Source organism: Dermacentor silvarum, chromosome 7, assembly GCF_013339745.2.
Source record: "Dermacentor silvarum isolate Dsil-2018 chromosome 7, BIME_Dsil_1.4, whole genome shotgun sequence".
NCBI lineage: Eukaryota > Metazoa > Arthropoda > Arachnida > Ixodida > Ixodidae > Dermacentor > Dermacentor silvarum.
In genome coordinates, this window is record NC_051160.1 from 125,532,596 (window position 1) to 125,604,684 (window position 72,089).

Here is a 72,089-nt window from a genome sequence, read left to right on the forward strand (position 1 = left end):
TGATGTCTGGTTCTCTGAGGGTTCATGCTGGGGTGACAAGTCCTCCGCATCACTGTAGTACAAGGATGCATTATCCAGCAGGTCACTTTGCAGAGCACCAGCAGGCTCTTCATCTGTAGCTGAATGTGCTTCTTAATCCCAGTGAAATAGACATGTGCTGTATTATTACTCAAGAAGATTGTACCAATAATGCAGGCTTACTGTGTCACTACACATAACTGCAGAGAGTGTAACGCAAATGCCACAGATGAGCTATAAAGAGTAACTCGATTATGCATAAGGCTAGGCAAAGTTCAAAGTGAACACATGCAAGAAGGTTGTAAGACAACAAGGTATATAGCTGCAAGAGTGTAACGCAAATGCCACAGATGAGCTATAAAGAGTAACTCTATCATGCATAAGGCTTGGCAAAGTTCAAAGTGAACAGATGCAAGAAGGTTGTAAGAATTCAAAGAAAAAGTTGTGCAATATTTCTAATCACCCTCCACTTCACAGCGACTGATAAATACTTTCGTACAGTCGATTGATTTGTCTACTAATAGTCGTGTTACTAAGAATTTTTTTCAATAAAATATCATTTCAACTGAATGAACATTTATTTCCTGACCAGCTTGCAACGCAAATCGAATTACAACTATCGTCATCGCACATTTAATTCCATTAAATCTGGCCGTGTGGCACCGACACCAACATTTATTGACGTTAATGCACTGAAGGCCTCAACTCAAATGCCATGTAATGTGTCAATGTGGCACGGGTATAAGTTCGCTGAGAGTTTTAAATTACACACATGCCAGTAGGGTGGCATTCGGCTCGATGACCGACGTCCACGCATGCTGATATCGCCGCCACCGTTTTTTTCATCCCCTCCCCGTTTCTTTTGCAAACAAAAGTTTGTCCAATGAACTGTTTCAGTTTATTTGTGAATTTCGCCTTGTTCGCTACCTGCCTGTGCACCGGCCGCACTACGTGCCAACACGCGAAATACAAATTATTATACGCGAACATTCGCAAAGTCACAATAGCAGGTTTGTGTGTTAAAATGTTCCTTCACAGGTCTTGCAAGAGAAGTAAACAGTAATTTAGTCACACTTACACTTTGTGCGATATACAGCTGCTCATTGCTTGCTTAAGGAATCCCATGACTTATGGAGCCGAGGGATGCATCTGCTGCTGTGTGCATTTTAGCACTGCTGGCTCGATCGTCGAGGAAGTCTTCAATCGTATATCCTTCGCCATTTAAAGCGTCAGCCGGCATGCCCACTGCAGACGCTGCATCCTCCACTCTGTGTTCTCCTGGCTCTCGAACTTTGAACTTCGTATCCCCAAGCGGCGAAGGGCCACCACTATGAGCCGCTTTCTTCGCGTGTCTGACTTCTGTTGAGCGAGGATTCGCAATATTGTCTCTGAACAGCCACTCTCGGTATCTTTTCTGGCATATTTGCAGAACAAGTCCGGTAAACGGCGGCAGCTAGCAATTTCAAGCGGGGACTGTCACATCGACGAACTACATACGTACAGTACCTGCATCTTGCCCTTACTCGGAAAGAGGCCACACATCCTGCGTTTTGAAAACATTCAATAGCCATAAGGCGCCTTTTATTGCACAGTCGCGATGGCCATCGGTGCGTACCAACACGCGTGTCTACGAGGATATTAGTTGACTGACGCGTTTCTAGTAGTTGATTCGAGAAAAATTATACGCTTCGTTTTCAATGCATTTTTATTTTTGGGAGATTAGGATACGCCTCCTAGATGACGCAAGAAACAAGCAAGCGAAAGACAAACTCAGAGCTTGACACCCAATGTTCAAGTACAAGTATAATTGCTCAATAATGAGATTTTAAATTTTATTATCGGTATTTTTGTGCACACCTACGTATTCATTTGTCATTTGTTTGTAGTGTTTACGTAAAAATGTAGCCAAAATGAAGTAAAATGTCTTTTCATTTTATAGCCACTTTAGCTCCTTCGGCTATACCCAGCTATAACTTCAGTACATTGTAACCTAGTCAAGCCAGTTGTGATCTTTTCTCGTGCTATTTTGTTCTGCGTCGATTTGCAGATATATATGTTTATTTCGTGGCACAAATAATGTCTCATATCTTGGTTAAATGGGCTTCGACTGAGCATTGGGACGTCTATCCAACCAAACGAATGGTCGATGTCGCTACTGCGATGTCGAATGTGAAGGATTGTACTGTGGTAGAGGCGCTAACAGGCAAAACTTTCAATGCTCTCTGGAAGGACGACGACGAGCCGAGCGAGGCATACTTGGTGGCTGCTGGTAAGTGATAATGAAAATCAGTTCAATTTATATTTTATTTATCTATTTATTTATCCTGCTCCCAGTGCGAGTACTTGACCTATTAAAGGCGCTTCGTTTCGAGCCTGTGGTGCTGCCATGGAGATCCGTTAAGTATGCATCCGCGGCCAATATTATTCGTGATCTTGCTCGTTAACTTAAGAAGGAACCACACGCGCGATTGAGCGAGCGATGACGCGACGAGAACAGCCGAACTTGTCGCTCCTCGATGTCGCTTCGCCTTTCGCGCGTGTAATCGCGGCTGTGTGGTTCAGGCTTTACCAAATGTGGTTCCTTCTAGCTGGGCAAATATTGCACACGGGACTATATCGCCTGATTGTCGTGCGCACCCCGTTTACAGCACGGGTCTTTTGCGCACCCTGCTAGTGTAATCTTGAGCTATGCTGAAGGTAACACTGCATCGTTGAGTACAGCCCCCCGTTGTTTACTTTGACCCAGTAACGGTGCCTGCAGGAAAAGGGTGTGCTGTACCTTGCGTAAAAGAACTAGCCGCCCCACAATGCGTTGGATTGCATAGAATGAACCTGCATCTCGGCGGCCCATGGGTGCACTCGTGTTTCTCAAAATTAAAAGTGATGTCGGGAAGTGTGACTCTAGTACAAATGGCCCAACGCTTGCACGTACTGGGCCTCAGAGGCGTGTGTATCTAATGTGCATTATATCCGCAGGTGAGGCAGACAAAATGGAAACAAAGAGAACAAAGCTAGCAGCACGCGCAGAACGCATCTCTTTCGCAAAGGTAAGTGCAGTGGATGTACTCGATAGTGGAGTGCAAACATCCTCAGCTTGCATAGTGGCAGAGAGAGAGAGAAAAAAAAGGTAAAGGAAAGACAGGGAAGTTAACCAGGTTATCTCCGGTTTGCTACCCTGTACCGGAGGAGGGGTAAAGGGATGCGACAGGAGAGAGAGAAAAAAACAATTAAAAAAGGTAAAAAGGTAAGAAAAGAAAATCTCTCTCTCACACACACACACACACGCACACACACACACACACACACACACACACACACACACACACACACACACACACACACAAGAGAACTGTTACTGTGAGCCCTGTCACGCAGTCTGCGAAAGCGTTCTCGTGTTGCATAGTGTCAACGTTCCATCCTACGCCGCACAGTGTAGAGTCAAAATTTGTCACTGAGTCCGTTGTTTTTAAAGTAACGCAGCAGTGACTTCAGGGTGGCTCGTGCCGTCCTTTATGTAGGCCAGTTTCCAAAGATGTTGTTTTTTGTATTATTGGGCGTTTGCCCAGTTTATCTATCGTGGCTGAGAGAGGTGCTCTCTGAGGGTGGAAACGAGGGCACTCACAAAGAAAGTGTGTAGTTGTTTCGTTGCACCCGCAGCATTCACGACGTGGGCCATTGGCCATTCCGATAAGAAAGTAGCACGCACTTAAAAATGCTACTCCAAGTCATAGACGGACTAGAAGTTTTCAGTCCCGTCATAGAAGGTCAAACGGAATACGGAGCTGTAAATTCCATAGTCGCAATGCCAACTGTCCCAAGGACCCCAGCCGCCTGTTTGAACGACACACTTGCTTTAATGCTCACTAGTCAGAATATTCGGTTAATAAATTTCTGCTGTTAAGAATTTCACGAAATTTTATGTGTCAAAGTTGTTACTGGTATGACGGAAGCGAGTGCTTGCGCAATGCAACAGAACATGATGGAGCAACTGTGCCAGTTATGCGAAATGTAGCATAAAAACAAAAACCTTTATGTTAGCCTTCCCTCGCTTGTGAAGCTGAAAACAAATCTCAAGCGCACTAATGCCATCAAACAGCAATTAATGAATCACCGTGCCATTGAATATGGCAGGTCCTATCATCCCTCCATGCGCACTTCGCAGGATTTCGATGTATTCCGAGAATGCGTAGAAGTAGGAAAACCTGTGGACATTGTAATTTTTAAGTACTGTTTAGCATCACTTTTCATGGTTTATGGTCTTGTTGGCATGCTGCAGTTCTGTGATCATCATTTCTTGGACCACCTTGCTCAGGTTCCGACGCTTATCCCCTTCATCCGTTTAACAGTATTTAAGGGCCACTAAAGGGGAAAATGATTTCTTATTTATGAGTAGATGACCCTTCCACAATACCGAAACCACCACTCTTATCACGAGAAGCCGCTTGGTAAGCCAGAAAGAAGCGAAAAACACAGAGGCGAGTGGCGACGCCACCTTGAAGTTCCCGCACCAGCTTACCGTGACGTCATGAATTTTGACAGCGTCTTCTAGGTCTCAGTTAATTCTTTAGCGGTAATGATTGACTACATTTTGTTCTAAAGGAGCCCAAGACAGAATGTGGCACGTTTCGCGAGCTTTTACTGAGCCAACGTGGCCCAAATACGAAACATTATTTTAGAAGTCGTGACGTCACACTGCAGTGCTGACGTTGGGGCTTCCACGCGAAATTCAAGACATCAACTTTGAGCTTCATTTTCTCTTCTAATAATTGACCTATTGCAGTGTAATAAACGACAGCAGAGTTTTCGAAGAATACTTTACCAGTCTAATTTGGTTGTTTCCCTTTAAACACCACTCTCCCCAAATAAAACTAGTTCATTCACACTGCAGTAAATTCTCACAGGAAGCCAGTCTCTTAACATTTTATGGAACTATAATGTGGCTTGCTTACACACATTTACTTTCATTTTGAAAGCTGGAACATACCCAGTGTGTGGTGTGCACTATCTCCTGTATGTTTAATATGGCTGAGCACAAGCAACTGCTTGTGCTCAGCCATATTAGCTGTCAGTTATTGAGCCATATTAGCTGTCAGTTATGTCAGCTGACATTTAAAGGAGTATAGGCTACTATGCATCACTGTGGTGTGCTTCGCTCTTGGTAACCGCAAATTTGGTTAGTCTGCAGTGGTTAACAAAGTGAACAAACCCCTGTTGGCTACTGTTTCTTGTTAGACCCTCTACATATTTTTCAGTGCAGATGCAGCAGTGGGTCCGGGTTAAACAAACTCCTCTGCAGGATGCACATGTGTAATTCTCAATCCTGCAGGGAGAATTGACGTTGCCTTTATACAATTCTGCAAACTTTTTGCAGAAAAAGCAATGCTGTGAACATCTTGCAGAAAATGAGGGGCTAAAATGAGAAAATCCAGCCCTCAAGAAGCAGCTTGAGGAATAAAAATATTTAATCGGTATGTACTATTTATTAGTCATACACATCACCAGTGGCCGAAATACCTTCTTGTGCTGTATATTGCACATTCCCATTCTCCTATACAAGTGCTTCACTCTGAAATTCCTAACCTATTTCTGCTCCACGCTAAGTGAATGTCTACATCCGAGTGTCTGCAGCCTTAGTTGAAGCAGACGATTAACATTAATGGACACTGATAAGCGGCAAGTAAAATAACACGCAAGCTTAAGTACCTGCCGCAAAGACAACAGACGGGGCAGGGAGTAATGTCCGGTGTCGTGACCTGTACTGAAGTTTCGAAGCTGCGCATCATGGCATCAATGAAATCTCTTTCATCAGCAGTCGGTCTTCCTGTACATCTTACTCGGTGGTAGAAATGCTCTCTTAACTTAAACCATCTTCCAGATACTTCCAAAATGCTTCGAAAACTGCAGCGAGCTGTCGACAAGCTCACTTCAGCTGCCGAGGGAACTAACAGGGAAGAAGTTTGGGCGTGTTGGTAGGTCATTGTAATTTTAACTGGGATTCATAGCGCTAAAACGACACAAGTCCCGTGTTCTTCCTCGTCCTTGTGTCGTTTTATCGCTATGAATCCCAGTTAAAATTACGAGGGAACTAAGCCTGCCGAGCCTGAAGAGAACACGGTAAGAGTTTGTTTACTGTAAAAACTTGCTCAGTGTGTGATGTGCAGCATTTGTTTTAACACGAAAGTGTTTTATGCCGGGGTCCACCAAGACTTCACTGACGTATTTCCGTCACGGAAATACGTCATAGAACATAATACAAAGAAAGAAACCAGAGGAAAAAGTTCCACAAACATGCAAAATTTGGAAATCGAACCCACGACCTCTCGGTCCGCGACGATAGATCGCCGAGCGTTTAACCCATTGCGCCACAAACGCATTTGCAGAGAGCTACACAGACGCGCCTTATATATCTAACACTCCTCCGTGTACCCGCGCTCTTGCTCGGGGCGGTGCCGCCGCCTACGAGCAGAAAAGAGAAGTACTGCATTATGACACTAAAGCCCGGCCCACATTCAGCGTTTTCACCGGCGTTTCCTGCCATTGCGTCTCTCGGCGTCGTTGCATCAACGGCGCCGGAGAGGTCACCCAGCCACATGAGACGCACGCAAACAGCGCCAGTCCAGCGTCGCACAATGTGACCAGACAGATTTAACCAGAAGCAGTGTGCAATGTCATTCAAGTGAACTATGAGTAATGTTCCCGATTAAGGTTTTTAAGCCCTGTTTATAGTTCTGCGGCACACACACACACACACGCACACACATTCACGGCAGCGCGCTCGAAGGTACGAGCGGCTGCTTTCTCAGACGGCGCCGCCTCGCCGACGAGACACTGGCGCCACATGGTGGCACGCACGCGAAATGGTTGCTGCGGAAGTCGCTTGCAAAAGTTGCCAGCAGCGCGGCCGCAGCCATGCGCTGATTGGTCGGCGCCAAGTCGGCGCTCATCGATCCGCTTCCGGCGGCGGCGCCGGCGCCGAGATTTCTGGTGTGCCTTGAGTACGACGTTTCGGCTTGGCGCCTCCCTCAGCGTCGACGCTGAGCGGCGCCGGGTCACGAAACGCCAGGAAACGCCGGGAAAACGCCGAATGTGGTCGGGCCTTAACGCGCACCGACAGTGAACGCTTCGGTGGCCTCAGCACTACGACGCCTCGATGCCAGCATTCGAAGGGACGCTGGCATCAAGAAGCACTACCAACGCCACCTAGGTGGCGTTCACCGTACTCAGCACAGCGGAGCGTGGCCTCCGCAATTAGCTCTGAAAATGTTTCTGAAGTTGATCGCGGAGGCTGCAATTACGACGCGCTGTACGCGCTGATTTGACTCGGTGACGATTCAGTTACGTGCTTTGTCTTGCGCGTTGTATTAGTGTGTCAGTTACGTGCTTCGTCTTTCGCGTTGTGCTAGCGTGTGCAGCGTAGTGCAGCTTCCATATGCACGACGGTTGCTCATGGTCATCGACGTTGGTAGTCGTGATGGAGGAGACGTGCCACCAGGCGTCAGCGTGGGTGCATCAACGCCTAAGGGCGCTTTAGCCACAAAACACCAATACACATTATATATCAATGTGCAATAAACATTACACTACTTCTGTGAAGACACGTTTCACTTTCGTGTTCTATACCGATTCCTATATAAGAGGGATCAACCACATTTTTTTCAACTTCTCAGCACCAGTTTAGTTCATGCCTAATTAAAGGTACCCTGAAACTATTTTGACAGATGCACTAAAAAGTTAAGGGAGGCTTCCTAACATTCAGGACCCAGTCTAAATGGTCTGGGTTAGCTGTGTAATATTTACACAATTAGATTCACACGCACAGAAATCGGCATTGCTAGCAATCTGTATGTGGCACTGAAGTGTATGTAGCACTGAAGCACAATCTGTATGTGGCACCCTGCTTTTTTGACTATGATGTAAGTGACATCGCAACAAGGCTTCAACTTCCAAGTGATTATTAAATGTTATTTTGTCATCAAAGAATACAAATATTAAAGCAAAAGACGACTGTCAGTTACACACAGTAGTGACATGCTTCCGGTTACCAGAGCAATCTTGCGGACTAGGCAGTGTCACACAGGCCTTGTCGTGGTTAGCGGTGTGCTGATGTAAGGGTAAAATCATATCACTGTATTTGATCTGAGTTGGCACTTGCAGTTCCCGGTCCATTTCTGCTTAGTGATAAACAAAAGAAACTGGCATGCTTGATGGCTCGACCACACTGCTGAAACTTTTCTCGTAATTGCAAGCAGAAGTAGACGAGAATAATGTCACGCATGCCTCCGGAAGCAGGGGCTGAGCCGCCAGCTGAGAGGCGCAGGAGTTGGAGGAACAACGCAGCCTTGACGCAGAAGAGGAGAGTGGCAATGTTCACTGACGTGTGACGACCTCAATATCACGCTTGTTGAGAACATTTTATTGCAAAAAGGGTTACTTTACCACAATACTCCCTGCCTCATCCCTGTCCTGAAACCAAAGTAAGCCATTTTAGGGCCTTCCTAAAACGGATTGCTTGTAGATTTTATGGTGTTCTGTACTTCAACTATGCAGCTATATTTTGTAAACATAGTCGCATCTTGTGTTCTTTCTAATTGCTACACCGAAACATTGGTGGAAGTGTGATGGTCTCAGACGCCACGCTGACAAGGCTGGAGGAGACATATCGAGATGCTCCAAGCAAATTTGCAAGGGCTCTGATAAAGGTTTTTGTTTTCAATGACGATGAATTGTTGAATAGAAGCCTTTTTGGGCGACAAGTCAATAGCCACACAAAGAAGCCTGTCAAAGGTGCAATGGACCGAAAGAGGTTCTCCGCAGTCCTTGGTATGTCACGGTTTGCGATAACTTAGAACTTGAGGTGAACATTACAAGTGATTCTCATGTGACGAGACTTATAGCAAGTGGAGGAAAATTTGTGCGTAAGCAATAAAGCGAAGAGTAAGGCTTACTTAGGCTACATAATTTACGGCTGCAATCCTTTACATATTGTGCCATTCTCTGTAGTTAATAGGTGAGTTCCTGATTGAAATGCGAACATTTTTTCTAGCGTATCATATTTCAGGTTTAAAAAAACAAGCAAAACATTTTTAGTTTACTTGCAAAGAGTGGTAGCGGAAAGCTGACTGTTTGCCTTTGTGTGAAGCTTTTAAGAAGTTCTGCGATATCTGTCAAAGCACTTTGTTTTTTGCCAGCTTACTTGACGTGTTTACAGTATGCACTAAAGTAACGAATGCTTCTGAAAGAATGCGTGGTTCCAGAAACCAAACTTTTCTGCTTGAAGATATTCCAGTACTGTGTCATGTAACCTATGTAATTCATTTGCTGGCTTCGACTTTTCTAACATACACTGAATTTGACAGTATGTTTAAACCCACTCTGATCGTCGTTTGTGTGAGCCTCAGTCAGTTTTGATGCGGGAAGAATAGAGGCTTCTCGGTTTGTTCTATTGTTCTTCAGCACACCCTATCTCATGCTACACCATTTTTTTTTTATTTTTAACCTCTAGTATTTCCAAGAATTGCAGATACCATCATTGCACTTCATAAATGGGGTCACTTAAATAGCAGGCATCACATTCTCAACAAAGTATAGCTCAAGGCTCGCTTGTTGACATTATTATCCTTTGTAATTCATGATTTTAAGGCACGTGATCCACTTAAGCAATAGTAGTCCAAAGTATCCAAAAGTATTCCGTTTTATCAATTAAAGAATCACGAACTTTGAGGCTGTGTTATTAGTGTTCTGCAAAATGCACTGGTGTCTCAGTTACCCCTCATCTTCTGCAAGAGGACAGTAACTGGGAGACCAATGATTTCTGCCACACATTGAGTACCTATACCCTGAATGTAGTACTGATTATACAGGATCACCTCTAACTAAAGATGTCTATGATATCATTGACGATATTTATGCTGTTGCAGTACGTGCCCTCAAGGCACTTCAAAGCAATTAGCACACATAATGTTGGGCATTTTTGATCAACTGCAGGGCAAAATGTTAATATCAGCAACAGAAGATTTTTAGGACTTGTGAAAATTAAAAAAGATCCTCGTATAAGTGCAATCTATGCCTGCGGGTTTCCTATTTGTATCCTTCCATACCTAATTTTTTTGCAGTCTACGCCTCGTTGTCGAGCTATTACTCTCCCACCTCAACTGTACCACTTCTTGCTTAGATTGAGACATCATTTAGCTAGTTACTTTTGTTCTGTGCTCCATACAACTCTTTCTCCATGAATATCCTCTGACCTACTCTAATATGGCAATTTAAGTCAACACTATCCCTCCTCCCTTTCTGCAGTTTGTTTTTCTCTATACTGTATGGACATTGATTCGTAGCTATTGGCTCTCCGTGATTTATTGCTGCCAATACATTGCTGCATTTTAACCTTGAAACAAGTGGGCAGGCCCTATTATGGTCTGTGCAGTGTTTTCTTAAATGGTTGGATTTTTCCGTTAATTTTTTCATTCCTACAAATGAAAGTTCTACCGAGCTAGGAAATAATTTTGCTGCTGTAAATATTGTACATGCGTGCTTCTAGTAAACATTACATCGCACTTCCCACAGGATACTAAAAATTACCTAGCTGAATCCAACTAGGTTATTTTTAGATGCGCAGGAAAGCTTCGGTGTGTGGTTCCAGCTGCAATGTCTTGCTGCCCTTTCACGCGTATTGTTGCCGCCACCGACTGGAGCTGAACCCGTGATTCGTAGCGCGGAATCGCAGCACGTTGTTAAACCTGTGTTGATGACAGCATCGTTAGCAAGTCTTACTGCACTGAACGGCATTAAATTGACTGTAATATGGCATGCTGAATTTCAGTTCACATCACTTCTATGTCATCTTGGTTGACTGACCAATTAAGGAAATAATTAAAGTTGCATGGCCCTTGTATTTTGCCAATACATGCAAGACATTGTTCCTCATATTGTGTCAGGGTTGTACTTCTCAAGATATGTCCCTAAATGATGTCTCTAAAATTCACTTTCATTCTTTTGCAGAATTGGCATGCAGTAAATTGATGTGCTCCAACCTGAAAGTGAAGCCTGAGTTCCATGCTCCAGAAAATGGGGGCCAAGAGTGACTCCTCTGCCATGGCATCAAGTGGCGAGTAAGGAGTCTTACTACTTCATCGTTCATTTTGCTGTGACAGGCACTCTGACACACAAATTTAGTAGAAACGAAAAAGCGCACAATTTAAGTCAAGCTTGAAACTATGTTGGACAAGAAGGAATAATTTATACCCTATCCGCTATCATCAGCCGTAGGTTACTTGCGCAAAAACAAAAACAGACGAAAGATCACCAGATTGTATGTGGACTGACAAAGCGACCCACTTGAATCATATGGAGCCCATAATTAATAGAAATTGAATTTGACGATGAGATGGTGACAGAGACGGCTCGCTCACGCAGGCTTGAGCACCAGCCGCAACCATGTAAAATGGCTCCCGTATCTCTCTTGCCACTTTGCGCTTTCTTCTGAGCAGCATTTCCGCCTTGTCAAAAGACTTTGCAACGACAATTTGTGCAGTGTGCAGCCAAGTTGCCGAGTGCTTTTACTAGGCTGAGAGCATATCTGTGATACCTGAGCGCCTGATTTCAGCACCCGCATGTTTGTACAACGTAAGCGCAGTTGCATGTGAGCGGTGCCTTTTAAATGACTGCCTCTTCACACGCATGTGCACAAATTTGTCCTATGCGAAGAGGGAGTCGTTTACATGATATCGCTCAATTGCAGCCATGCTTACGTTGAAAAAACGGGCTGGGGCTTGAATCAGAAACCTGGGGAGCACAGATGTGCTCTCAGCCTAACATTGGGCAACTTGGCGGCGCACTGTAAAGGTGCAGTTCCACACTGTCTTTCGACAGTACAGAAATCTTGTTACGAAGCAAGCGCAAAGTGTCGGGAGAGCTACGGGAAGCATTTTTCATGGTTGCCGCTGGTGCTGAAGCAAGCCGTCTATGTCATTACCTCATCAAGTGGGTCACGTTTTCAGTTGTGGTTCATTTTGACTATCTTTTCTCTTATTTTTTTGCGCGTGTAACTTCCAGCTGATGATAGCGGCTATGGGTATAAATCCTTGTCATTCATTAAACTTGGTTCGCCGTTTGCGCTTCACTTGTCGCATTCCTCTTTTTCCCCCACTAACTTCGTGTGTCACAGTGCCTGTCACCCCACAATGAACGCTGAAGCTGCAATAACCAGGGCCTCCTTAAGCTTTGTTCCTTAATCACTACTTCATTCCTTGGAAGAGATTTTTAAGATTCAAACGAGGCAGACAAATAAAGAGACACAAATATAAAAATAATGCTGCATCTTATTTCGATGCATGCCAGTTACCGATACGTGGGGTGCACAGATTCTCTCAAATGTCTGCTTATATGCTGTATCTTTTGACCAAAGTCTAGACAGACTTTATGCAGACATGCTGCACACTGCGGCTACGCAGGCTCAGCTGACTTTCTGCTGAATCGGTGTCATGAATACTACGCGCATTAATTAATCTCGTTCGACGATAAGTGTCAGCATAGCAGACTACAATAGACGCCACGTGGCTCTGTAGTAGAGAATGTTGGAATATGTCGACGACACATTCTGAGTGAACAAAACCGTGCACAAAGTGTGGGCAACCTCACAAAACCTATGGTGAACGCCTGCAGTGCTGGGAGGTGAGAGGGTGACAAAAAGTCTGTCACTTGTCTTCATGTATTCTGCATCCGGGGTGACTCAAGGTCTGTAATATTTCTGCAGAAAGACTGCAACTTTTTTGGTAGGGACGACGGCGTGCCTGATAACGAGATAGTGGTTCTGGCACATAAAGCCTCAGAATATATTTATATCTTCCTATCGTGTCCCCAGTTATCTAATACAGAAATATTTGCATCGCACAATTCCGCATTTCAACATTCCCGCCAGTCGGGGGGATAACCTTCGAGTGGCATAAATCGCAAGTAGCCTACGTCACGGTGTTCACGTGAACGACGAAAGCGCTGATGACTACGAACACACCGGTGGTCTGCTGAATTTCACACGTACGTACACGTTCGTCGTCCGCGGAGCCAGGTGGGAGACGCGCACTTGCGTCTCCCGGCCGTGTTATGGGCAAACGCACGTGCAGCCACCTGCGTCTTTAACGTCACATTGTTTTGCGCTCAAGAATGACGTTTGCATGAAGGGCTATATATCGCGACCAGTCCGGAGGAAGGGAGCCACGTTTACTTTACAGACTTTAAAATTGAACTAAATTGCCTTTTAGCTGTATGGGAGGCTGTCAGTCGTACTTAGAGGAAGCGTTTCTCTTAAGCATGTAAAGCTTATGTTACACTCAATTTAGCCTCCAAGTGTAGTGTCTGCGTGTTTTAATGTACACTAGAATATCGATACTGCATTTTATCTCTAATAAACACCGTTGATGGTACCAAATATAAAGTTTCGGGCACGTCGGATTAGGGCGAAATATATATATATATATATATATATATATATATATATAGCATTCGCGTGACGTTTACTATGCACTCTGGTCACACAAGTGTATGATAACAATACGGTCATACTTTGTCTGCAGCGACGGTAGTTAGACATTGCCTTTGCACCACTGCCAAACCAAGTGAGGTGTGCGTATTGGTGAGTCCATTTACCTTCTTTATTGTCTTGTAGCCACGCTAATGGGCGCGTCGCTTGTCCCTCTTGGCGGCACACTTATCAAAAATACGAAATCAGCCATGTTATTCGCAGACCCTGAGCACATGAGATACGTGTGGATGCTCAACTAAAACTGTCTATTCAATCAATTCCAACCAAGTGAAATATTAATCGCCCCCCTTTGCCCTCTGCTCGTTTTGCCGACTAGGAGGATAGGCTTGCAGGAACTACGCAAGGAAGGTATATCATAAATTCTGGTGATCGCGTGCAGTGAATACTACGCGCATTAATTAATCTCGTTCGACGGTAAGTGTAGACTGTGCGCATAGCAGACTACAATAGACACCACGTGGCTCCGTAGTAGAGAATGTTGGAATATGTCGACGACACATTCTCAGTGAACAAAATCGTGCGCAAAGGGTGGGCAACGTTACAAAACCTACGGTGAACGCCTGCAGTGCGTTTATGTTCTTTTACAGTTGCTCTCGTAATATAAAGAACATAATCTCACCATGTGGCGTTTGCCAATGAGCCAGTGTGTTGTACATAATCAAAATGACACTGCAACAGCATTGCTCTTAGGTCGCCACTGAAGTGTTTTCTAGTACTGACGTAGTTACCATACACTTACGTCCTTAGACGTCATTTTCAGCGAAGCACGCAGACACATGGCCCACCTTTCTTTTTTATATGCGGAACGTCTCATATTTAGCTGACAAGCGGAAATGAACAGCGCTAGTAAGAAGTACCAATTTCATATTTTCCCTTTTTTCGCACTCTGTGTAGTGCTGAATCTGATCCGGATGTTCAGGATCAGAAATAGGCATAATGAGATCTATGTTTTTTCATCGTTGTGACATGAAAAGCCGAAGAGCCGTATCCTTTCAAAATGGGTCAATGTACTGTCAGTCGGGTCTTCCGACGAGAAACGGAGCGACCCTTCGACTAATAGCTCTCTTTCCACATTGGCTGCCAAAACAATGCGTTCAAGGCCTAGTACTAGTTCGCTCTTGTGGCAGACCGCATCTCTCCACTGTGTATTCGGAAGTCTGCCTATGCGCCTGCACTAATATTGGTCAGTCTGGCTTCTTCAGATATTCGGTCCCTTGTGTGTTGTATTGACGTATTTTTTTCTGGGTAACGTGCGTGGGAATGCTTACTTCACGAAGGGGAGGGGGGGGGAGGGGAGAGGAGCAAACGGGCAAAAATCTATGCATGTTACCTTCATAGCACTCTACTAAAGCTCCCCTCTTTCGTAAACGTTTTTCGTTGCGCGAAAATCACGTCCGAGTCCAATGCACGCGCAATCATAAAGACACACAAGGTTCAATTTGTTGCCCAAACATACCGTTCCATTTCCTCTTCAAAGTGCCCGCAAATGTCCGTATTAAGTTTCCCACGTGCTGGCATCAGCCTTCCTAAGGAATAAGCGCTTGGCAGCCAAGACATTGAAGTGTAGGATGGCGAAAAAAGTGGGAGAGGAAGAGGCCCCCGTTATCTTTGTCTCTCGTTTACTTAGCTTGCCCAACGTCAACCACTTGACGCTGCTGCAGCGTGCGTTACGGAAGCACCAGGGCTGTCCGTTTTGCTTGTTTCAGAGTAAGCCGGCGATCAACACCAGCGCTCTGCGGATCTAGCGACTCTCGTGCTGGGGTAGGCAACGGAATACGTGTTACGATGACAGACTGGTGGTTCTTCACGAAAGAACGACGTCCGCTCGTCGACCTCCTATGTATGCTGTACGGCCTGAGTTCGTGGCTTGCTATCACGGGACTGTGGATGGAGCTGCCGCTACTGGTACATGCTCTACCGGAAGGATGGGCACTGTCCGCCTCTCTCAGCCTGGCCATCCAGCTCGGCAACGTGGGCCCGCTTCTCTACGGACTCGGTCGGTTCTTCTGGGCGCGCGTCTGGACGGGTCCGCGAGGCCTCAGCGTGGCCAACCACGCCCAGCTCTGCATCGGGCTCGCCGCCTGCGTAGTGCTGGTTTGTGCCTGGAAGGTGACCGCCCTCGTACAGGGCAGAGAGACCAGCCTGGTACTCCTCGTCGCGGCGTTTGCGCTTTCCATCGTGGATTGCACGTCCTCCGTGGTGTACTTACCCTTTGTAGGCCGCTTCCGGGAGGTGTACATGACCTCGTACTTGGTTGGCGAGGGGCTGGGAGGCGTCGTGCCTAGCCTGGTGGCATTGGCTCAGGGACTGGATGAACCGGAATGTGTCAACGAAACCAGGACGTCTGCGAATAAAGTTGCAGTGAACTCCTCTGAGCGGGAAGACCATGTGGTTGCGGTGCTCCGAGTGGGGGCCACCAACTTCGACCCGGAGGTTTTCTTTGGCGTGCTGCTGCTGTTGGTGGTGCTCAGTTACGCGGCCTTTGTTCTGCTCGATAACTGCAAGTCATTTCAGACGGAATGGGTAAGTCAGCGTTTTCTTATAGCTATAATGGACACAGAGCAGTTTTCTTCGCAACCGTGCTTCAATGCACCAAACGAATCTCGAAATGATTACCCGACGAATACGTTTTCACAAAACCTCACGTAGCTTGTATGCTACCATTCACGTCCCGTAAAGCTCGATACCACGCTCGCGCTAAGGATTTCAGCAGCCAATCCTAACCGTAGCGCGTGCAAGGAAAATCATTACTCGGCATCCTTGCCTAAGTGACACTTTAGCTCACCTGTACATTGCTCGGACGTCAAAGCAGAGTTCACTGAAATTAATGACCAGAACTGTTCCAAATAACAAGCTGTTCAAGCCACCTGGCGACCATTCATCCTATATCCTCTCACTCCTGGTAATGTGATAATCTCATCAGCACCTTAATGTTCAGTCGTACCAGTAGCTCTCGCAAAGAGCTCAATACCATCTGCAGCGAGGCGTCACGGACTGAACTGAACTTGTTATTCAAGTTCCAAGCAAATATCTATACAAGAATCAAGTGCCGTTACAAACACCGCACCTCGCAGGTCTGGCAATAAAATAGCGTTCTAGATGTAATTTGTAGACTAAGGAATAGGAAGGTCCATAGAAACTCCCACAAAATCTGTAAAACACCACGCGTTCCTAAAGTGTGACAAAATCCATAAGTCATGACTTGAATAAAGTCAACGAAGGAATGTCTCTTTAAAGGCATAGCTCGCCGTTGCGGCTCGGTGGCTATGGCGTTTTTCTGCTGAGAACGAGGCTACAAGTTCGATTCCCGTCTTCGGCAGCCGCACTCTGAGGGTGTCGGTAGGCAAAGCCGCTCAGATGCGGTGCTTTGTATGCGCAGTAAGGAGTCTCATCTGGTGAAATTAATCTCAAGTACGCCGCTACGTTGTCACTGATAACGCACATTGCACCTTCTGAACGCTAAAGCGACAAATTAGAAAGAGATTTGGTCATCGCCCCAACGATAAACATAGTTGAAGTTGTATAGTAATAGACCATTGACACCTCTATAAATAATGGTCTATGGAGAAAATCAAACACATCCATTGTCGGCGCATAGCTTAGCCTTACTGCCGACAATTACGTTTTGCCATTCTTCGATAGTTATACTCCTGAGGAAGAAGTTATTCATGTACGCTGTGTACTGTGATTTGAGTTATGCTGGAGATTCTATGCATTCAGTAGATTTGCTTTAAGTTAGTCGGCAAAGTATACGCCCAATGTATCTCTATTTGTTTTCCTATATTGTACTCCTGTGTGGTAAGTATGTCACTTTCACTCAAGCTTTTTTTTTATTCTTTGATTTATGTCTTGCTTTTTATTCTTGTTATTTTTCTTTCCGCCATGTTGTGTCCTTTTCAGCTGTCATCTTCGTGCCATTATTCAGACATTTATTTCATTATAGAGAGCACGATAGGGAGCCTACATACGAGCGCGCGCGATGGCTACACGATTTCTACCATATTTTCAGCACTGGCAATTATTGTGTTCTTCTAATTGGCTTGGCACTTTTATGTAAATGTGTATTAGTGAAATCGAGTTTCCCGCTAAATTCTGGATACTGCAACACTGTTTTCAGGAATGCGTTAGGTAAAAAATGCCAGAACCTTAACGGGACGCTAATGAGAAATCTAAATTGAGCTGTAATAACGAATTACCCTCGTGCAATACCAAAAGCCACTCTTATCACAATCGGACGCTCTCTATGTGACAGAAAATACGGAAAAACAGGTTGCGACACATGCCAGAAGTTCCCCAACCCACTAGTCGTAACGTCATAGATATTAACTTGGCAAGCAACAGGAACATACTCGTCACGTTTGGCCGAATTGAAAACAAAATATTGCAGCCATTCTACTCTGTGAATGTGGGCTACCAGCGGAGCTCTTCTTCGACAGTACGCACTACACTAGGCCTCCCTATACCAGCGCACGCGCCATGCTAAATGCCTATTCGGGTCTTTGCGCAGGCACGGAAATTCAGCAGGTGGCTTGTTAGCAAGCACCTGTCACGTCAAATGATCAATGCGCGCTACGTCCATTAGCGCTCCCTCGGCGCAGCCAAACCGAGCAGCTGGCTAAGTCAGGAGCTAGGGTAGCAGCAAACACCACATCACGGTGTAAAGAAAGGAAGGTGATCCGACGGCGGCGCGAGGCGCGGCCACTTAATGTGACTACGCACGCCGCTGCCGCAAGGGGCAGCACCTATTCTGGGGGCCACTTTCTCGCTCGCTTTGCTGGCGCTTTTATGGGCACGCGCGGCAGAATTGCTTTATTTCGATGAATATATGTCGTTCTCCTGCTTAAAACGACTCTACTTGGTTGGAGGAACGTCCCTTTATATTTCTGCCGATTTTCCGATTGACTCCGACGCGGCGAGCAGCGGTAAGTGCAGCGCGCCGTCTGCTCGAGCAGACAACGCGTCTCTCTCGTGTTCGAAACGACGGTATTTTGACTGTAAGTGGCATGAAACCTTCTACCTGCTCAGGATTTGGCGTCTAAATAACGAAAAATTGAATATATTTGGGTATGGGTGTTTAAATTATCCACTGTTGTGCCGCTTCTCCAAGGCCTCCTGAACACGTGCTGCCCCTAGCGGCGGCGCTCACTTCCGGTCACACGAAGTGGCCGCGCCGGAAAGGCGAACCATCGATTGCGATAGCAAATTAGTAGATACCTATACGAAGCAAGGATATTAGTTTAATGGGCCGTATAAAGTGCCGCTCTCTCGCCCTAGCACGGGCGCGCCGTTGGAACACCTATCTTCTTACACCGTGCATCACATCACGATCACGCTTCGCGACATCTCAAACGTTACCAATCACCCTCAAGTCGTTCTCGAACGACAGTCTGTCGCACACCGCACAACTGAATCCGAAATCGCTGTCCAGAAAGTCCCTTTGAAATTTCGCATGCGCTATCTTGTGCAACAAATTGGACAATTTACTGGCGAGGTACCTGCGGTCGCTTCGTATTATCCGCTTTGTGACAGCTGTCTTTCCTAGCTTTCCTATTGCTACGCCAAGTGTCAGTACATGCCTTACTGGTTCGCTCCGCCTCCTCATAGAGGGCGATACTATGTGATAATGGGCAAATAGTATACTGACTCTAGAGGAAAAGCTGGGCGGAAAAAGTGGGGACCGCATAGGCGCCGCCATGTTGCTACTACTCATTTTTGTAGCACTAAAATATTCAAAATAGTATGCAAAAGGAAGCACTTACACGTATCACGTAGGTACGGACATCGTTAGAAGTTCCTTCGGTATATTTTTCAGAACCATCGAATGACTATTTAGAAAATTTTGATGCAAAATGTTCGGTGTACTTAAGGCTGGGTTTGCAGGCGCCTTAACTAGATGGCGCTACCATACTGACGGAGGCTCGGGATCGCGTTGCTTGCGCGCCACGTCTGATTCGCATCTCGTCGCCTGCGCCAGCGCGTCTGCACAGAGTAGCAACATGGCTGCGCCCTTCCGGTTCCCGATTTCAATACATGGGGGCTATGGGAAGCTATGGGAAGCTTTGCCTCTAGCGTAGGTTATATGAACTCTATGGTATTGGGTAAAATCACTGGAACCTGGAAAGTACCGCAGCCCTTTTCTCTGCGCTGCCGCGCCGCCGATTCGTCACTTGCCGTCACGTGATCACTTTCTGCCATAGATGGTCCACTCCTTGCCGAAGCGGAGGCGCAGACAAAGGCATCGCTCGCACACGACTACGCGCGTATGAGCCATTGACGATGGTCGGACTTTGCATTTCGTGTAATTTAGGCCATATGTAACTTTCGTGGACCTAGAACGAAAAGAAATGCGCGGGTGCTTCGCTTTTGGGTGCAGCCACCGCCGGGAGTCCGTGAAAACGCTTTTCGCGATACAAAGCGGAAAGAGCGACAGCAAGCGCCATGCTACCTGGCTGCACTAAATACAGCACGACAAATTCCCTCCCACCAGCTGAATTTGATGAACAGCTGTGCGGTATCATCGAACTACTTAAATGCCATGATGTGATCAAGAAGCGCCTTCACGGGTTCTGCTCACGAAAAGCGAGATGCTCAGAAATATGCAGAACCGAGCAAAATGTGGCTCAAAGAGCGTCGGAATGCGGGCGACTGTGTCAAACATAACATAATGTAGTGAGAAAACCACTGCAATACATATATATTGACCTGTCAACGTTGAATAATAAAATATACATTTTTTTCTTGTGTACTGCGGTATAATACTGCTTGAAATAACGTGATCGTGGCGCGGATTGCTCTGTTTTAGCAACCCTTTCCTTGTACTGCGGTCAGGAACCGTTTATCTTCGTCGAAGTCGATCTGTATCAATCGTTTCGAGCGCAGGTAAATCAGTAGCGACGATATAAAGCGAATAGACCCACGCTTGTAAACGATGCGTGGCAGCCCTTTATACCTAGTCAGCCTAAAAATGCTGTGAGACACACAATCTTCTGGTTTTTTTGGCATTTAGAACGGGTGGCGCAGAGTTTAATGCTTCAGTTTTCGAGTACATGTAATTTATATTGTATTTAGGTAAGCGAAATACGGTTTTGTTTGTGGATTTCGCAGACCCCACAGCGACAACCATCGAGTCGTTCTTCATTGTAGCAAGCCTAGAAAACCCGACGAAGAGCTGCTCGCGTTTCTCGCAACGCGTCGAATATAGCTATGAGTTAGCTACGAGGGTAAAGCAGTCAATGTAAAAAACCAGGAGATTCACGTAGGCCTCGACGGTAGAAAATGCTTAAAATAGGAGTAACTGTTAATTATGCGCGTTGTTAAGCAATTTAGTAAACCATTTGGATAGCTTCCAAACGAGCACAAAACTTATCGGGAAGGAGAACAAACGAAAGGACGGCCGCTCGAGAGCACGCCCTGTCGCTGGTCTCGTTCCATGCAATTTGGCGCGTGTAAAAATATCCCGCACCTGCTTCTCTGTACTGCTTCGCACGCATATTAGATGCACCATCTAATCTTTTATCTAAAGGACGATTAAATGTGTCGATTTCCGATAATATAAACCACTGGAAGCGAAGCTACATAGCTGAGCTGCTGCTGCCCTACAGACGCGTTGGACCAAATCTGGCAACAATAGCACAATGTTGCCTACGCGCGCTCCGGTTGTTGCGGTACTTTCCAGGTTCCAGTCACTTTAGTATTGGGTGGTTTCTTGGCTTTCCTCTTGCTGCGCCAGGTGTCAGTACATGCACGGCCGCTGGATTAAAAAAAAAGGGTGTTTTTATCCAGCGGCCGTGGTACATGCTTCACTCGTTTGCTTTGCCTCCTCATTGAGGGCGCGGAAGTTCTGAGGAGCGGACATTGAAAAATCTATTGAGATGTAGACATACACAGCTCCGCTGTAAAAATATGTCATACTGACGTATCGGCCAGGGGGCTATTAAAATTAAAATGATAGTTTAGTCTACATTTACTATTCTAGTAAATTACATCCTACCAGCAAATTAACGAAATTGAAGCGTCCCAAAAGTTTTTTTTTATTTACCCTAAAATAATTTAGCCTTTCTCCTTTGCCTCCCTTTAACCTACCGTTTTATTACGTGACATGCTCGTTTGTGTGGTTATACTTGAAAAAAGCCCAACTAGTCTCCGGCTAGGGATTGAGATACGTCAATTGGATATATTTTGTAATGTATTTATCGCGAATAAAAAATCACTCACTCAATCAACCTATCCTCAGACGTATAGGAGCGGACAGACTGGCTTTGTTTCGTGCAATGTAATATCTAGATTGCCTTCACTTGCAGCAGGAAGATTTTCGGCGAGACGTAAAGCACCGCCGTCAATTGCTTCCTGAAGTGCCGGAAGCCATGCACCTGGATACTCTTCCAATAGGTCAAGAAAAGGACAAGATGCTGTGCAAGAGATACACGGAACCACCGCTTACCCAATACGACACCGAAGTAACCTTCAAACACAGCAACTCGAAGAAGCGATACTACATGACGCTGTTAGCGATACAGACATGGGCCAGTCTGCTCACGTTTGGGTTCCTGCCGGCGATACAGGTACGTTGCGTGGGCTCCCAGAAATTGAGTAACCGCAAACCTTCATTATTAACCGCGAAGCTGTTCTAGCTAACCGTAAAAAGGGCCGCCTGCCGCAAAACCGCGCCGAGCTATGACGCCAATGCGTTGCCTAGCAACCACCTCGCGGAGTGGCATGCGTCTCCCCTCCTCTCCGTGCCATGCACATGTTACCTTGACATGGGACGTTAAGGAGAGGGAAGGAGAGCATGCGCGCGGCGCGCGCAATGCTCGGGAGAGGGAAACAGAAAATGAAAGCTAGATAGAGAGAGAAAGAAATTTTAGCAGCACCAACGATGCAACGCGCAGAGCTGCTGCTGACGCAGCCCGCATTTTCCCGTTTCCCGCGTTCGCGCCGGGGAAACGCGGGTGGCGTCGGCAACAGCTCGGCATGTTTCGACCAGCCACGCCCCGGCAACTGTGGAGGAGCACCTTGGCCGTGACGTCACCGGGGAGATAAAGCTCGTAGCAGCCGCGAGGGTGGCACAACTCTCGTTGACTCTGTGGCGAGCACATGTAGCCTTGACATGGGACGGCCAAAGAAGATCCGGACACCCGAAGAAGTCACTCATTTTGAAGCACGCCGCGCGGCCAAGCGAAAATGTGCGCGTCAGCGGCGAGCCGATTCGATATACCGTCCCTGGCAGCGCTTAGCATTTCCTAGCAAAACTTAGGCAAACCTAGTAAGATCCCCACGAAGCTAGGCCGATCACCAGCTCCACTCTTTACTCCAGCGTTGCACCACCAGTGCAAGCTGCCCACTTTTTTGCAGCCGCTGAATGTCCCTCCTAAGTGACACTAGTCATACCTCACTCAAGAGAGCAGACCCATTGGATATACATGCACAGGCAAGGTTTACATAAATGTGACAGTATAGCGTATCGCTTTCTGTACCGCGGTTGACTAGTCAACTGCGGTACAGAAAATTCCGCGAGATGAAATTTAACTTTTAAGTGAACTGAGGTAGGATGGACAGGCATTGAGAGGATATGTACGTGAGAAAAAGGCTGAATATGAAAGAAAGCGACCGCATAAAAGAATTAAAGGCGTCAGGTGGAAATAGGTCTCAAAAATATAATTGTATTAAAGTAATACATACAGAAGAAAAAGGAAAGAAAGTCCCTACATTGTGCCAATGTTCGAGTTTTTTTTTTGTTCTTTTTGGTGCAGCATAATATCTAGTTCAATCTACGTTAATTGTTTCATATTTTACCTTATATTCTAAATATTGAGCCCCATTTTGATTGTATGAACGCTTATAAATTTATACTAATGCACCATCAGCGCTTGCAATTTCACTGCGTCATCGCGCCAATGTCACTGCGCCGGTGTATTTCAGTGTTGCAGTCAATGTCGTTCAATGGCCTGTGGCGCACTGGGAAATCGCAAATCCGGCTCTATTTTCGAGACTAGCGATTTTAAAGGAGTCGTGAAGAGGTCCTCCAAGTATTCTCAGTTTATCGTTTTAGCTGTGTAGTTGGGCGATACGGTTATACACACAAAGATGGGCTCTCGGCGCTCATATTCAATGTAAATTTCCATTTGCAATCGCTACCTTTAAGCCCCCTCCCTCCGACAGCGACCACCATTTTGGCACGTGTTACGTGACGTCAGAAACTGTGGCTCTAGCGCTGTGTCAGTGCTTCGTATCAGTCAGGATCATGGAGGAAGTAAAAAACTGAGGAGAGGCTCTACCCCTCTTCGTGGAGGACGTCACATGGTAATTTTTCGCTGTAGCGGCCATGTTCTCGGGCCACAATGGTGGTTTTGTTATGGTTGTGTGCGCTCAGACGTGTTGCTCCGCAGGTTTCGTATGGTGGCAAAGGTGTTGTGTGTTTGTGTAGGATTGCGTTAGTCTGCGTGTTTTTGTTCTGCTGTGTTTTCTAGACCGTGCTCTCCGAGCTGTTGTTCGGGCCAAGTGGGACTGGAAGAAGTAAAAAGCATGGAACGAGTGCGCATGCAACGCCGCACACCACGATACGCACCGGACGAAGGAGGACCTGGGAATTTGATTCCCGTCTTCGGTGTATTCATGCTAGTGCGTCATTACAGACTGAAACCGCTATTCTTCAGAATATTTACGATGAACTCCTTGCTCGTCAGTGACAGCTGTGCAGTGTTCCTGCTTTTGACAGCGGAACGATTGATTTGTGCCACATAAAACAGCCATTTGGATGATGAGAATGAAGGGGCTGCTGTGAATAGTAAAGGGACGAACCCCCTTTACTCCAGCAATCTTATCTGTGTTTTCGAGGGGCGCAGGGGAATCAAGGCCGGCGGATGGGGTGCAAGAGTGAACAAGGCTCGACAGAATAACGTACGCTTGCGCGCACACCAAATGGCTGATGGTCGCTTGTAAACCCAGTGAAAGCGCTAGCCGCACTCATACGCGCGTACTGTTCGGCAATGCGTGGATGATACCACAGGACTTCGTTTCCGTGAAGCTTCACTTGCCGAGAGAACGATACACCTCAGGCCGCAGTTGGTGTATTTAAACGCTTAATGACGTCCTCTGCCGGACTGTTCGCCGGAGCACTGTGGCTCGTGACATCACCGTGGTGCGTGGCCGCCCGAAATGTGTTCAATAAATCAAAACATTTCCTATAAAGCCACGACCAGCATACGTGTTTGTCCTCATGAACTGCAGGTAGATTTACCATATGTCGCGTCGCGATGGAAATACACCGCGATTGGATCCCTTGGTCGGATCACTACGGCGCGCGAACGTGCGCGCAGCCCGGCACAGCTGCATGCCGAAGGTGGGGAATGTAAACAAGAGAGGAGAATCTGGGACCGACATGATGGCGGAGTAACGCCAACTTCCGGTGGCGCTTAGCTTCACAAAGAGTGACGTCAGGGCCCCTTCTCAATTTTTTCCTTCCTCTTTGGCCAGAAGCCAGATCATAAGTCTTGCTCGGCACGCTCTGTCATCCAATTGTGTAGCAAGGGCGCCGCTGTCAAAGTGGGTCCGTAATTTTTGACTGGCGCGATAAAAGAAGAACAATACAGAGAACGCCTTGGGCTAACCGCCAAAGCGGATGCAAAAGCAAATCATACGAAGCCAACAAAGACACCAAGGACAACATAGAGGAAATCAATTGCACTTACTAAGTAAAGAAATGACAAATTAATATGAAATTAATTTGTTTAAATTCGCCTGTCGCAGATAGCATAATTCTAGTAATTGAGATGGATTATTTAAAACGGCGGACATTACATGCATGGGGAATAATAAATCCATAATCCACTAGCTAACAAAAATCACAAAAAATTTACATTTGTTACTTTATTGCACATATACCGAATTGCCGCCGGTGAGTTCGCAGGGTGTAACCACTTGGAACGAATTTTCAGAGTGACAGCAGTTTCGAGATATTCAGTACCAAAGTGCTCGGCGATGTACATGAATGTTCCAGTTACTTTTGTGCTTCAATGCACAAAACGGCGGCTCGTTAAAAGAGTGACTGGAACAATAGTGTACTTTTACCGAAAGTTTCACGGAGCATATCTCGAAATATGTAAGATCATTAGAATTCATTCCAAGTCGGCATGCCTTGCATACTTGCCGGCTACCATTCCTAAATTGCTATATGCGCCAGGACGCCTATAATTAAAAAGTTCTTTACTAATTTTTTGAATAAATAGACGACTATGCATTTCGATTTCTCATACTGCTAGAGTCCGCCGCGACGGGTTATTGATGTCAAGGACTAAAGTTACGCTATCTGATACACGCAATTTTAAATGTGTAAGCATTTCTATACCTATCCAATGAGAAACCGGTCGGTCACGTAAGACGAATGCAATGGCTTATACCCCCAAAACAATGGCTCATACCACCGTAAGGCAGAGGCTACAAGCGCTCAGCAAAGTGAAGAGCATATTTTCATTGAAATCCCCCATACAACACACATAACAGCGCACTTTCCAATAAAGAACACCCTCAAAACAAGCATCCGAACCATCAATACAGCATTGCGTGCCCCTTTCAACAGTTGTAGTGGTTATCAACTTCCGCAAGTTGATAACGACCGATAAGGGTTGATAAGGGTCGGATGTAATCTGGTAACGTTCATAACGACCGATAAAGCTTGATAAGTGTTAATGCTGGTCGGATAATGTTTGATAAGATGGATGATAACACAGCGCTGCGTGGAGATTAGTGTGCAGCACTATGCTTACGCACACGTAGGCGACTGCAGTGGAGTTTCTGCATGAACGATTTAAAAATATATTTATGATCTAAACAAACAACACCCCATATTGTTCTACCGACGCTGTTCGCATACACTAAAGGCATGCGCCGTCAAACGAATGTGGCTCTGCAAGTTGCACAGCTCAGTTCCGATTTCGGTACTTGGTGTTTTGGTTACGTAAAGTTATTTCCAAATTTGTAACTGAAACGACATACAGCACGTGCAACAGGAGGATCAATATAATTTGAAAAAAAATGTCACAGTTTCGCCCTAAGGGCGAAGCAATGAATGCGATAGCAACACAGCAATGTCATACGAAGTAAGGTGAGCGGCTTTGGTAGCAACAACACGCAGAACTGTTGTCGACGCCATCGGCGTTTTGCCCGCGTTCGCTCAAAATGCGTGCGGCGTTGGTGACTGTTGCCGGAGCCTCTGATATAAATAGGCACTGCGTGCCGCAGCTAAACGTCGCCTCCCTTCCCTCCCCCTCCCCCACGGCCTCTCGCTCGTTGGAAGAAGGCGCGTTTGCTCTACATACATGGTGATTGTGAAGGAGAACAGAGACGCCTACTTCTGCAGCCCTTAAGCGAGCACGGCGCAGAACGCGCGTTTGTTCTCCGCCGTGCGTTCACTCCCCGTGAAAGACGCGCCCCTCGCGCCCTTTCACTCGCACATACAGCGTTCGGCGCGCGGCGACGATTTCTTCTCCAAATGACGTCATACGGAACCTCACGGCGACGGCGACGGCGACGGCGACGCCGACGGCAGAAATCTGCTTTTGAGTGTCCATATAATTGCTATCGCAATAAAATAAACACTCGCCCAATCATATTGTAAAGCACCAGAGTTGCAGGCTAAGTCGGTTCCCCTCGTTCTTATTCAGCTCAGAGTCTAGCAAGTTACTTATTAAGACGCTAATACAGATACTGGGACCTTACGCCAGAATGAATGTTTTGTCGTGCAGTCGTATTCGTGCTTGCCGTATGGACCCCGTGCCCTGCATCTCTCCGTCACCCTTTGCGGCGTCGCCTACCCCGTCGCATGTGCACTGGCCATGTTTGTCGCATTGCGCCGGATGTGGAATCTGTGGGCGCAGACGCTGGTGGGTACGTTAGGTGCCATCTACATCACGCTGACCGCAGCCACCAGCCCCAACTCGCCGCTTGTGGACACCGACGCTGGAGCATTCCTAGTGGTAAGAGCACCGAATCAGTTTGTGCGAGTCAGTGAGAACACAGGCCACGTCACGGTGAGGATGACGTGTTGCCGAGGAGATGTCAAAACGCGAGCGCCAAACTTCGAGCGCTGGTTGAAAATAAACCATAAGTTTAGTTCGGCCGTTTCTCTAATGCGACGTTTTGTCTTTTCTTGCAGAGAACCGTGTAATTTTACAGGCATTATATTATATCGAAATTTCTTCTACAATGAGCAGATTTTTTTCTATTTTCCTCTTATCGGAATTTTACCGCTCGTTCATCATTTGGCCACGATAGCGCGCTACGTATTCATTCTGGTGTCGAAGTTTTGGCGCATGCCTTCAAGATTTACACATGGTCGGCACACGGTTGCACTATTGTTTATGAAATGGAATAAAGGTGTCTTGATACGAATACCAAATTGTAGCATGAACAAAGACCCTGCACAACCATTATAATCATCGAAAATGCATGGCCCGAAAAACGTACGTGGTGCGTGAGAACCAGTAAACAAGACATCTGTGGGAATAATGCTTATTACCACGCATAAGTTGTGCCTCCTGCTGCTTGCGCGATGCTTTTAGTGGTAGTATTATTCATTTTGTAAGCTAACTTCATCATCTGATATTTACCTTTAGGCTATCAAGCTACTCTAGCTACTTGTCCGCTCCTTCTTCTGGGCTCACATTTCAAAGCATTATAAACTGGAGTGTTAAATTGGGAACTGCACTTCAATCAACTAAAAGAACAGGCTGGCTCAGGAAGGGATATTCTACGATGGATCATAACCATGTAATCAATCAGGTAGTCGAGAAACCTGCGGATTACAATCAAGCTGTCTATATGGCTTTCATAGATTATGAAAAGGCATTTGATTCAGTAGAGATGCCAGCAGTCATAGATGCATTGCGTAATCAAGGAGTACAGGAAGCATGCGTAAATATCTTGGGAAATATCTACGAAGATTCCACAGCTACCTTGGTTCTCCACATAAAAAAGTAGAAAGAGACCTATCAAGAAAGGGGTCAGGCAAGGAGACACAATCTCTCCAATGCTATTCACTGCATGCTTAGAAGTATTCAAAAGCTCTTAGACTGGGAAAGCTTAGTAGTGAGAATCAATGGCGAATATCTCAGCAACCTTCTGTTTGCAAATGACATTGTCTTATTCAGCAACAATGGGGACGAATTACAACCAATTATGGCGGACCTTAACCGAGAATGTGTAAGAGTGGGGTTGAATATTAATATGCAGAAGACAAAGATAATGCTCAATGGCCTGGCAAGCGAACAAGAATTCAGGATCGCCAGTCAGCCTCTAGAGTCTGTAAAGGAGTACGTTTAGCTAGGTCAGTTATTCAAAGTGGACTCTGCTCACGATAATGAAATATACAGAAGAATAAAATTGGGTTGGAGTGCATACGGCAGGCATTGCCAAATCCTGACTGGGAGCTTACCAGTGTCGTTGAAAAGAAAAGTGTACAATCATTGCACTCTAACGGTGCTAACACATGGGGCAGAAACTAGGAGGTTAACAGAGAAGCTCGAGAGCAAATTAAGGACCGCACAAAGAGCGATGGAACGAAACATATTTGGCCTAACGCTAAGAGATGGGGAGAGCGCGGTGTGGATCAGAGACCTAAAGGGGATAGCCTATACTCTAATTGACAATAAGAGAAAAAAATGGAGCTGGGCAGGCCATGTAATGCGTAGGATGGATAGCCGGTGGACCATTAGAGTTACAGAATGGATCCCAAGACAAGGCAAGCGCAGTCAAGGATAGCAGAAAAGCTGGTGGGGTGAAGTTAGGAAATTTGAACGTGCAAGTTGGAATTAGCTAGCGCAAGACAGGGGAAATTTGAGATCACAGGGAGAGGCCATTGTCCTGCAGTGGACATATATATAGGCTGATGATGATGATGAAAGAAGTACATTATCCTTTTCATAAGAAACCACAAAACCCCACAGGTCAACAAGTCACAAAGCTACTGGGTAATAATATATGAACAAGCTAACAAACATTTTTCTAAAGTTGGGTTGACGGCTGACTCAGATTGCTCTTTAAAATTCCTGTTTTCTTCTGATCGAAAAATGACCAATAAATGTTTCTGCTGGTCGGTCATCGTGTGCTGCAATGTATGCGTACACTCGCTGTTCACACGACGATCTACCACTGTGTTACTCACAATTATTCAAAACATTTTACATTTACTCGTGTTTATTTGTGCAGCACATTGACTGTCCAATCAGTGTGGCCAGGTTTGGCTATATATAGCCAAATTGGGCTACGGGCAAATTTTTTTGGCATCGACTTGGACGAGTTGGCTATGTGGCTATATTTGGGCAACTGAAAATCTGCGACTTGGCTGCGCTTGGGCTATAAGTGGCGCCCTAATCCACGCTCCAGAGGTGGCTGTGATCGGGTAGAAATCTCAAAGGCTGCGATACAGCTGGCTGAGCCGGCCACGTAGCTGTGCGTGTGTGAGTGCGCGAAATGACCTCCCCCCCCCCCCCCCCCCCCCGTCTTTCCTTCCCTCTCTGCGCCGTTGTCCGAGCCGGCGGCTAGTATCTTTGGTGCACTGAAACTTAGACCCCGCTTGACCGTTAGGCACCCGTCCCCGGGCATAGGGATGAACCTGGGAGTATTAGGATTTTCACAGTTCACTGTACTAACGTGGCTATGTTCATGAAGGGAGAGCAGTAACATAGGGTTGGGGCCGTCGGGCGATCATGGCGCCGACATGGAAGAAGGGAAGCACGGGTGGATGACACGCTCCGGTGTGCTCATGGCCATGTCTTCCGGATGAAGTATCGCGCCGGGCACAGCTTCCGACCTACCCCACATTTCTGGCGCGGAGCTTTACTGCCATTTTCCTTTTCCTGTTAGATGAAATTTTCTTTGTGCTTAGATTCGAGATTAATTTCGATAGGTTGGACGTAAGATCGGATCCTCCTCAAAGAGGAGAATCCAAACATGGGGAAGTGGGCCAAGTATGCGAGAACGTATAAAAAAGAATGGGAGCAAGACCCTGACCCAAAGGTGGGTTCTGGTGCTTTTACTTCTAGATTGTTTGCCCGTAACGTCATGGATGCAGATACTCATTCTGCTAATATCGAAACATGTTTGCCACGATGACATATCAGTGCACCACGTCACATTAACTTCGCCCACCGTGTTAGCTTAACTTGTGATGTGTCGTGCTGCTGGCTCGAGGACGCGGGTTTGATTCCCGGCCACGCCGGCCGCATTTCTATCAAGGCGAAATGCCGGAACACTCGTGTAATTAGGTGGACGTCAAAGAACCTGAGGTGGCCGAAATTAATCCGGAGTCCCCTACTGCGTCATGCCTCGCAATCATATCGTGATTTTGGGACGGAAAACCCCAGCAATTATTAGAGCTTTAGAATATGGCCCTCGAACGTATTGGGGCCCCAAAGAAATAGCGCCGAAGCCACTGCGCATGCTCAACATGGAAACTGTGTTTGGGTTTTGCATCGGGCACGCTATTTCATCGATTTAGCGGGAGCCCCAACAGCTGCCCCAAAAGCTTTTGTCAACAAACATGGCGGCGCCCATCGAAGCGACGGCTCCAATTTAGCACAAAACTGGGCTCGATTCGCGGTAATGCGGGAAGTTCGTAAGTTAGAAGAAGTGAATGCGGTTATTGCTTTGTCTCAACTTACATGTGTAATGAAGATTTATTCAGTATACGCCGCTGATTCCGAATTCAATTGTCCATTTCATGGCTCCTAGGCATATCACGGATTGACTTGGCTGGGTGAAGATGCGTAAAGTTGGTTACTCAAAACTGAGCGCAACAAGTTGCATGTTGCTAATACAATGAGTTCTAAAATATAATTGAAGGCGAAAACACGAAAGTCTAAATTACTTTTTTGTCACAAAATTGCATATTTCATTTTAATATTTATAACAGCTTTTCTTTGACGCCGTAGTGATGCTGAAATGCAACACGCTATCCACAAACGAAAAACTCCTATTCCAAAACTCTTCATTCCTGCATGCCTCAACGCTAACACCCGCAAAGCTCTTTGGGGTCCCAAACTTTAGGGGCCCCTATTCTAAAATGTTATTAGCCATAAACATGGTTTGCTTTTGGACAGTAACCGGTTTTGACCGCATTGCCACTGTTTTGTATTTGGTGTTTGCTGTTATGAAAAAGCTGTTTTACCCTTTCTTTACCATTGCTCGTTGTACGCCGTCGCGGCTTTTACCCTTTCGATCGAGTTAGTTCGGCACGTGCTCGTCGCCAAAAACGACTGCGCGCTTCTCACACTAGTGTGCCGTATTGCGCAGTAATCATTTAAAGCTCCGATTACACCGATTCAGACAATGAGTGGCATCTGTTGGCTGTCCCTTTTCTTAACGCATGTTCTTGGCGTGCTAGAGACCTAAGATGGCGGGCAGATTGATGTATATTGACACTATATAGCTAGTGTGTGTCCCAGCTAATCCGGGCCAAGCTAATTGAAAAACGAAAACCAGAAAATGAGAAAACAAGATAGGACGATGAGACAAATAATGCGAGATATCATAGCGCGAAAGCCTTGTTTTAGCTCATCAAAAAAGAAGCCGTGAGCACGTCGCCGTCGCAGATCGCTGGACAGCTGAGAGATCGATGACACTGAACATTATTTTGTGTTCACGACAGCTAAAAAGTAGAGTTCGTAGTTAATATTACTGTAAATAACTCAAAATAATAACTTAGTACTATCTGTCATAAACTAAAAGCACTGATTTCACCTTTCGCAGCGATTCGCTGGAACTTAAGAGCTACCAGGCCAACCACAAAATGTTCTGTGCAATCATGATGTCGCTTTTGTTGATGTAAAGGGCCGACCGTCATGGCGGCACGGACATTTTGTTACGACGGCTTGTGCAAAAAAGGATTGCCGTAGTCGAATGGGAAAATGTATACAAAAATAATATTGCAAATAAAAATGGCTATATTTGGCTACGTAATATTTTGCACTTTTTTTTCTGTTTGGCTACATTTGGGCTACAACTTCTCTGGCTTTTGGCTACGCCGCCTCGTCGGACCTGGCAACACTGTGTCCAATGTGTACCGGCCGCGGTGGCTTAGCGACTGTTGTGTTGGGCTGCTAAACATGAGATCGCAGGATCGAATCACGGCCGCAGCGGCCGCATTTCGATGAAGGCGAAATGCAAGAACGTCCATATCCTTTGCATTGGGGGCACGTTAAAAACTTCCGGGGGGTCAAAATTAATCCGGAGTGCCCCACTGCGGCGTGCCTCATAATCAGCTTCGGGTTTCGGCACGTAAAACCCCAGAATTCAATTTAATTCAATTGCCTAATGTGTATACGCTCAAGAGAGCGTAACCATTGCAGACGAGTTTTCAGCTCATCATGCCACTTCACTTGTACACTGTGCAATCATTGTTCAATGTATCCAATGTATTGTTGTTTAGTCACTTTTCCTTAGATATTTTTGAACTTCCGCCGATGCTGCTAATTCCGGCTCCAGTATTGTTCGATCCACAAATTGTTCCACCTGCCTTTTCACACCATATTACCCATACGCTCCGCGCGAGTTTGTGCTCTATGAGTCTATTGGGTCAGTATATTGCTGAATTTGCCACAACCCTATTAACGGGTGTTTCTGCGAGGATTTTGAGCGTTTTTTTAAATCGCCTTCGGCAGATAGTACAATTCTAGTCCTGGAGTTGGTCTACTCGAAGAGGCTGACATTACTTGCACGTGCAATAGAAATCCATAATCGGCCAATATAGCATCGGTGGTTCAGCTTTAGCTGATTATCTTAGGGCATATAAAGCAATTTACAAATTCTAGTCGGGCAGAGAATGCATTTTGGGATGACATGAGCTTCGATACATGACTTCCCAAAATTTCAAATAAATACATTTTGGTCCAGTTGCATAACTGGACTGCATAAAACGAAATCTTGTAAAAAAACTAAGTGGAACGATAGTGCATTTTTACCTCAAGTTTGATGGCAGATATCGCGATAATGGTGATGAACCTTGCAGTCTCACCGGCTACAATTTGTAAATTCCAGTATCTGTCCTAAGGTAAATAGTTAAAGGGGTAACGGCGCACACAGACGGGGACAGAGTGCAGAACAACAGGTCACAACACTAGTATCCTGTTGTTCTTCACTCTGTACCCGCCCGTGTGCGCTGTACCCATCAGGACGTTTACCATCTAACCCACGAAGACATCCTTGTAACTAGTTAAAATTCTTATTAGTGAACTTTTGTTACGTAATCGATTATGTATTTCAATTTTTCGTGCGAATTTCGCCTTTTCGTTAAGGTCAGCTCCACTAGAATTTCGCTATGTGCCACACATTTTTATTTTATTTTATTAAGGTTGTGCGAACATTCTGAATCTCGAATACAGATCGAATAGTCCGTGCTATATTGTCGATATTCTATTCTAGAATTCACTATTTGAAGTGGCCAAATATTTGTTCCATTCTAGTATATAACAGATAAAACCACTTATTCGACTCTCGAGGGAGAAAAAAAACGTTATATGCGAGTAGTGTTCCGAATTATTCTGCTGCAAGATATCTGCAATTGTTGCGCATAGATACCTGTTCTTGAGCCAGCGCACTGGGCAGATAACTTGTGTTCAATAGTTTTCGCTCACTCAATAAGAATGGCTCGCTTTTAGGCAGCCTGTGCACAAACTTTCTCCGATTTGTGCGTTGGACAGCCTTACTACGTTCGCGTTTATTTAAAACAATTTGCGGTGTTGGGGTGTCCTTCAGCGAACGCAACACTGTACGTGCACCCTTTTTCATTACTGTCATTGTAATGGTCGTCCATATAATTCATTTACAAGCTGCTCAGTTGTCCAGACGTCTAATTGTGAACGATATTACATGCATGTGCCAGTCTATATACCATTTTTTTTTACAGCGAAGTGTATACCTCTCGCTGGTCGGAAAATTTCGTGGCGTGAACACAAAACTCCATACCCCATACCAGCTGTGCGATAGCTTCGCCGAGCTGGGGGAGAGAGGGGTGAGAGAGAGTGAAAGCAGAGTACAAAAACAGGATCGCTCAGCATAGCGGATGCAAGGTGGAGACGAGAAGTGTGGGCATGTGGTTGCGGGACGCGTAGAGCTGCAGCCGATCGCGTTTCCCCGCGTTCGCGCCAAACGCACCTGGTGTCCGTGATAGGGAGCTTGCATCTATACGCTCCTCCCTAGGCTCCCTAATCCGTCAATGTAGCCGATGCCTCTGGCGGCGGCTCGCCAAGTTTCTACCAGACAGCTGGACACTAGTTGCTTACGAAAGACTGAAGCGAGAGCTAGGGAAGCTGAAACCAAGCGTCGCACAAGAGAACATCCCGAGTTTAGACTGACGTAAGCCGAGAGTTCGCGTAGGTGAGGCAATGAAGATCCGGAGGCTTGTGAACGTGGCCGGTTGAATTCATCGCGAAACTACGCAGAACATCGCGAAGAAATCCTGAGCGACAGGAAACTAAGTTTGTGGTTTGCCGCTACTTTACTAGGTTTTCCCCAGCTCCACTTGTCTCTGGTGTTTGCGGTAGCAGAGCGACGCCTAACTTTTACAGCGAAGCTGTATACCGCTCGTTGGTCGGAAAATTTCGTGGCGTAAACATAAAACACTAGGTAAACAATTGAAGGCAAACGGCATATCTTTCGTTGCAATCACGCATACAGCATATATATATATATATATATATATATATATATATATATATATATATATATATATATATATATAGTGACGCGCCACCAAACTTTCATAAATAAAGGGAGACCCGTCTAGTAACTCATTCACTTCATTCTAAGACTGCCATGGGTAGACCACGGAACTTAGGCACCAAAACAGCGTCAATGCAATGCTCGACCATGTGTGGTGTTTGATACAGCTTCGCTGGACATTCACGTTTGCAGGGCAGGATGGCGGCCAATTATTTTTTCTGGAACATTCTTATTTGATTAGATCCTCAAATAGCGCCGTTCATGCGTCGTTAATTTTCATTTATACACGGGGAACATTTGGCTGACGTGCTTCTGTTGTCACGGGTCTTCCGCTTCAAAAAACAGCTATAGCTCACAGCGCACAGCAACGGCTTGTTATTGAGAAGATCGCGGGTTTCGCTGTGAGAATTTATAGAACTGTAGTTACGACTGACGCCTGTTTTCTTTTTTGTTTTGATGTTTTTTTTTTCAGTGAGGGCACGCTCCACAGGTGCCCGTTTTGCTAACAGTTGGTAGAATGGAGCATATGACACAGAAGATAAACAGAATTCACGATTGATGCTGCGACATCTCTTATGTTTGCCTCACGAGGACACTGAACACGGTGCCGCACCAGCTGTCGTTATTGCCTCTCTGTCGCTGCCACACACTGCTGACATTGAGCGCACTCGCAGCAGTTGTTGCCTGCCACGCTAACACGCGTCGCGTGTGCAATGCTCTCAACGCTGATTTTTTATCTATAGTTTCCCTGTGTTATGGCTCGTGTGACAAAAAGCTTCCGCTACGGAGCATGTAAATGCCGTTCTAACATCGAATCTTGAGATCTTTAGCTTGGCAACAAAAATGTCTCGCCTCCAAAACTGCATAATGCGAGATTACTTGAAAACACGCTAGTGTGTTTTGTGTTGTGCCTGTGAACGAAATATATCGAACGACATTGCACTTAGGCGTGCGCCAATGTGAAATAAGATGGTCGATCCAAACGTCAGAGAGGAAAGTGAAGCACGCAGCGTAGCGGGAACAGGATCACCAAACGATGTTTTCCGCAACAGGCTGCCATTTTAACCTAGGGAAATCAACGTGGTTCTGGTCTTCGCCAGAGTAGTCGATATGATGCAGACATCCAGGTCTTGATCCTGCAAAATTGACTCATGTTCGATAACTTACAGTATTTTGGCCGGAATGTGCTCGTCATTCAAAAATTGTGCTAAGAGCGCGAAACTTTGATGTCGCAACGCGCTGTCTGCAGATGTTCTGGACATACGCAAGTTCGTGAATGTGGAACAATGTACTCTTTGGACACTATACTATCGACGGGCAGCCAGTGAGCTCTAATATTTGAAATTCCCGCGGTAGCGTCCGAGTGACACATAGCACTGCGAGCAGCAAGTCATTAGGCTGAAAGAAGATAAAAAAATGTGGTTGATCCCTCTTATATAGGAATCGGTATAGAACACGAAAGTGAAACGTGTCTTCACAGAAGTAGTGTAATGTTTATTGCACATTGATATATAATGTCTATTGGTGTTTTGTGGCTAAAGCGCCCTTAGGCGTTGATGCACCCACGCTGACGCCTGGTGGCACGTCTCCTCCATCACGACTACCAACGTCGATGACCATGAGCAACCGTCGTGCATATGGAAGCTGCACTACGCTGCACACGCTAGCACAACGCGAAAGACGAAGCACGTAACTGACACACTAATACAACGCGCAAGACAAAGCACGTAACTGAATCGTCACCGAGTCAAATCAGCGCGTACAGCGCGTCGTAATTGCAGCCTCCGCGATCAACTTCAGAAACATTTTCAGAGCTAATTGCGGAGGCCACGCTCCGCTGTGCTGAGTACGGTGAACGCCACCTAGTAGTGCTTCTGCGAGAACGCGTTGGTAGTGCTTCTTGATGCCAGCGTCCCTTCGAATGCTGGCATCGAGGCGTCGTAGTGCTGAGACCACCGAAGCGTTCACTGTCGGTGCGCGTTAGTGTCATAATGCAGTACTTCTCTTTTCTGCTCGTAGGCGGCGGCACCGCCCCGAGCAAGAGCGCGGGTACACGGAGGAGTGTTAGATATATAAGGCGCGTCTGTGTAGCTCTCTGCAAATGCGTTTGTGGCGCAATGGGTTAAACGCTCGGCGATCTATCGTCGCGGACCGAGAGGTCGTGGGTTCAATTTCCAAATTTTGCATGTTTGTGGAACTTTTTCTTCTGGTTTCTTTCTTTGTATTATGTTCTATGACGTATTTCCGTGACGGAAATACGTCAGTGAAGTCTTGGTGGACCCCGGCATAAAACACTTTCGTGTTAAAAAGCACGTTCCACTCTGTGCAATAACCACCGAACGCACGTTAACTTTACCAACTAATTAAATATTCGTCAGAAGCGTGCGGCCACAGCCCAACCAATCCTTCAGCCTCACCATTAGGCTTATGTCTACCATTGCTTGTTTGATTTCGAGACTGTGTTGTAAAGATAACAACAATTCTGTATCTACACAGTGTGTCTTTACAGCGTAAGCTGTTAGGGGCTCATTACAATAGCCGTTTCTGTTGGCGATGGAGCCCACCTCCGCTGCCGCAGGTGTCCGGTGTCCGTAGCAGCTATCGCCGCGAATGAGAAAAAAGAGATACCTAGTTCCCGCCCAGATCGAACACGGGCCCGCTGCGCGGGACTCAGTTATTCTGCCACTGAGCCACGTCTGAGCTTTCTTTTCTTCTTTATTGCATAGAATTATGAGTAGTTTCATGCGAAAACTAGTTAGGTTACATTTATACACATATGAAAAACAAGTGCACACATGTCAAGCAGTCCAATGAAAGCTCAAAAATCGGGCAAACAAACGCAAGCGTCCCCATACGAAATCCACTCAGCATTTGAGCAGCCTCTTCTCGAAAGACAAACCTTGTCGAGTGAGGTGGCTCGGCATATGTGTCGGTCATTCGGCTTCTCCATAATGAATAGAGTCCTAATAAGATAAACAAATGAAATGGTGTATTACTGATTGTCTTTTTGAAAGGAAGGAACCGGATACCCTAAGATTTGAGAGGAAATCCTTTTTGTGAGAGTTCTTTGTAAAATGTCCCAAAAATAAAATGATTCTTGACAAAGAATAAAGCAATGTGCTATTGTCTCTGGTTGATTGCAAAGTATACAATTTGTACTCCAGAGTGCATATAATCTTTTTTCATGAAGGCATGTTTTAACTGGCAGGGTGGAAATGTGCCGTTTAAAAAATAATGTTTTGCTGCTGGCGTTATATACATTCTACACCTGGTAGCTTGCGGGGGGAAAATGGTCTTTAAACGCGTCCAAGCGCGCGAGGAGACACACGATGTGACATGCGTGCCCCATAGCGTAGATACGTGCACACGTTTCGTTGCAGTTGCATATTATAGCACCAGGTAGAACGCCATGTAGCAGATGTACAAGTAGCCATACAAGGTCGTTAGAGAGGGTTTGCGTCAAAAAAAAGTTTAGGGAAATGTATAGCTGGATGCTCGAAAAAATATATCTTGTGCACCTGATCAAATCAAGGTGGCTATGTCACTATGTCATGGCCGCGTTTCAAAGGGGATGTCAATAAATCATCATCATCATTAGCATTGTATCGTGCTACTTGCATTGTGATGTGAGATGCGCGCCAGGTAGAGTTTACACGTGCGCCCTTTGCAATGCAGATGCATATTAGTACACCAAGTGGCACGCCATGTAACAGTTGCATATGTAGCGGTAAAACGTGGATAGGGAAGCATTGAGGATGAAAACAAGATTATGGAGACGCATAAATATTCCTTTAAGAGAAACATGTATGCAATACCAGACTAATTCAAGCAGGTTAGGTGACTGCCACCGTCCCGTTTCGGTGGTAATGCCATTAAATCATCATGATCATTAACATCGTACCCTTTGATACGATGACAATGATTTAATGCCCTCCCCTTTGAAACGGGGCGGTGACAAATAGTCACCTAGGCTGCGTGATTTCATCAGGTATGCTATGCATGTTTTTATCTAGAATTTTTGCATACATTACTTCAATTTTTTTACAAATATAGCTTGTACCTTGTATGACTAAGAGGTCAAATCAGGTCACATCAATTTCTTCGCTGCTTTTTTTTCCTCAACACTCTAAGCGTCTCTTGCTTATCTCGACTGCTGAACGGTTGACGCTTCCGTCCACTTTAGCCCAATCGCTTCTGGAAACTGTACGTTACCTACTGTTCTCACTGGGTGAATCCCTTCACATTCCATTCGGGCGAGTTGTGTGGTCTCTGGATCTTTACTGCAGCATACACATGCCTCATCTAGATATAAATATTTGCTCCGGTATGTTTTGGTTCTTAGGCAACCAGCTCGAGCCTCAAATAGCAAGGCACTGCCCTTTGTGTTATCGAACATATTTTTCTTTCTAATTTCTTTCTTCTCATTTTTCTAAATCTTCATGGTCCTTTTTGTTTCCATTCTTTGCATCCAATTCACCGTCTCTATTACTCTCACTTCATTTCTGATGACTCTTGGTTGTCTATTTAAAGTTTGAATTATTCTCTACTTAGTTGCCAACATTATTGACCTCTTCCTTTATTGTGTGTCCGCGCTTTTCATCTACATATACCTGTGCATTTTAGCCGCCCATTTAGTTTTATCCATGTTCCTGGGTCTTTCCTCAAAACTAATTTTGCTCTGTGCTTCTCTTACTTCAAAAGAGGCCCAAGCCATGTCACCATGCACTAGAGCGCTGCACGGGCCCGGCTCGGGCCCGGCCATTTAAAGGTTTACCCGCCCGAGCCCAGCCCGGTGACTCAAAGCGAGACCAGAGCCTGACCCGAGCCCGAAAACAAGTGTCACCTACTGACCCGGCCCGGCCCGACGGCATATCAGGCCCGACGGAGGTCCGAACGTGCAATCGCGAATAAGGTGTTTCAAATAGCCACAATCGATGTTTTGTTGTGGCATTCTTCGCTAACAAGTACTTTAACATTCAGTAAAATAAGGTGTTTCAAATAGCCACAATCGATGTTTTGTTGTCGCATTCTTCGCTAACAAGTACTTTAACCTTCAGTAATTTGTTTTACAGAACGTTGTCAGGGCAGACAAAGATGTCCAGAAATACAGGTACGGTCAGTGTTAATTTTATTCAGCTGCAGCATACTGTACTTACTTTTTCTGCAAATACAGCGGTGGGAATCGCCAATAGCGCTTTGGAGAAGATATTCTATCAGGCAATATGACTTGTAGCACCTGTCCCCACTTAAGTAGAAGGATGCCATAGCAAGAGAAACACAGGATGAAAGCCAAATATATAGGCTTAGTTGCGGATGCATTGTTTTGCAGAATAATTTACAGTTTATTTTCTGCCTTCACATGTTGTTGTGCAAAAAAGCAAATGCCTAACAATGCCGGCAAATACGTGCACTGCGCTATCTTAGGGCACTGTAATTGACAAAGGAAACAAATCTCTTTTTCAGTTGACTAAGCAATATCTTCGCGGATTGCTCTAAGCATTGAGAAAGAAAACAAGATTACAGAGACGCATAAATATTGCTGTAATGAAAAACATGTATGCAATACCAGACTAATTCAAGCAGGCTAGGTGACTGTTTTCCACCGTCCCGTTTCGATGGGAATACAATTAAATCTTCGCGGAATACGACATCTTCGCGGATTGCTCACCTCGGTATGAGGCCAAGCATACGGCGACGACGGTGCCATGAAAGAAAGCACGCAGCGAACTCTTCGGCAATGGCGTCAACCGACCAAAATCATGCGTGAAAGGTTGCCAAACTAATTCGGCTGTCGGCGCCTCGGTCAGCCTCAGTCGCCCTCAGCGCCGGAAAGTAGTATCATTCAATCAGTAGCGACTTCTTCCACGAGCTTCACTCGACGGCAGTTGCGATGGAAACCGCCTTTCCGGAGCCAAGCAGTAGGAAATGGGGAAACGGCACCGTGAAGAGGCAAAGCGAATGGCAGAAAGTGCATTGAAGGCGCACCAGAGTGCTCAGTGTACCAAGAGGGGTGCCAATGCGGGCGCTTTGCTGGGACTTCTGCATTTGTGACCTGAGTAATATTGCTGGAACTCAAGGAAGTCTTAGCTCTTGCGCACGCCACTGCGATATTACAAATCGATCAAAATGATCACTCGTATCAAGGAGTACAGGAGGCATACGTGAATATCTTAGCAAACATCTACAAGGATTCCACAGCTACCTTGGTTCTCCATAAGAAAAGTAGAAAGTTACCTATAAAGAAAGGGGTCAGGCAAGGATACACAATCTCTCCAATGCTATTCACTGCATGATTAGAACAAGTATTCAAGCTCTTAGACTGGGAAGGCTTAGCAGTGAGGATCAACGGCGAATATCTCAGCAACCTTCGATTTGCAGATGACATTGTCCTATTCCGCAAGAGTGGAGACGAATTACAGCAAATGATTGAGGACCTTAATCGAGAAAGTGTAAAAATTGGGTTGAACATGAATATGCAGAAGACAAAGAAAATGTTCAATAGCCTGGCAAGTGAACAAGTATTCAGGATCGCCACTCAACCTCTAGAGTCTGCAAAGGAGTACGTTTATCTAGGTCAATTACTCACAGGGGACCCTGATCACGAGACAGAAATTTAGAGAAGAATAAAATTAGGTTGGAGTGCATATGGCAGGCATTGCCAAATCCTGACTGGGAGCTTACCACTGTCGGCATATGGGGCAGAAACTTGGAGGTTAACAAAGAAGCTCGAGAACAAGTTAAGGAGTGCACAAAGAGCGATGGAACGAAAAATCTTACGACTAACGTTAAGAGACAGGAAGAGAGCGGTGTGGATCAGAGAACAAACTGGCATAGCCGATATTCTAGTTGACATTAAGCGGAAGAAATGGAGCTGGGCAGGCCATGTAATGCGTAGGATGGATAACCGGTGGACCATTAGGGTTACAGAATGGATACCAAGAGAAGGGAAGCGCAGTCGAGGCCGGCAGAAAACCAGATGGGATGATGAAGTTGGGAAATTTGCAGGTGCAAGCCGGAATACGCTAGCGCTAGACAGGGGTAATTGGAGATCGCAGGGAGAGGCCTTCGTCCTGCAGTGGACATAAATATAGGCTGCAGATGATGATTATGACACGTTATGGCGCCTCCTCGCAAGGTATAAACCGCTGCTGAAGAAGCGAATCGTGAGTAATGCGCGCGGCGCGGCTGCAAGCAGGCAACATCGGGCTCAGCAGATCGCTGTGCAGAGAGCAGTACACACGGCAGCTCGCCCTCGACGCCGGGCGGACAGTTCAGATCGTTCTCGTGAAAATGACGCGAAGAGACTTCGCCGCGAACACCCTAAAGTGCATGGTGCCGAAAATGGGGCCCCTATGGAGCCGCTCCTCCAGCTTACGCTGTGACTGTGCTGCGTGTGCCGCGCAGGACTGTGACCTTTTTTATCTATGCTGTTATGATGAGCTGCAATCATTCTGTGAAAATAATGAATGCACTGCAATATTTCTATCGTCACCGTATTTTATTTGCAAATTACTACATCACTGTGCAAAACGCTTCGCAAAAGTCTTGCGGCTTCGAAAAGCAGCCACACTTTAACACTTCGAGCGCCATTGGGACAGTGGTCTTCGGCCACACAAATTACTAGCGATCATGTCCGGTGTGGAGCGAGGTGTGCAAATTACTGTAGATATTTTTTAAAGAATGTGTTTTATTATAGCTTATTCCAGAAAAACAGCATTTTACCTTTTGACACCGCGCTAATTTTCACTGGCGAGCACTGGGGGACGCTACGTGTTCATGTCCCTGATTCATCTGATTAGGCAAAATATTTAGTAAATGCTTCCAAATACTAAATTGCTTGGCTATTTGGAGCGATAATTGTGAGAAAGGGAGCGCTGAAGTCGTATAGGAGGAAAGAAGACTACATGAACAGGAAGGACGCTGGACACGCGCTCAGGTCATTTTCTTCTAGATAAAATGAAATTATCAAAAAGAAAAACAGGAAAATAGGGGGTTAGAAGGTATCCAGACCAACCCGTTAATTGTTTTTTATCGTAGCAAGATGACACAACCAACTGCATGGTCCGCACATCCGAAAAGAAAACGAAAGGAGGGATGAGGAGGAGTTCCACTGAAACGTCAGCGTCTATCAGGAATGGCAAATCTTTGTCCATCAGATGCCAGACGGCAAACTGATACAGAAATCAGCTTAAGAACTAATCTGGTCAGCCCCCGGGATTTCCCACTATGCTCCGCTTGGCGCTTCGGCATCCTCAGAAAGTCGTGACCATTCGTAATCCCAGCAGTGCGCCGACAGGTGCGCGCCGCTGCACAGAGCCTTCGAAGATGTTGAGCGCTCTCTTAATGAGTCTTTAACAGAGCGTCCCGGATGCCGGATATAGATTTTCCGCTCAACTAAGTGGAATCTTGTACACCTCCTTGTTGACACAACGGACACACGGCTTTGCGTATCTATTTTCACACGCCGATTTCATCTTTAGCCCACTTGCAAGGGCACACAGCCGGGATAACCTGTGAGGAGTTGTAAAGACGAGGTCTACTGACTTTAAACGCAATCCCTTTATTGCAATAGCAAAAAAGGGATCGAAGAATTTTCGCATGACATTTCAAACGCTCTGGACAGTGGAAATCAAATTGATGCCATTTTCATAGATTTTTCCAAGGCATTCTACTCTGTTACACATTCAAAACTTCTCCATAAACTTCGCGCTATACTAATAACTCATCCTTAGTTGACTGGATCGCTAGCTTTTTACATAACCGTTCCCAGTATGTCTCGTTTAATTCCTCAAACTCGTCTATAGTAAATGTGTCATCCGGAGTTCCCCAGGGCTCAGTCCTGGGGCCACTTTTGTTCTTATTGTATATAAATGATTTGCCAAACTATTTTTCCGCAAAAATACGCCTTTATGCTGACGACTGCGTGCTTTATAACGTAGTTAATACGAATGCTGATCACATATCACTTAACGATTCATTTGCCCAATTTTGCAGGTGGTGCGACAAATGGCAAATGGATATAAACTTTTTAAAAACAGTCACTTTATCCTTCAGTAAGCGCACCTCTATTTCTTTGTTTAATTATTCGTTTAATGGCTCTTGCCTTGCACCGGTGTCCGAATATAACTACCTTGGCCTCATCTTCACACCTAACATGTCGTGGTCAAGGCATATTTAATACATAAGCAATAAATCATCAAAGAAAATAGGCTATTTAAATCGCACATTGCGAAAAGCTCCACGTGAAACAAAGCTGCTAACATATAAATCGCTCATCCGACCCATTCTCGAATATGGCTGCCCCATCGGAACCCTTACAAGGTATCTGACATTAACACTCTCGAATTAGTTCAAAAGAAGGCAATCCGTTTCATATACCGCCGTTATGACTGGAACTTCTCACCCTCATCTCACATTGTTGCACTAGGTCTACAACCTCTGTCCGAGCGGCGCGATCGTGAATGTCTTAAATTGTTGCATATTCTCATTAACACCCCACGCTACTCATTAACGAACAACTATCTGTCTCCTGCTAAATTGAAACCTACAAGGAATAGCCACAAACTCAACCTTGCACCATTTCAACCGCGCACTAACTTAAAATTTAAGTACAGTTTCTTTCCTCGTACGATTGAAAAATGGAACTTAGTGCCAGGTGAAACTAGGTCGTTACCTTTACAGGAATTTTTATATCACTTAGGTTGATTCATGCTGTGTTTATGTTACTTGTATGTTTTATTTTGTAACAATTCTGATTTTCAAGGTGTTGAAGTTGAGTTGTGCGGACGAATGTTTTGATTTTGTATCTAATGTACACTCCCACTCCTGCGATAGCCCAATTGGGCTCCTGTATGTATAAATAAATAAATAAATAAATAACTAAATAAATAAATAAATAAATAAGTTGTATGGACACTTCAAACGGATTTCTTCAATCGCCGTCGTCGTCGCCGTGAGGTTCTGTATAAATTCCAATGGCGATAAAATCGTCGCCGCGTGCTGTATGCTGTGTGTGCGAGTGAAAGCGCGCGAGGGACACGCGCTTTCACGGAGAGCGAACGCACTGCGGAGAGCAAACGCGACCTTCGCGCGAAAGACCGTTGGAGGATGGGAGGAGGGCGACGTTGTGCTGCGGCACTAGCGGCACAAGGGGAACTGGTGACTCAGTCTCGCACGCGAAAGGATGAAAGCGGGAAAGCAGCGCGGGAGGGAAGGGGGGGTGGCTTCTACTCTGGCCGACACTGCGTACTTGTACTTTGCCCGGCTACGGCGGTCGCCCGCACCATATCGTGAAAGCGATCTGCAGACGGCTCATAGCTTTGTATGCGCTGTGCGTTCACCGCTCAGTTTCCGTTGAAGTGATAGACCACACGAACATTCGCTCGCTGCTGCCGCTGCGCTTGCTCACGTCAACGTTTTGACAGCCGTTGCCTGGGGGTGCAGGCGCATCAAGAGTGGGTCTACACGACTCTATTCAGCTTATGAATTTTATATTTCTGGCCAGGAGACGACACCTTACAATTGACGCCATATCAACGTATACCATCATACCTACTATAGCGCCTTTCGCTAATATTCAGTCAAGTTTGTTCTTTAAAAGAAACAAGTGCGGGACGGCTAAAACCAGTTGAAGGTGATGCCAAATTATTCATTCATTTATGTTGAGGGGTTCCGTAAACACAGACGTTTCCCATGAGCAGCAATAAAACAATATTGTAAAGGGAGGCTTCACCCCCTTCGACTTGAGCAATTTAAGTTTGACGGTGAATAGTCTTTAACGGTGAAACGTATTGATTGCAGTGGACCAACTCATGCAGATGTTAATGAATGAGTTACGCAGACGTTGAACAAACTAATAGAGGGTTTGTACGTTCTCCTTTCAAGGACTTGCATTGGGCCCGCAGCACTGACCCCTTTAGGCTCCGCTTCTTAGGAGGATCGTAATGTGTGCTTGAAGAAGGTAGAAAAAAACGCCAGAAAGCAGCGCAAAAGGCTCTATTTAGAAAAGATATATCAGTCTCTTGATGCCCCACCAGAAGTTGTTTAGAAATCTGATTCACCGCAAAAACGCACAAGGTCCATATGTGTAATTTTCTGGGAAAACGGCACCCGGCTGAACACTCGCGTTGTTCTTACAGTGCAACTTACAGTGCCAAAGTGTTTCATCCTTTTCTGTCAACGTTATAAATGTTTATTATTCCATCCCTCTTGATTAGCTGTTCAATTGTGTCAATGATTGCAAAAGAGCTTACGCAGTAACCCGGTTTCAAAACTTGTGTGCTGTCAGCATTACAGGTTCCTTCTGTTGCTTTCTCTCGGCCTGCGGTCCACGTATGCATCATAGAATTTCTTACATAAACAAGGAATCTGCATTATTTAAGGTATTGCTCCTGCTTTAAGTGATATTTATTTGGCCAGCCAAATTTGAAAGATACTTGAATAATGGCCTGTTTTATCTGTTTTTCGGTATGTTGATGACTATTTAGTTTTCATGAAATGTTATAAACAAATAGACATTGCGATTGCTGAAGAGTTAGTTAAAGCAAACGACGGGATTAAACTCATGCAATACGATTCCCGAGACAGTTAAGACAAATTAGTTAGCCAATTTTAAGTGGTATACTATCAGGAAACAAAACAGAAGGTGGTAAAAGAAAGGAATGCCTAAAATAAATGGATGGATGGATGGAGAAATAATGGACCTAAGCAATGAAAAGGCGCCCTCTGGAAACAATGCCGTAAAATTCAGATAATGTTACGTCAAAAAATCGTAGAACGCTGCGAATTGAAATTAGAGCCAAACATCGATAAGTAGGGAAACGTTTCTTGGAAAATAAATTATGGGACAGCAAAACAAAACCAAAAAACACTTGGCAGGTATTGAGTGAATGCACGGGGCAGAAAAAGAAAGTCAATTGACCAGACGACTATATCAAACTTTAAAGGCAAACTTGAGGTTATGCATCCAGCTCAGAAGTTCAATATTCATTTCATTAATTCTGTAGATGACCTTCGAAACGAAATATAAGCCAGCAACGGTCATAGAACAGAGGTTACATCATCGCTGCAATCGGCTTTCTCATCAGCGATAATTGAAATGGAGCTTTGGGATATTCCGAAAGGAATGCTAAGTAATAAACCGGGACGCCTAGATAGGATTGGGCCAAGAGGTTTTTTTTTTTTGTAACGTGACGAAGTGAAGAAAGTTTTAATGATGATATTTAATGGTATAATAAGTACTGGAGTCATAGCAGACGGACTGAATGTAACGATAGTAAGGCCCCTGTAAAAGAGAGGAAAAACGATGAAATCACGAACTATATGCCTATCTCAATATGCCAGTTATTTCGAATATTTCAGATAAATACTTGACAAAATTTATGACATTCTGCGAAACGAACTCCTTGCTATTTAAAACGAAATACGTATTTAGAAAAGGCCATAGCATGATAATTTTATTATTCGAAGACTTTTGCGACCTAATAAAGATAATTAACCAAAAAGAAATAGCACTCACGCTATTTCCTGACCTAACATGAGCATTGCACACGCTAGAAAGAGGTACACTGTTAAGTAAACTAGAAAGCATATGGTTTAAAGGACCATTCGCATTATCGCCGCGCAACTACTTTACGATGATCAAACAGAGAGTAAAAAATGAAGGAAAATATAGCGAGTTAATGTTGAGATATCGTGTCCACCAAGGTTCATCTTTGCGACCGCTTTTGTTTAATTTATACGTGAATGATTTCGCTTACACATGTTTAAAATCCACAGTCTATTAATTTGCACATGACACGGCATTATTCATGGCGAATTCTAATTATGAGCGAGCAGTGAATGACTTTCAAAGTAACATATGTAGTCTTAGAGTGCTTTAGTGACAACGGCATATTGATCAGCAGGGCCAAAATAATAGTTTTGTGTGCCCGTAGTCCACATAAAAAGTCACAGGCCTGCGCCGCACACGCAGCACAGTCACAGCGTAAGCTGGTGGAGCGGCTCAAGAGTAACTCCAATTTGGGTACTACGCACAACAGGGTCTTCGCGGCAGTATGTTCGCCTCGTTTTGACGAGAACGATCTGCACTGTCCGCTCAGCGTCGACGGCGAGCTGCGGCTTGTAATGCTCTCTGCACAGCAGTCTGCTGAGCCCGATCAAGCCTTACAACTGCAACTTACATGTCGGGCGCGCCGCGTTTGCAGGCAGCTTAAACTAGACGGCGCCACCATACTGGCGGAGGCTCGGCAGCTCGGGAGCGCGTTGATTGAGCGCCTCGTTTGCATCGCATATCGTCTTCTGCGCCTGCGGACGCTGCGATTGCAGGCGTCTTACCTAGATGGCACCACCATACTGGCGGAGGCTCTAGTCGTCTCCCGCTGCGTTTATAGGGTATTTTCCGCAGCCCGATAGCAAGTGCTTGCGTGGCTCAGTGGTAGAATATCCGGCTCCCAAGCAGCGGGCGCGGGTTCGATCCCGGCGGGAATCGGGTACTTTTTCCGCATTTCCGGCGATAGCGATTACGCGGCGGACGCCGGCGGCGGTAGCATCATCGCGACCAGGAACGGCTAATGGAATGAGCCCATACCAGCTTAGACTGTAAAAAAAATGACCTCCAGAGGCCGCTAATTTTACGTCAGAGTAAATGCGCTGATTGCTCTTATGATCCAATAGAATGTTCTATTGGAGCCAAGTATTTAGGCATCGAATTTCCTGATAAGACTGTGCTGGAATAACCATGTTGATGATGTTTGTAAGAAAGCAGGAAGTGTTGCCGCGCAGCTGTATCACATACGAAATTCCACTGGTGTTAAATTAAGAGAACTGGTGTACCAGCTAGTCACTAGGAGAATCCATAATCAGAGATATCATAACGTTATTTGGTTTTTGTTCGGGAACGCTAATCAATCAGATAAGCAGATCAATTTGTAAATGCGCAAAAAAATATTGACTATGAATTAGGGACAGGAAATGTGAAAAAGAAATCGTTCACAACATTACGTATTTTCCCAATGGAGCAGTTACCAAATTTGGTTATCTACACGAGACGCTACTACACTGCGCCGTATAAGACTAAAAGAAAAAACAAGTGAATTTCACTTAAGACAAAGTGAGTGCTACAACAGACCCAGAATATACATGAAATACAGGAGGTAAATGCAAGCAGTATTATGTTCCATCACTTTTTACTTCTCTATGAGATGAAAGAATTTTTTCGATTCGCTGAAGGTATTTAAAGCCGGAATATGGCACTAATTATGAGAAAACTTATAGGAATATTTGACATAGGTACTGGGATATGTGTGTGTTGTACTAATATCTCGATCTTTTACCAATGTACAGTTGAGGTTCTAAGACTGTAGACTTTGCAACTTACTCAGTAAAGAAAGGAAAAAATCTTGAGCTGGGAATATTGTTGAATATTGTTTTTGATGTAGTATCTGCATTCCCAGTTCAGTGTGTGAAACTAAATGTACGTACTAAAATTTTTGTTATCTAAGTTGTAGAATTGTGTTGTATGGTATTGTATAATTTTTGTTAGCAACTGAAAGCGCTGACTAATAGCAGCATGTTGTATTACCTATGTTTGAAGCGTGGCTGATTATGTTAAGGTGCGTGCAACGGCTGCCAGTGCCACATAAAAGCGTGAGTGGCACATAATTTACTGAATGTACAAAGCAATGCACAAAAGAAGTTATTATTATTCGGGAAATTGTGACTAGCAAGACTTACCTGCTTATGTCTGTAATGTCCTGCATGTATTTTTCTCAAGTCCTTTAGTAGTAACTCACGAAGTCCCACAGAATAGCTTTATAGGTTCTTCAATTTCGATTTCTATTTCTCAACAAGTCTGTACTAGGCCTACCAACGTCGACCCAACAAATTGTTACTCCACACTAATTGAGCACACCCTAAGCTTATAGATAGAATGGTTATTCGGTCACGTTTAGTTAACTTCCTGACTAAATAATGCGACATGAACGAAACTGGCTTTCATATAGTCTTGTAGATTGGCGGAAGGGCAGTAGTGGATGTCATCTTTTCTGCTCCGAGTCGCTTTACTTGTCAATGCCGGCAGGTTAATAATGGACCCAATGTAGCTCGAGGCTTCAATAAGCGACACCGTTGAATGTTTAGCAGCTGCTGTCAAATTATAGCCCACTCAATTCTACTCTTTTGTAAGAAAGGGTACGTAGAAAAAACGTGCCGTTGTCTCAACAAGTGGATTACCGAGCATAAGGTGCACGTAGAACATGCTGTTTCCAGCAATTTAGCCTTCCACTGTACGGACTGCGGCTGTATTCCACATTTAAAAAAACATCGGGAACATAAGCCGGGATAGAGCTACGTGCAAAATTTTCGAAGTTGAACAAATCGTAACGCTATAAGACACCTATATCAGCGTCCCTTCACTTGCGCTTTTGAACAAAGAACGTCATTTAATCCGCAATTAAAAGTATATATAGTATGCCCACAGGCTGCAGTAGACAACTGTCCACAGATGCTATCACGTATATTTCTTTGTCTTTTTATGTTGCATTCTTGTTTGTCCAGCAAACCGATATTTTGCAGCTAGATATCGTATATGTTGGCTCATCACCAATCAAACTATGGGCACTGTCGCGCATGGCGCTCATGGCGTCTAATTTACGTTTCTTGTGTCTTCATCCTGCTAGCGCTGGTACCATAGTATGTAGAACCAACTAGCCCATTAACTCGTGCACAGCACATGTAAAAAGGCCATTTGTGTGAAAATAGGCGATTTCACCGATTTGATTTCTTCCAGCTGGTGTGTAAAAAGTGTCCCTGTATTGAATTAGCCCTCTCGCTTCGTACAGCACAAGCCAGGATGATTTTATGCTTGTCCTTGAACGTTTTTACTCACATGAAGTAGTAACACAAATTCAGGTAAATTGCTCTTGTTGCACAAAATAGCCATAGTAATAACATATCTGCTCAAAATTAGGCGATTATGCATGAGTTTAGTTTTTTTTTCTTGTAAAGCAGTGATACATTATTATAGGAGCTTGCAAAGACAATCATCAGTAGGTGGCCGTTTAGCAATTCCGTTCGTCAGTGTTTTCGTTCTCTTCTTTATTCCGAGTCGCTCCTTTGTCACTCGCTTTGTCGTGATTCTAGCCTTTGCTTCTTTCACAACTTCACCACAATGAAGCACCTCCGACACCTCTTGATGCTCTAATGAACTTCGCAGGTTTGTTGCTGGGTGTGCACTTTCCTGGTCCTGAGCTACGCCAAGACCATGGTCACACTAATACTCACCAGCCACGGCGAAAATGCGCTGTTCTGGGTGGGCGCCTGCACGCAGCTTGGTGCTCTGCTTGGGAGTCTGGTACCTTACATTCTCGTCAACATGGAGGTATTCACCGAGCGAGATCACTGCGCCTTGGCAAACTATTGACACGAACACACACAAAAAAACGAACATTCAAGGCGTCCGTGAGCTTAGAGAAGCCTGGTATGATAGCGAGCACGAGCTACGATCAACTGTTCAAGAAATCGGTAAGAAAATGGCACTACAGAACTGCGCGGAAAGGACATCCGAGATTAAGCAAGGCTGCAAATCATCATTCATCTAGGAAACAGTAAAGGTGGTATGGAAGGGTGTCTAGACATCACCGTCGTCCTCGTCATCGTCAAGGATCATCTCTCTGAGGACACAAAGCGTTGCCGAAACAGACAGAGAAGAGGATAGCAACATCGGACGCAGATTGAACATTACCGGGACTTACGAACTCGCGTGAGTGACTTCACGAATACCCTCAGTGCCAGGTCTTGATGGCTGTGAGGGTGATAGAAAGAGATACATTGGCGAAGTTTGCTGTCGCTTCAACAAGATTAGAGACGCCGGTAATTCAGCGGAGTAAAAAGCGTTATTCGGCGTTGTAGTTCCAGCGCAGCCCGACGTCAGCATTCCGCCTCAGGAGTAATAAATATTTCAGCCCCCAAAACACAGCCCGCAATAAAGAGAAATTCTTTAAAAGGAAACTGAAGTGGTCTTGAAAGTCAAAGATGTGTGGTGTTTTGTGAAGTTGTCAGTGTTATTCAACTCGTAAAATAATTTTCTTGACTGCGTGCGTCACCGCGCAGCAAGTTCCCGTCGTATAGCTCCGCCCCTCTCCCCTGGCGAGAGGAACGGAGCACAGTGCCAAAAGGAATAGCAAATGAAGTTAGTTGTCTCAACATAGAGGTCATGTAAGCCGCCCAGCTCACCTGCATGGGTGTGGACTGGAAGCAGCAGGGTGCGCATATTCTTGGACCTTTCTGCGCCTATTTTTTGGGGAAGAGAAGTGTACCTAATTAGACGGCATCAGTAATCGAAACTTGTTGCTGGCATAACGAGGTCTTTATGATAGCGTTTTGTGCACTGTACCGCTTTGCGAACACTGGTGGTGGTGACGGTGTGCTTTCTAAAAGCAATGACTTGAATAGTTATTTCGACGCTGTGATACATCCTCGACCAAATCCTCTTCGAATCCATTAAACACGCCTGAACTTTGACCTGTTCATAAATGAAGCCTCTGGCGTTTGTCGGGAGAAGGCCACGTTCACGTTGCTGTTTTCATTCGTACTTGATCACGGTAAGGTATGTTACACAAAGTTGCCATTTACCATTACAAAAACGACCACCTACAAAGCTTTTTGCTGAAGCTACACATTGCTCCTCAACTAGAAAGCTGTCTTTATGAGATAACCGCACGGATTTCCTTTGTAGCTCCTCGATGCAGTAAGATCGATCTAAATATGTGCTTCTATGGACCTCCCTCCAAATTTCGGGTTTTTGCAGAACTCATTCGCCATATTCAATGTCCCAGTGTCTTCAGTTGACGAATTAATCGGGCTAACTCTACAATCTGCTAGCCTCCAGGTTATTCACATGATAAACACCCACGCTTATACAATATCTCGCGCCCACCTCCAGGCCATACATAATTCAAGTGTGGACGCGACCCGTTGGAGACGACAATCAGCGAAATTGGATACTAGAAACACTATTTGCTTGCCTCGGTGAGACGGGCCTCGTGGCCCAAACATAATGCCAGTACTGCTTCCTCAACGCTGATGAGAATAGCTAAGAGTGGAGCAGATTGTGCTTTAATAAGCACGGTCCAACAACAACTGTCTACTACAGTGTCCCTAAGAGCCACAGTCTTGGTTTGTAACTTTTAAATGAGTCTATCATCATTCCATCAGCCGTCGTCATTTGCATGCCATGATCATCACGCTGTCGCTGTTGTCATGACGTCGACGTCATTACGCTTCGTAGCCGTCACCATTGTTTTCGCTATCGTGTGACCGCCTTCATCACGCCATCGCAGTCGTCTTTCGATAGTTATCACGCTATCGTCGTCGTCCTACAATTGTCGTACTGCTTCGTAGTCGTCATGACACCATCGTCGTTTGTCATGTTTATAACGCTTCATGGCAGTAGTCATCACCACTGTTGCCCCGTCGTCGGCAGGCGGTTGTCGTCGTGCCTTTTTCTTGTAGTTGTCAGAAACGTGCCCGTGTCACACACACAGTTCCTCGCCTTATGCGGACACTTTGCGCCATATGATGACAGGGCGCGGAGCAAGAAATTAGGCGGCGAGACAGCCGCGTGGGCAGCTGCCCGCGCAGTTGAGAAATGGTGCAACGAATGGAGTCATACAAAAAAAAGTGCAACCTTTTCGGGATGCGACACAAAATCGCTCGCGCACGAGCAAAATGGCGTCAGTACATCATACTAAGGGCACGTTAAACCGCCGCTGTATTTCAGTGGCTATGTCATTCAGCTGCTTTACCAAAGGTTGTGCGTTCGATTCCTCACCGGGGTGCTCGCATTCCATTGATGGGGCGGAATTAAAGACAGCTAGTGGATTTAGAGTTAGGAGCACTGTGATGAAACCAAGGTTGTCGAAATTATTCCACTTGTGGCACAACTTCGGAGGCACAGACGATCAGCTATTGTGTGCCTTACAAAGCAGATATATTGGCCAGCCGATACTTGGTGAAAAGCCAGCGGCTGACTACGCCGGACTGGAAAACAGCGAGCTCGACCGGGACATAACGCGTTCCAAGCTGACACGAGCGATCGCAAGACTCATTCGAAACACCACTCCTGGCAAGGACGGAATCACCAACAAGTTGCTACGTAACCTGGACGATTCAACCGTGCAGGCAATACTGGAACTCTTAAATGCACACTGGAGCAGAGGGACCTTACCCCCGGAATTCAAGCATGCGGAGATTACACTGATACCAAAGCCAGGAAAAACGCCCTGCCTGGAGAACCTAAGACCCATTTCGCTTACCGTCTTGCCTCGGTAAATTGATGGAACGTGTTATCTTAGACAGGCTACAGACGCATCTCGAAGAACGTCAACTGATGCCGAACACGATGTTTGGTTTTCGGCCCAACTTGTCAACGGCAAGACGTGCTTCTGCAGCTCAAAGAGGAAGTACTGACTGCAGCAACGCCGTGCTGCCCAAAAGCAATTCTCGCACTAGACCTAAAGGGAGCCTTTGACAACGTGGGGCACGAAGCCATACTATCCAATCTCAGTGACACGAATTGCGGCCGACGAACGTACAGCTACGTGAGGGCTTTTCTCACTGATCGCACAGCCACAATAGGGCTGGCAAATGTGAGGTCACAGCGAATAGACACACCTAACAGAGGAACGCCACAAGGAGCAGTGCTGTCACCGACACTTTTCAATGTGGCCATGATCAAACTCCCAGCCCAACTCGAGAAAATACCGGGGATCAGACATGCCTTGTATGCAGACGACATCACGATATGGACGGTCGGAGGGTCCATAGGAGAACAACAAGAGGCATTACAGGAGGCAGTAGACGTCGTAGCAAGTTATGCGGAGACATGCAGACTGCAATGCGCGCCGGAGAAGTCGGAGCTCCTCATAATCGAGAAGCGCTCACGAGGACGATCAACAGCCCCGGCACCAACCATCCACCTGCGAATAGGTCCTAGAGAGATTACCAAGGTAGACAGACTTCGGATCCTCGGCTTACACTTACAAAAGGACGGGGGCGGAGGATACGCCATACAGAAGCTACAACACACGACCACGCAGATCTTCCGCATGATTCAACGAATTACTAGCAGGAAGAGGGGACTCAAGGAACAGGACCTAATTCGATTAGTGCAGGCTCTTATTGTGAGCCGCATTGCGTACTCGGCACCATATTTAAATTTAAGGAACGCGGAAGTGGGGGTACTCGACCGGCTGATACGCAAGGCGTATAAGCAAGCGCTCGGACTCCCACCCGGAACGGCTACTTTTCGCCTCGGGGAGACAGGGGTGTACAACGGGAAATCATAGAGGCCCACCTGGTAAGCCAGAAGAAAAGACTACTACGCACAATAGCGGGACGCTAAGTCTTGGAACGTCTTGGATATTCCGTACGGAAGACCAGCGCACTGACCAAAATCCCAACACGAATACAAGAAACTATGTACGTCTCACCGATTCCCAGGAACATGCACTCAACCTTCCACATCGGATGGAGACAAGCCCGAGCGCAGGCGCTCGCGAGACAGTATGGAAACCAACCCAATGTCTTGTACGTAGACGCGGCCAGCACCGCAAGAAGCACCGCATTCGTCACCAGCGTAATCGACAATCACGGGACCGAAATAAATGCATCGTAGGTTTCCAGAGTGAGCGCTGCGGAGGCAGAGGAACTAGCGATAGCGTTAGCCATCACGACGAGACCGCAGTGGGATTGCGTCATAGTTCTGACGGACTCTCAGACGGCATGTAGAAATTACTCCATGGCCAAAATTTCCAGGGCTGCACATCGCATTCTGAATGGAGCGCACCAGCTGCCATCATACATACAAATCGTGTGGACTCCGGGGCATGAGTCCTTACGCGGCAACCAGCAGGCACACGCCTACGCCCGAGCGCGGCACACCGGGAGCCGCGAGATGACCGCGCCGAGCAGTTCCAACCAGAGCCCATACCATTAACCTACACTCACATCCTACAACACTATCGCCTTTCACGAAGAACACTACCCCCACCTCATAATTCTCTGACGCGAGAGGAGGCCGTAATATGGCGAAAACTCCAAACAAACACATATCCACATTTGAGTCTTTACCACGCCATACACCCTGCGCTGTATTCCTATAAATGTCCACACTGTGATCAATGTGCAACACTTTCCCACATGGTATGGGCTTGCGCAAACACACCACAGCTAACACCCATAACACACCCCACCACACGGCATAGGGAGGCAGCGCTGTCCAGCTCCGACTCGACGGACCAGCTCAACCTGGTCAACCGAGCGAGAAGGGCAGCTAAGGCCGCTGGACTCCTGGACTGAGGGGACCACCCACTGCAGAGCGAGGGAGCTACCTACGCTCGCGTGCTCTTTTTATTAAAGTTTATTCTCTCTCTCTCTCGAAATTATTCCGGAGAACTTCACTACGGCGTCCCTCATTGCCTGTAAGTAGTCTTAGGACAACAAACCCTCATTTAAAGAATAACCAGAAATTTTACAACATATACGGGTAACACGGCGCAACTAGTTAAACAACTCGCATGTGGGTAATAAATACCAACCATTACAGGTAGAACAAGGGCTATAAAACCTTCATTCTGACAGCAGTTATTTTACTTGTGAACATAAGTGCTTCACGTGTAGTAGATCCTTCGCTTTCTGCATATGTCAAACTATAGGTCACTGCATGAACGTTTCCGTAGAGCCAACACACATCTGGTAATCTATATAAAAAAACTACCAACGTTTTATCGTAACAATTCCTAAAACGCACACACTGATCCTTACTATAGCTTAGCATCTACGCCGCCTACAGGCTTTTTTTTTTCTGGTACTGAACACACGGCTTATGCAAACAGCGAAGGTCAGAGACACATAGTTAGCATTTAATAAATAGATAAGTTTGCTTCCATAGCATTCTGGAAATCTTTTTATGGCATATAATAGATTTCTTGAGACATAGCACCATGAATCGCACTATAAAGAGCAGAATAAGGTAAAACCATCTGGGCTTATATCGCGACCAGAGTGCAAGCGAATTGTACAAAGCTGACACAATTTCGTGCTCATTATTATTTTAGTATAAAACGCAATCTTCGCAACACTTGAAAAGTATGGTTATGTTGCCATTGTCCGTATTCTTAGTTAAAGGTTGAGATCAATGCGTACATAATTTCCATAAAGTCGCGTTTAAGCTCTAAATAAACATCCATCAGTAAGCGCTAATAGCGACAAGTCACAATACCACTTTGAATGCCACCATCAACACCTTGTCGGAGCAAGTCAAATGTTGACAAATAACTTGGACTACCATTAGAAAATAAACAGAATTGGCTGATCATTTGAAGCACAACTGCGAGTCGGCCTAGTTGAAACAGATTCATTTTTAAAAACTTTTTGGCGCGCGAGCAAATAAGGACGAAGAAAAGGAGCAACACAAGGACGAGCGCTTTCTAACAACTAGTTTTATTTTATTTTCTAAGAACCATTAGCTTGAGAACCCGCAGAAAGAGAAATTGTGGAAGCGCACTGGATTGAAAAACAAAAAAAATGCATCAGTCATCCTTCTGTTTCATTGCTAGATAAAGAGATTTTGCTCCTGTCATCATACCTTTAAACAATTTTCATCTTAAGTGCTTGTTATATGCGCATTGCTGTTTTTATGTTGACCGGGTCGCTCTGATCCACAGCATTTTTATCACAAAGTGTTGTTATATGCGCCATTGATGTGTTCTGTTGACTGGATCACGCAGCAGATAGTTCTTCGAAAATAAAAGTAGTAGTTAGAAAGCGCTCGTCTTTGTGTTGCTCCTTTTCTTCGTCCTTGTTTGTTTGCGCGCAAAAAGTTAAAAAATGCAGATCATTTGATGGTAACGTTCCCCAAGAACATGTTGGATATGACGAGTGTTGCACACGAGGGCTCCAGATTAGATTTGATCAGCTGGCCTTCGCTAATTAACCTGCGCCCATAGCCTGGTCGAAGAGCCTTCTTGCAGTCATTGCCCGTCGAAATGCAGTTTTTCCGGCTGCATTGAACCGCGACAACTGCTGCCGTGAGCTACTGCCACTGAGCCATCGTGGCGCGCATAAGCAAAATTCAGCACAGCAAAGGAAGCTCTTTGTCCAGGCGAAAAGCGCTCTATGCACCAGAACAAGCGGTAATTCGCGATGTACCCAGTGTCTTCATTGGTGACATGGTGCGGTGCACAATTGAGAAAGTTCTCTTACACCCTGATTTCCTCCGAATATAGGCTGCATTTTTGCTTCGACTCAATGAAGAGAGCAATCTGAGACTGGTGCTCAATCACTGTATGCCATTTCAACGCTGCCGTTTACCTAATTTTCGGGTTATGCATGCATACGCGTGAACTTATCTCCAGTGTGCGGTAGCAGCGCATGTCGCCTGTCACATGTGTACCTGCAATAGACAGATGGCGAGTTGCTTTACAGTGATACAATAAAGAGAAACTCTCAAGGGAATTTGTGCTGCGAGCCCTTCGAGGGTGTGCATTGCGGGCAACAATGAATCGCGAAAGCGGACACCTTAAATGACAAAACAATGTATAAGGCTGATGCATTCATCCGTTTTCAATGTCTTCAACGCGGGAGAAGATAACACCATCTCAAAGAGTGTGATAGCTTGTGAAACCAATATGTCCAACAATGGGCATAACCTCTGTCTTTTCCTCTCTTCATAAATGGATGTGTTGCGCCGCTGAAATAGATTTACGCCGCATAGTTAAAGCTACCCCGGTGTACCATACAACAAGGTGCCTTGAAGGTGAGCGTTGAACGTTCGTTACAGCTCCAAGACAGGCCAGCATGTGCGCCTTGGTCTGGTACATGCTGTTCAATGATACGTTGTCTAATGCACTTTCCTGCGTTTTATATATAGGACAGGAAGTAATGTGTAAACTGAGCTCTTGTGGTTGGTAGATATGCGGTGGTTACTCCATACGCTTCCGACGCAACTGAACAGCTCAATCATGCAAAATTTATTGGGTCTGGTGCGGTGCAGGGTGCTTATAACCAAATGTCAAAGCAGTCTAGTGAGCCATTATACAAACAGTGATGAAATTAAACGTGCACCTTTAATCGTGCCTGCGAGACATACCAACCGCACGTTTAGCACAATACGAGTATCTACTATTCAGACCATGTTTTACAGCACCTGAAATAGTTTTCCTTGGCTGATGTCTTGTGCTACTGCATACGGACGACCGCACGGTTTGGGCAGGAGGCTCGACGGATTTGCTCTCTCGATCAGGAAGTTGCGGCTGTAATAAATGTTCCTACTTCTTTCGCCAATTTCCGCCTCTGAACAGCGCTATAATCTCCGCCAGGCACTATATGCCAGAACGTAGTGCCCCAGAAGCAGCATAGAAACAGCGCGACATCTTCTTGGTGCAGTATCCTCCTTTTTTTTCTCGCTTGCTGGAGTAAATAAGAAAACGCAAAGCCTGTAAATATTCTTCTGTTCTCAGAAATCAGGGTTCACAATAGTCTTTTATTTCCGAGTAAGCGCGTGAAGCTTCCTACTCTGCATATCACGTCATACCTCCTCCCTACGCCCACCCACCACATTCCTCAGAAAAGGAAGAAAGCAGATAAAGTCAAGCAAACCCAGTTAGGCAACTCACACATTGCCATGCGCACAATCGGATTTTGTCAGTCGTCTATTTATTCACTTTCCCATGAAAAGTTGCAAGTTATCGCCGAGGCTATCGCAGATAGAAGCCCTCCCAGCAAAACAGACCGTTTCCCAGGTATCCGCGGTCGCAGACGCAGCGTCCCTTGGACGTTCCCAGCGGCACGATGCAGGACGCGTGCCGACTGCATTCTTCGTCAGCCCGGCACGGCTGCAGGCCATCGACGTCGGCGCGCAGCAGCTCTTCTTCACTAGGAGCAGGAGACCGCTTGCCGTGTTGGTCGGTACCACGCGAACGGTGGCTCGGGTAGTTGCCGCCACGTGGGCGGTGGTGACGCCAGCGTGGCTGTGGGTAAAAGCGCAACCGTCAAGCTACTTCTGAAAAACAAAATAGTTTGTCGTTGGCGCGATTTCCACAGAATACCTGAACAACAAACCGATTTGTCTGAGGCCGCAATTTTTCTTTTACCTAAACGGGTTTTCTCTTCGTTTAGTTGTTTCCTTTCTTGGTCGTAACAACACGCAGGTTGAGCGCCTGCGTGCTTTTCGAAATACATCCTGATGCGGCATTGTCCGCACGATGCTGCTACACCTGTATAGCCTTGAGGTTGTGCTCCTTGGGCGTTAGTAACCATGATTAGCAAGCGATCAAATCACATCTACATGTTAAACAATAATCAAGCCAAAATGACATGAATTGCCCAAGGATGATTAGTAAAATATGAATTTAAAACGATATGTTCTATTTTGCCAAATTAAACAATAAGCTTGGATAGTTCCTCACTGGAACTGCTATGCAACACTACCTACGAAATTGAATGTTGGCACTGAGAATTGCAAAAACAAAAAAGGGCACAAGACCTAATTCTTAACCGAATTTGTGGCTCTGGTGCTGCAAATGTGCAACTGGTTAGGTTTGCGTCTCTGCTCTGCCCAGAGTTATCCGCAGACAATCAAATACTTGGGCTGGTACCAACACTTAGATACCTTGTGAAGTGTCCAAATTTATGTGCCACCGCGTCTGAAGTAGACGCTCGCCACTTGATGCGGCTGTCTCTAGAGATAAAGGCCAGAAGAGCGACAGTGCTTAGAGGTGCCGGGACATTGACTAACCAGCACATAGGTTACGAACAGTTATTTATGCAGAATAAGTTCCACAACACACATATGCAGCTTCTTCCAGCAGAAGAACTGCACACATTTGTTTAATAAGTGGTTCTATGGGAAACCATGCGAATAAAAAGAGGAACGTTGCGTAAACACAGGTGCTGCGGTGGATGGATAACGTTGGGCTTCCAAAGTGTTATAGCGGAGACCAGAGTGGTCGGAGGAAACAAGAAATCCTCCGGCACAAGTACCCTATAGCTGGGGTAGGTTTCTATTGCCTAACATTGGTTTACTGCCACGGCGAGTTATGTACACAGCCACACAACAAGAAAAAAAGCCGGCAGACATTTAACGTCGCTTAGTCATAACGGTTGAGATTTAGAAAGTAGTCTAGATTAAGGGTTCGCTTAGGTTGGCTATGATACGCGGTAGCATAATAAGTAACAAAATGGTTGCCAAGTGGGATGGGGTAATGCAGTCAAAGACGGCGAGAGAATGGTTGGCATGATAAGAATAGAAAATGAGCAGGCATGGGATAGCGCTGACTGAAGCAAGACAGAAAAAATGAGGCCTGGCGGAAGGGCGGCATCATACAGGCAACCTAAAATATGCTGGAGTCGGACGCGGATAAACAGTAACGGTTGTTCACATAAGTTAATCCTTCAAACATCCTTTCTGAGGGCAGCAGTGTCAGTTCTGAGTTATTTATCTGCGATCGTGAAGCGCTGAGTGTAGGTGTGGTCGCTGACGCAACTATAGCAGTTTCATTTAACACATCCGTTTGTTCTAACCACGCAAACTACAAACAAAGGTGTGAATCGGCGGTATACTGCATGTACCTACTTCTCTTGTAGAACAGATGGAAGAGAACAATTGGCATCCGCTTGGCAGCAACAGGTCTACGAAAGTATCTGTTGCAGAGTTTCACCTTTTCGAGTTGCCCATTGAATGAACTTCATCCTGCGATCTACTAACTTACTCATTAGCTCATATGGTAGAGGCACAAGTGGAGACAGTAGCGAAAGGATCAACAGCGGTCTAACAACGGATATCTGGCTGGAGCCAAAGTTGCTGCAATGCGACTAGTTTTCGTCACAAATTCCGCTCCCTAAAGTTTGGTCCCAGCTTCAGACATCCCTTGCCCGACCAATTTGGATTTAGCGCCCAAGACGAAATATCCCATTGTTGTCCACTGCTGTGTTAGCGTGAGTGTTGCGACGCCTCCAATCTGTGCCCTTGTTTTAAACAAAAAGAGCAGCAGTTTCGCCCGAAAGGAGAAGCATCGATTGCGATAGCACATTTGTAGACGGTTATACGACGTAAGGATATTAGTTTGATCGGCCGTATAAACTTGGAAACATTCTCTTGCTAATTAAATGAACAAGCATGGTGTCAGCCCGCACAGGCAAACATGAACACGTCACACTCGATGGCCGCGGACACTGGCTGTCAAAACGTTAGCGTCAGGAAGTGCGACACCAGCAGTGAGCGAAGTGACCTCGTGCTGTGTATCGCTCCAACGCAAACTGAGCCACGAGAACACCGCACGCAAAAAGGTAAGAGCCGCCAGTAGATTGCTTTCAACATAAGGCGCGCGCGGCCGCGCACGGCTGTGCAAAGTACACAGTTGACGCAGAAGTCAACAGCCGCACCTACGTACCACTTCATTTGAAGCGGTACGTAGTTAGACGTTCTCGCTTTTTTTTTTTTTTGTCAACAATGGCCGTATCGCCGTCATATTACGGCTGCACATTATCTGTATCTGTGCTGAAGGAGCTAAGGTGGGCTAGTTGGTTACGTGTATTATGTATGTATTTCGCACCGTAAAACCTCGTTTCATAATACCTCTATATGTGCATGCGAGTACTGAAATCGTTCTGGTTGCCTGAGTCAATGTTAGAAAAAGAAATAGCTTGGGGAATCATTCCGTGTCGGCCCTTACACAGCTAATCGCCGCCTGATAAGTGGCACTGTACGTTCATTTCCCTTTTGTTCACGGATGGTCTCTGCCTTGTGACAGTTTTGGAAGTGGCAGCCATTCCTCTGATGCTTGTGTACAGCTGACTCAGCAAGGGTTGCTGCAAGGCAGTAGTTACATGCATTCACCTTTAACGCTTGAATTTGAAAAGGCAACGCCTGAACAGCCGACGATCGTTTTGCTAGGCACCTGCAACCGCGTAATCTTCGAGTGGGACAAAGCCGGACTGCAACCGCAAGTGGCTCAGCCAGCTAAGCCGTTGCGCTGCTGAGCACGAGCTCGCGGGATCGAATCCCGGCCGCGTCCGGCCGCATTTCGATGCAGGCGAAATGCGAAAACGTCCATGCGCTTGCATTGTAGTGCATGTTAAAGAACTGCAGGCGGTCAAATTTATTCCGGAGCCCTCCACTACGGCGTGCCTTATAATCAGAACTGGTTTTGGCAGGTAAAACCCCAGAAAGAAGAACGGACTGCAAGCGCGTCAATGGACTTCAACGGTGAAGCGGTGGCGGCGGCTGCGCTGACTGGAACCGAAAACAGTCAGCAGACGGCGAATCCCAGAATCCCTCGCTATTTTACGGGTCAGCTTTTGCTGTCAGAGACCAACGCCGCACCGCCCGCCCCCCCCACCACCCCCCCCCCCCCCCCCCCCCCCCGGCCTTTCGCACGACGGAATACGGTGCGTTTCGGGTCAGCGTCGCTCTCTTGCGCGCGCCAGGCTGAGCCGCGATCGCCGGCTCCCCTTGCTCGCTTTCACTCGCAAATACAGCATACGGCGCGCGCCGACGGTGTTATCCCCCTTGGACGTTATACGGAACATAACTGGCGACGACGCCGGCGACGGCAGAAAGGCGCTTGGAGTGTCCATATAGGAACCTATCGATGCCACCTATTCATGCCACTCTACACTGCCTCGTTTGTGGTTTTAGAAAGGCTCCCCAGTGCCCGTCGGGTCATCGAGCTTTGGTTATCTTCTAACCCCGACAAGGTCTCTGATGTAATGCTCATAATGGCCTTCGTGAAGGTGAGCGCTGACACCATTACTCATTGCCAAATTCATCACACGACTTCGTATGTATTCTACCCTAATGTGCTCTGTTTTTCATTATAGCTGCATTTAGTCTCCCTTTCATCGACAGGTTATATTGATGGATGTCTAACCAGGTCTTCCTTTCATTAATGCGTGCACCTTGGTATTTATATTATTAGTCTACAGGTATGCCTTGCTGCTGAATTGCTGCTGCGCTATTAGTCGTCTCTTAATTAACGATAATAAGTCCGGATTGCTGTGTGCGAAACGTAAGGCATAGATATGTCGCTTCATTGCCTCACGCCTTCACGACTATTTAACGTCCTGCATTGTCTGCTTGTAGCACTACGTCGTCCGCAGTCGCAAACAATCGACGTGTAGAATTTAAGGCATTTGGCAATTTAAGGCAATGACGTGTAGAACTTTAAAGCATTTAAATATTGTTTGATCGCGCCAGTGTTATCGCCGCCGGAGGAATATCATAAATGACTGCACGTTAACGATTATGGCGCTCCCAACGCTTTAGCCGGTCGATAAGTATATTACAGTAAGCAAATGCTCTATTAGCTTTGTGTGCTCTTTGGTTAAACTCTGCGTCACTCGATGTTGCTACCAGCGTTGCTTCAGCCGTACACCTCTCCGGTAAGCCGGTATTGATCAAACGCTAATAAGTTAAATTTCTCAAACAATGGGGTTTTACGTGCCAATACCACGATCTGATTATGAGGCACGCTGTAGTGGGGGACTCCGGAAAATTTGGACTACATGGGGTTCTTTAACGTGTACGTTTAATGACAAGCTAAAACTCTGTTATCATGACCAGCGTAGAAGCGCACCTGTCACTGCTTACGGCATTCACCTAAACGACGGTCTCTGTACCCGAGCCGCAGGGTGACTGAGCGACTCACGTGCGGTTCCCGGCGGCGTGTCTCTGCCGTCGACGTTTTGGGCGGGCTGGTAGCTGACGCCGCAGATTCGCAAGGCGCGACAATGGGAACGCCATTCTCGCCACGGATTAGTCGGAAGCAGACGTTGTTTGTGAAGCCGGGCGGCGTCGACGTTGGGTTTGCTACCGGCTCGTACCCCATGCGCGGAGGTTGAACAGCCGCCGGTGCCTGGTCGCTCCCTCCCACCCGGTCATCGAGCACGACCGGCGCCGCTTGCCCGTTGCTGACGCTGACGTTGGTCTGCACCACGGTGTACTCATCGCCCGAGTCGCCGCCGCCGGGAGCGGGCTGCGAATCCAGCTTGACCGACAGGTGGATCACCGTGTCTCCCTCTGTAGTCGACGTGGATGTTCGCATGCTCGCCAGGGCTTGAACTGAAGTGACAAATCGTGATGCGGGAATTTTTTAGCATTCAATAATGATAACACTAGCTCTACGCAGGCTGGCGCGCTGGTCTAGTGGGACAAAGCGTTTATAAAATTGAAGTGTAAGCAGAGATGACGAGTTGAGAAGTGCGGTTGCACGAGGCAGAGGAAACTTATTGCTTACCATAAGGACAACCATGGATCCCTTCTATATATAGTTTTATAGAATGAAAACATTAATGCTTATAACACTCCCGAACTGGCTCAAGCAGTCTACAGACACAAACTTTTCTTGCGGCATGTGGCGACGCCTATTTATTAGGAGAGAGCCTACTCCCTCTACTATAACACATATTACATATTCCTCAATATATTTAACGCTTGGATCTTCCATGCTTTTTCCTCAGTTAGAATGGAATGCAGACGTGGGCACCCTCACGAGGGCCTTCCTCGCCGTCATCTTTTTGTATTTCTTTTTGTATTTCCATAAATTTTACATCACAGTCGGCGAATTTACAACCACGAAAACAAGCACGAAGTTTCTTAATATTGTTACAAGGCGCTTGCGCATTAACGCGACAACCATGCAGCTTAGTTGCATTTTGGTAAGTCGGAGTGCGAGTGTGCGCGTTTTAGTAAACTTTTCGTTAGTCTGAGTCCGAGTGAGTGAGGTTGCGTTGCAGTTTCGTGAGTCCAAGTGAGCCCCGCTGTTTATAGTTATGGTAAGTCTGAGTCCGGGTGAGCGCGGCTAAGTAGTGCTTTCGTGAGTCTCAGTCCGAGTAAGCCCAGCTGAGTATACATCAGGTGAGCTGGAATCCGAGTGAGCCTGGCTGAGTCTAGTTCTAATGAGTCAGTAAGTGATTCTGGCTTAGAAGAATTTCGGTGAGTCTGAGTTCGAGTGAAGTATAAGAAAAAAAAAACACTTAACCTTGCACACGGCCGCGCAACGCTTGAAAGAGCCAAGCTGGGCGATAGTAGCCAGCATTTTCCGGAAGTGCGCGCGAACTTTTCATCTGATTACTCATGATGATGATGATAATTTCTTTTCGTGCGTCTCGAACTTACGGCCGTCACAGCGCGTTGCATAGCACAGCTTGCAACAGCGACACCGCATTCCAATGCTGACACCGCGTTCCAGGAGACCCGCTCCGGGAATGCGTCTCTCTCTCTCTCTCTCATAGCGCGCAAAACCTGTTCACCTCGCAGAGCACGAGCGAATGAACGCGCCAGCTGTGGACGAAGACGACGACGCTCGAACGCAATCATATGGTTCGCATAAATGAATGTTCTGTAAGCGTTAGGACGCTCGCTTTGGGACCGGGGATACACGTTTCGAATCCCGCCTCGGCAAGAAAGTTTCCTTTCGTTCTTGGTAGTTTCGTAATACCCATCACGAACTACAATTTACGCCTGGCTTAAACAGCTTCGCTGTTAAAAATACAATTTTTGAGAGAATCTGAGCACGGCCAATGGATAAAAAAAAATTTTTTTTGTATCCAGCGGCCGTGGTCTGAGTGAGCTCCGTTTACTTTGCCGACCTATGGTCGAGCGCCTGAAAGCAAAGCAATGTAGCAGGCTTTGACAATAGGAATGGCACTAGACAATCAGTGTTGTAACCTAAGCTCGCGGATCAAGCAAATGGTTTATTTGAAATTGTGGAAAATGGAACGTAAGAGAAGCATGGTAGCCCTTTCAGGGTGAGGGTTAGGGAGGGCGGATAATATATTTGTAGGTGAGTACGAGGGTGAAAGAGGGTGGTCAAATTTTTCAACGTGAGGCTAAGGTGACGGCGGTACTTTAGGCGTGAGGATGAGGGAGGAAAACAAAAAATGACGGCATTTGCCGGCTTATGATGGAGTGTACTAAAAACACAGCTTGGTAGTGGCCACGTCCCAGTAACTCTAAACTTCCTAACACAAAATGACCCTCCTGTACATGTCCCTTGCTGGAAACTTGCCTCAGCTGATCGGAAACGCTTTAAAGCATCTACTTACTCACCACGATGTTTTATACGCGATTTTAACTTTGATGACGCCATAGCATATACCACGGCTTTTAATACTGACGCTGAAGGAAAGGTGATTCCACAAACAAATAGCCCATCATGAAGAGAAGTGTTCCCTGGTGGACTGAAGACTGCAGATATGTGCTAAAAAACAAAATGAAGCTTGGGGCATACTGTGTCAATATCCATTGGAGAAAAGTCGCATGGAATTTGAACATATTGTTTAAAGGGACAATCAACAGCCGGCAACACAGCAGAACAGCTCCGATCGAGCAGCACGTCTTCTTCGTTGTCTTCGTCTCTCCTTCGTCTAGCGCAAAATAAAGTGCAAGCGAACGGGAACCGCACAACAAACGTAAATGCACTGAATTGAGGTGTCATATTCCCCCTCCCCCCCTTCAAAAGCATCGGCTCGATGCTTTCGAAGTATGGACGGTAGGCGATCAGCGTGCGTAGTATGGCTTCATCCTAGCCACGTGGACGATGTCCGGTTGTGGTGTAGGGAGGGAGCTTCGCGTGTTGCTCTCTGGAACAACCTTGTAGTTGACGTCATTGAGGCGTCATTGGGTCATCACTTCTTGCAGGAGTTGGGCTGTGAAAGCAGTCCCTCTGTCGGTAATAACCACTGCTGGTGCACCATGGCGGAGGACCATAGCATGAATGAAGAAGTTCGCGACGTCGTTAGCAGTAGCTCGTTGAAGTAGTCTTGTTTCACAGTAACGAGTGAGATAGTCTGTCGCAACTATTATCCATCGGTTGCCAGCCGAAGATTTAGGAAATGGTCCAAGTAACTCCATTCCAACTTGTTGAAAGGGTGCCCGAGGTAGTTCGACAGGTTGTAACAAGCCAGCTGGTTTTATGGGTGGTGTCTTGCGCCGCTGGCAGTCTCGGCAAGTCTTCACCTAGTGCTTGACGATACGGGACAGTTTAGGCCAGTAGTACTTGTAGCGAATACGTGCGAGAGTGCACGTGAAACCCAAATGGCCAGAAGATGGTTCGTCGTGACAAGTATGCACGATCTCTTCTCGCATCGCAGACATAGGTCGGCAGTGTGGGATAGCACTCACTCACACTCACTCACCATAATTGTTTCCAGGCCCCGCACTCACTCACGCTCACACTCACCTCCACTCACACTCACAGCACTCACTCGCACTCGCACTCACTTCCACTCACACTCACTGGCGCTCACTCGCACTCGCACTCACCTCCACTCACACTCACAGACACTCACTCGCACTCGCACTCATCTCCACTCACACTCACAGGCACTCACTCGCACTCGCACTCACCTGCATTTACACTCACTGGTACTCACTCGCACTCGCACTCACCTGTACTCACACTCACTGGCACTCACTCGCACTCGCACTCACCTGCACTCACACTCAGTGGCACTCACTCGCACTCACGCCTTTTAAATGAGTGCGAGTGAGTGTGAGTGAGTGCACTCATGAATGAGTGCGCCGACCTATGATCGCAGATAGCACCACCAGAAGATCAGTTTGAGAGCTGGAGTCAAAGCTTTGCTTGTACAAGACGTTGTTCCGGAGAAAAAACGACGAAATTATGCAGAGGAATGCCCGTGGTGGCTGCGGAAGTTGGCCCTCAAGGTAGTCGATGAGCGGGCGAAGCTCCAGGTCATCACGCTGTTGCTGAGCCAAGTCGGACGCTGTGACGGCGCAGAGGAAAATGTCTTCGTCAGTTCAGGCGGAGTCGTTTTTACAGGAATAAAGACAGGGGGGGGGGGGGGGGGGGATAATGACACGTCAATTCAATGCATTTACGTGTGTTGTGCGGTTCCCGTTCGCTTGCACTTTATTATGCGCGAGCCGAAGCAAGAGACGAAGATAACGAAGAAGACGTGCTGCTAAATCATGGCCGCAGGTGAAACATGACACTGCGCCGACGGTGTTTTGGCGGTCGCGAACTGATGGGAACGTTGCTGTAGCGCTCGTTCCATTGTCGTTGCTTCACTTATGAACTCAGCGACGGTAGCTGGACGGTTACGCATGAGTCACGCGAAAAGTTGTTCTTTCACCCCTCGCATTAAGAGACGAACTTTCTTTGTCTCGGCCATACCTGGATCAGCGCGTCGGAACAAGCGTGGCATGTCCTCGAAAGACATGGCCACGCTTTCATTTGGCTTCTGAAACCGACTCTGCAGAGCCTGTTCAGCCTTTTCTTTCCTTTCGGGGCGGCTGTATACGTCTCGCGAAGCTGTCATCGGAATTCTTGCCAGCTAGTGATGGAGCCCTCATCATTCTCAAACCACGTGCGAGCGTAGTCTTCCAGGGCAAAGTACACGTAATGCAGTTTCTTAGAGTCATCCCATTCATTGACTGCAGCGACTCGGTCAAAGTGTTCAAGCCAATCCTCCACGTCGTCGAACACGTCGCCATGAAATGAATTCGGAACGCGGGCTGCGTAGACGACACTCGGACTAGAAGTGAATTGGACTGTGTCGCTCTCTTGAGTCTGACTTGCACTTCCCCTGTGGTGGACATCTTAACTTGGCTCAATAGGCCGTATTCCGGAGGTAGTCCTTGCAAGCGGCGGCTTTGGCGAAGTGCCTAGTTTTCCTCCGGAATCGTGGGAATGATGGTAGGGACTCGAATCGTCGGGAGGTCAAATTAGTGCATAGGACAGATACCCAGCACCTCCACCAATTTGTCACCGTAATAACAGGACAAGCAACAGCCGGCAACACAGCAGGACAGCTCCGATCGAGCAGCACGTCTTCTTCGTTGTCTTCGTCTCTCCTTCGTCTCGCGCAAAATAAAGTGCAAGCGAAAGGGAACCAAACAACACACGTAAATGCACTGAATTGACGCGTCAATATGAAGTTGCAAGGAAGGCGGACGAGGCGGCAGGCTATGAGAGAAAGCTGCGAGAGGTTTCTCTCAAGCATCAATTTCTGTATCCAGAAAGCTAAATTGTGCAATGGCCTCAAAAGGCTAAAGGGGGAGTCATCCGTTACCCCTTGTACACTAAGAAGCGAACAGCCTAGGAAACCACGCAGCTGCACTTGAGGAACACTGCGAACGTTTGTCCAGCTTTATGCGTGATTCCGAATCATTCCATAAATACAAAGAAATAGAAGAACATAAGTCAAGCAACCTTAAATGAATCATAGAAAATTAATCATACAATTGTCCATCCATTATGCCTGAGCTGAGCCGTTTTTAACGCATGCAACAGCTCTGCACCACGAGCTAGGAAAAACATGTACGAAATTATCAAAAATATTCATCTTAGGCGTCATACGGGACTCAAAAATATCCTTTATCACCCACATCAAGTACGTCACGGCTAAATGGTTGAAAACGATGGGCATAGTAAACATTTTATCGCACACAACATAGGGCAATGACGGAAAGAGCCTAACAAACTTGTATTGAAAAAAGCCTTGTACGGTCACGCTTGGATTACGACACTGGGGTGTGCAACTCTGCCGCACTGAGAGCTTTGCCTGTGCCCGAGATTTCATGAACCGGACACAGACAACTCAAGGAGAGGCTGATGCGGCGCCTCGCGTGGCAGACGCATTATATAACACGACATCTGCCAACACTACAAGTCACTTTACTCCCTCTCACTCGTCCCCACTGGAGGGGATTGAAAATCCTATGCAGCCAACTGCAGACACTCACCATCACTACTCCGTCACTCCTGAATAAGCTATGCCCCGGGCAATTTCTCAATCCCGGCTCCTATCATTGCGCAGCCCCTTGTGCTGTGGAATTGACCCTGGCCCCATTAAACATCCATTAATAAATCAAATCAATCAACAGCACGCACCAAACATTTCACAGTAATGACTGCGTCTACGTCTCCGCTACAGCCTACTGAATTTCGTTTTAGCTCCGGTCATATCTTCATCAGAATAACATAATAAAAATTAAAAGTCATATAGCAAAATGAATATTCAAGATCGAGTGTCACTGAGTGCTTGATATGCGTTCATTTTTGTCCCGATTAATTCGTGGTTGCTTTCAACGTGCAAACTTCTTTTTCTGCTCATGGATAAATGGAGATTTAAAAGAAGTGTCATGAATCTACATTTTGCACAGATGCTACGTTGTATCATCAACAATGAAGCATGAGGTCATATGCTACAGTGACAACGCACCTTGCTGTTCACCGGAAGAGGCCACCAGAAAATGGCGCATGCCGTAGAAGCGGCCGTCCCTGGCGAAAACGGCGCAGGACAGGCTGAGCGGTGACGCAGCGCTGGCCTGGCGGCCTGGCGCAGCTCCGGCCAACGACACCAGGGCTAGACGACCACCAGCCAGCAGCCGCACATTCGACGGCAGCGCCGAGAAGTGAACGCGGGAAAGTCTGCGCTGCAGTTGACACCGTAATGACAAGCGCTGACTAAACGCTCCGTCAGCATGCACTACTCCCTTTAATAAGCGCAGCCGAATATTATAAACCAAATTTAGCCATTCGCAGCACTTCGCATTCTACAGAAATATGGACGGACGGACAGACGGATGGACAAGCTATGGTACGGGCACGGCCATATTGCAATCGTTTGAGACAATGAAGCCCCAGTGTGAGCCACCTGTAGCAAAAGGCTTACAGTCTTCCACATTCTGATAGAAAGCCATGTCATAAAAAAAGAAATAGGGAAACAACTTTCAACTGTCGTTCACACCCTGTATTCCCTCACAGTAAAGATGGTTTCTTAGAAGAGAATAATTTCA

At 46.2% G+C, this 72,089-nt stretch overlaps 2 protein-coding genes and 1 long non-coding RNA gene across 4 annotated transcripts in view; 2 read left to right on the top strand and 1 right to left on the bottom strand.

Moving 5' to 3' along the window:
- Positions 1–2,949: 2,949 nt before the first annotated feature.
- Positions 2,950–6,189, top strand: LOC125946967 (uncharacterized). Its single transcript, XR_007468030.1, has 3 exons — positions 2,950–3,065; positions 5,894–5,973; positions 6,118–6,189. It is a non-coding gene; the product is annotated as an uncharacterized LOC125946967 (long non-coding RNA).
- A 4,816-nt stretch (positions 6,190–11,005) lies between these two features.
- Positions 11,006–52,240, top strand: LOC119458422 (solute carrier family 52, riboflavin transporter, member 3-A-like). 2 transcript variants are annotated; one of them, XM_037720259.2, is made up of 5 exons: positions 11,007–11,126; positions 15,262–16,078; positions 21,856–22,116; positions 27,295–27,525; positions 51,480–52,240. In XM_037720259.2, exons 1-5 carry the CDS (start codon positions 11,071–11,073, stop codon positions 51,684–51,686), a joined length of 1,572 nt encoding a protein of 523 aa, XP_037576187.2. In that variant the 5' UTR covers positions 11,007–11,070; the 3' UTR covers positions 51,687–52,240. The 2 variants fall into 2 exon arrangements, with proteins under 2 accessions (XP_037576188.2, XP_037576187.2); XM_037720260.2 differs by lacking the exon at positions 27,295–27,525 and having other exon boundaries at positions 11,006–11,126.
- A 7,695-nt stretch (positions 52,241–59,935) lies between these two features.
- LOC119459146 (uncharacterized) overlaps positions 59,936–72,089 on the bottom strand; it is a 23,986-nt gene continuing 11,832 nt past the window's right edge. The window contains exons 6-8 of the mRNA XM_049671608.1: positions 71,513–71,726; positions 64,972–65,384; positions 59,936–60,294 (exon numbers count right to left, since the gene is read on the bottom strand). Of these exons, the coding sequence (XP_049527565.1) occupies positions 60,022–60,294; positions 64,972–65,384; positions 71,513–71,726 (900 nt within the window). The 3' untranslated portion in view covers positions 59,936–60,021. The remainder of the gene's footprint in view (positions 60,295–64,971; positions 65,385–71,512; positions 71,727–72,089) is intronic.

Bases quoted from the DNA above. Each gene is read 5' to 3' on its own strand.
- LOC119458422 (XM_037720259.2), top strand. From the start codon at position 11,071: ATGCTCCAGAAAATGGGGGCCAAGAGTGACTCCTCTGCCATGGCATCA. The intron at 11,127-15,261 runs GTAAGGAGTCTT...TGCTTGTTTCAG, and splicing joins GCCATGGCATCAAGTGGCGA to AGTAAGCCGGCGATCAACAC. The intron at 27,526-51,479 runs GTAAGAGCACCG...TGAACTTCGCAG, and splicing joins ACGCTGGAGCATTCCTAGTG to GTTTGTTGCTGGGTGTGCAC.